Source organism: Drosophila suzukii, unplaced genomic scaffold (genome assembly GCF_043229965.1).
Source record: "Drosophila suzukii unplaced genomic scaffold, CBGP_Dsuzu_IsoJpt1.0 scf_5, whole genome shotgun sequence".
NCBI classification, from domain to species: Eukaryota; Metazoa; Arthropoda; class Insecta; order Diptera; family Drosophilidae; genus Drosophila; species Drosophila suzukii.
The window spans coordinates 832730-904818 of NW_027255937.1; the positions used below are offsets into that span (position 1 = coordinate 832730).

The window sequence follows — 72089 nt, forward strand, 5'->3', positions numbered from 1 at the left end:
ACTGTTCTCCAAGACATAGCGGAGGAAGCGGAGGGTACCCAGCCCAATCACGGTCCTAAAGATGGTGCAGCTCCTACAGTTTAATCTGCACCACAGCAAGGCACCATCCAATGCCCTCCCCATTCGCCTGGCAACAGGCAAAATAGACGTAGTCCTCATTCAAGAGCCATGGACTGTTGGTAACAACATCTGTGGCTTAACAGCCCCCTATACAAGCTATTTTACACCAAGGGTAAGGGGAAAACCAGATTCCTAAATTCAAAGACACACATTAACGCTTGTCTTATTCCACAGTTTAGCGAAGGCGACCTCACCACGACCAGACTGGAGCTAAACGAACACACTCATAACACCATAGCATCATTCAATCTGGCTCACCACTATGACGAGCCATTACCAAACACCACAACACAACAACTTATACATGCACACTCATCTAAAGCTTTAGATGTAAGTTGGGGAACGTGTTTTAAAAAAACATAGTTCTGGGTCGTATCTTTTTTACGCAAAACAGCACGCATGCTAATTTACCAAGGAAAATGTGCGTGCTGGGTGCATTCTATGGCGGTGCCTTCTAGATGTGTTTCAGAACTATGCATCCAGAAGCATGCCCAAACGGGTATTCGGGAACGTATTCCGAAAAAAATAGTTCTGGGTCGTATCTTTTTTACGCAAAACAAATTTACCCAGCAAAATGTGCGTGCTGGGGGCAGTCTTTTGGGTGCCATCTGGGTGTATTTCAATATAGTGCATCCAGGTGTATTTTAGTGGGAATGTAAAAAAAACCAAACTCAAACGCGAAGGTTGCCGATGCCCATTTTTTTACAATCGTTTTTTTTCGGAACTGTTCTCTTGACAAACAAATAATAAAGACAAAAGGGAACATGCAAGGAAGCGAGCGGTTTTTCTTGTCTCTTGCATTTCTCGTCAGTTGCATTTTTAGTTCTGAAAAGTGAAGTTCGTGCCACGAGTTTTGAAAAACGTTGTTGCTTTCTGCCACCAATTTTACATCAATATTTTCACAGATAAGTAAAGTGTAGATGAACACAATAAAATAACACAGTACATGTAAACTGAACATTCAAGCTAAAAACATATTAAACAAATAAAATAATAACTATTTATATGTAAATTGTACATACAAAATAAAAATAATGTATATTTGTAATGTATATACACATATTTCAAAATATATAATATTCAATTTGCTTTATATTTTTCAGAATCGCAAAAAATGAATGGGCACACCAAGGACTGAACTGCGTAAATGACAAAAGTACATAAACAAGAAGGAAGCACCAAAGCACCGTACAGAAGGGGAGTTACTCCGATCAAAAATTAGTTGCGTTCTTGAATATTGAAAAAAAAATTAAAATGAAATTGAAATCCAGTTGTATGTATTCCTGGGGAAAACTTCCAGATATTTGGTTTTTGAATGCTTCTAGGTGCATTCCTGGGTACATGTTACAGGTGCATTAAAAAAGAATACACCCAGAATGTGTTTAGTATGTTGCTTCCAGGTGCATTAAAAAAGAATACACCCAGAAGGTGTTTAGTATGTTGCCTCCAGGTGCATTCAAAAAGAGTACACCCAGAATGTGTTTAGTTTGTTACTTCCAGGTGCATTCCAGATATATGCTTCCAGAAGCGTGCAACGGGTGCATTCTTTTTTGTCCCGCACCCGTGTAAAAAGAATGGACAGACTCATCACTTCCGGAACACCGTTTTGATGCCATTTCATAATGAAAGAACGCATGCTGGAATGCTGTCATTTACGACTGGGAGAACTCATCCTAGGACGCTAACTTACACCACACTCAATGGGAAAGTACAAACACAAACGAAAGGGGTGAGTTACTCTACGACTATCTCATTCAATCAAATCTATTCATCTGAAACAAAGGTAATGACCCAACTATCATAACTAGAAATAGGTGGGAAGTCCTAGACATTACACTTATATCTGATACCCTACTTAACCAGCTCGAAGCGTGAAAGGTGGGGGTAAAACACTCATTCTCAGAACACCGATACATAGAACTTACAATAATTCTAGACTGTCCTCCCGCCGAGAACATTACTAATCTAAGATTAACCAACTGGGGATACTACTTAAATCTCCTCAATAGAAACTTATATGCTCCACCGACGCACGTACTCAAGAATTAGAAAACCTAGTTAATACTTTCACCGACATCTGCGGTGAGGCCATAAAACGGGCTTGCCCAAGCAGAATAGTCAAGGCAAAGCACAAACCTCCATGGTGGAACACAACTCTGGCGAATCCTAAAAGAGAGTGCAGAACTTACTTCAATAGAGCTAAATACAACAACAGAGAATCTTCGTGGAACTTATACCATACAAAGCTAAGCCTATACAAAAAGGAAATAAGAATATCAAAACGAAGGGCATGGGCTAATTTCTGTAGTAGCATAGAATCTACTGCGGAGGCATCCAGACTCGGAAGAATTTAAGCAAAATCTCCAGCAACCATTGGCTACTTAAAAACCAATGCTGACAGCTGGACGGAAAACAGTCAGGAAACCCTTGAACTCTTGTTAGAGACCCTAAAAACACCCAAGCAGTGGAGGACCTCTACATAGAGGAGAGCCTTGACGACAAGCCCTTCAAATTCCCCGGCCTGGACGGGTTTTTCCCGGCCCAACTACAATGTACACTAGATATATCCCTACCCTGGCTGACAGCCATCTTCCACGGCTGCCTTGTTCTAAACCACATTCCAACAAGGTGGCTGGACGTTAAAGTAATTTTTATACCGAAAGCCGGCAAACCCTCCCACACCAACCCAAAGGACTTCCGCCCGATAAGTCTCTCTTCTTTCTTGTTGAAGCCCCTGGAAAGGCTAATTGACATCCATATAAGGCTAACTATCAACCCAAGCCTACTCTCCGACGCACAACATCCGTACCGTAAAGGCAGATCAACAGATACCGCCCTCCAGTCTCTAGTATCTGGTATAGAGAGAGTTCCGCAACAAGGAATACTCTCTGGCAGCGTTTCTAGACATAGAAGGCGCCTACGCGGATTACGTGGTTATCCTACTGCAGGGTAAAATTTCGCAAACTCTTTGCAATCTGATGGAGACAGCCCTATCCACCCTCTCAAGGTGGACAGCGGATTATGGACTGGGAGTTAACCCAGAAAAGACCGAACTAGTTCTATTTACAAGCAAGTATAAGATACCAAGTCAAACTCTCCCAAAACTACACCAAAAGCGCCTAACCCTTAGCAACCAAGCAAATTACTTAGGTGTTATCCTTGACAAAGAGCTCCACTGGACAGACAACATCTTAGACCGCAAACGTAAAACGGCCATAGCACTCTTCGCTTGTAAAAAACTATAGGGAGGAAGTGGGGGGTTTCCCCGTAATAGTTCACTGGCTATACACTGCAATAGTCAGGCCCATTCTTCTCTACGGAAACATCGTGTGGTGGCCTTCTCTAGAAAAGAATTGTAACCTCAGGATACTTCACAAGATCCAAAGAAGCGCAGAGCTTTGCATCAGTGGAACGCTCCGCACCACCGCCACTGAAGCACTAAACACAATCCTCGACTTTCAAACACTGGACCTACTTGCTAAAAGCTGATCAAAATCAGCAGCATCATCGCTTTCTATGTAGCGCTTATAGAATTTATTTCTAGGATTTTTTTTTTTTAGTCATTGTGTGTACCATGGTAGTCTATTCACATTTAGACATGATTACTGATGTTGTTGTGGTCAATTGCCCACCTGTGGTAGGGGGCGTCGTTTTGCGAATATTTCACCGTTCGTGTTTAGATGTTTAAATTAAATAAAAGTTTGACTCACGTAAAGTTTGTTGCCGCATCCTCCGATGAAAGCGCTTCCAAAGAGGCTGCCGCATCTGTGAATAGATCAGAAAATACCGCCCGCCTAACAAGCCTCGCGCAAAACCTTTCTTGTTACCTAATTTTTATTTTTGTTTTGTTCGCCTTACATGACCGAATGTTCTTTTGTTTTTTCTTAACGTTGTTTGACTTAGGTTTAAATACAAATAACAATATTAAGGAAGTTAACTTAACTAACTATGTTGACATTCTTTATGTGGTAGGGAATATTGATTGGTGGATTTCAGAGATCAAAAGTTTTGCGATGTTGGAGGTAAAACCTCGATATGGCCTTGCCGCTGCCGCTGTGGCCGATCCAAAAGACGCTTTGCTTTCAGAAATCTTGGGCCATGGTTGGCATTGTAGTCATCGGCAAAATTACTTTGCTTAAAATTCCTCCGGAAAACTTCTTGATCTTCGACAAAGTTCACTACTACAGCCCTTAGATTATATTGCCGCTCATTATTCTCGTACTGTTGTTGCATAATTTCCCCGGCTCGACTGCGAACTATTTCAAGAAAGTCCTTTTGAATTAGGTTCAAAGAACGATCTTCTAATGAACCCAACTTCCGTAGAAGCGTGTAAATCATTTGCTGTCCAAAAGCCATATAGTACGGACTGGTCCCTACACTGGAATGTACTGCTGATCTCAAAGCGCAGCATATATGTATGTATGTGACAAATACTTGTTCCAATCCTTTTGGTCTCCCTAAACATACGAGCGGATAGCCGAAACCACCGAACGATTTACTCGTTCTGCATCCAGAACGCCAGATACGTGGAACAACTCTGTCTCCATATATTTTACAACCTCGTCCGCAGTAATCTTCTTCACAGGTTGCTAAACACAAATTTGGATAGATGATCAAGGACTATGAATATGCCAATGATTCCATTTCGAGATCTAGGGTAAGGTCCCAGGAAATCTATAAGAATACACACAATTTATTTATGTGTGTGTGTGATTTCCTGGAAGCGTCACACTATTTCGTCAGAATCCAGGTTTCACGTGTTGTCTCTTGTATTCGTCCTGTGGTCCTCCCACAGCATGTAAAATGTGCTCGGCGCAATACTACACTTCCCACCAACTCACAAACCAAGTTAAAAACACTTTATCTATAGTTTTAGATATATATTTTAAGTTCCTTGGATCACGTCTTGTCACTTCAAAATTATGCGGAATAAGTGAGAGCTGAACCAGCTCATCGGAACGAATACGATATTAGTGTTACCAGTAGTGAGCAGAATACCTTTGCTTATACGATATTCTTATCGATATGAAGTAATGTCATATTCCAACACACCTCCTCAAAAGTCTGATGATCATGATTTATAAATTTAAAGTTTAATAAAAAATTTGAAATTTGAATTGGCAAGACAAGATATTTCTGGGAGTGCACATTGACCCAACATTTGTTGCTTGAATTGGGGAAACCCAGTAAAACCCAATTAGGTCAATCTTAAAATTAATACAAAGAAAAATGAATATTCAAAATGACAAAATGATGTGATGCAAAATTAACATACAAAGCAATTAAAGGCAATTTCAGGAAGTAATCTTATAAATTTGAAAATTATAAAGTAATTAGGAATATCTTCTGTTTCCAAACTTAATAACTAGAAAATATAACAGATTTTAAATTCAATAACATAGTTTCAAAAAATTATTCTTTTAAATAATAAATTAAATTATGTCTTCAACTTTTATGTAAGTATATAAAAAAAAATGTCGTCTGCATCCATCAATCGGTTAAGCCAAGACGCTGTCTTAGTTGTGCGAAGCGTGGAGGTGGGAGTGGTTTTGATAATATATCCGCCAGTTGATGATCTGTAGAAATATACTCAAGTTTTATTAGTTTATTTTCAACTTGTTCACGTGAAAAATGATATTTGATGTCTATATGTTTTGAACGTTTGTGGCAAGAGGGGTTGTTGGCGATACTAATACAGCCCTGATTATCTTCAAAAATTGTAATAGGTTGCTTTAGATTTATGTTCAAACTTTCTAGTAAAGATTTTAACCATAGGGCTTCCCTTACAGCCTCAAACAATGCCATATATTCGGCTTCGGTTGATGATGCTGCCACTGAATTCTGTTTTCTAGTACTCCAACAAATCAGGTTTGTTTTAAACATCTTGAAAAGATATCCTGTTGTACTTCTCCTATCCAATTGACTTCCACCCCAATCTGAATCTACATATCCAACAAAGAAGTCGTCATTCTTCTCAGTTTTAGTGAATGTTAGCTCAAAATCAATAGTACCTTTCAGATATCTTAATACCCTTTTTAAGCATAGCCAAAGCTCTTTATTATTTTTCTGACTATACCGACTCAAAAGATTTACAGATATACTGAGATCTGGCCTTGTACATAGCATTACATACATAAGGCATCCAATAAAACTTTGACAAGGAGAATCGTCTCTTTCATCAGAGTCTAATAAATCAAAGTTCAGTTTACTTGGAAGTGGTGAATTTACAGAATTACATTGCTCCATTTTAAATTTTAATAAAATATTTTTAATACAAGCTGATTGGCTTAATTCCACTTTACTTTCTTTTGTGTCTATTTTAATACCAATAAAATACTTAATTTCCATTAAATCTGTCATTTGAAACTTGCTCATTATATATGACTTAAATTTATTCATTGTTAAAATGTTTTCTGTACAAATAACCAAGTCATCTACTTATAACAAAACATATATATTTTTTAAAATAGTCCCTTTATCCAAAATATATATACATCTATCTACAGGTGAATTTTTAAAACCAATATCTTTTAAAGCCTTTTCAAACACTTTAAACCAACATCTAGCCGCCGGCTTAAGACCATAAATTGCTTTATTCAATTTACAAACATGACTGCTATTACAAGACAGTCCTTGAGGAACTCTCATGTATATTTCCTCTTTTAAATCTCCATTTAAAAAAGCAGTTTTTACATCCATATGATGTACTTTAAGGCTATACTGGTTTGAAAAAGACATTATAAGTCTGAAACTTGCAATTCTAGCCACAGGGGCAATGTTTCGTCGTAATCGATTAAATATTCCTGTGTAAATCCTCGTGCTACAAGTCTGTCTTTATATTTTACTGGTCTACCAAACTCGTTCTGTTTTATTGTAAATATCCATTTACAATCGACTATGTTTTTGTTTTCAGGTCTTTCTACCAGTGACCATGTTTTGTTTATTTAACGAGAATTAAGCTCATCTTCAATAGCTGCTCTCCACTGTTCTTTATCACTCCTATTATTAATTTCATCAAAAGATATTGGAGCACTACCTGTTAAAGTTTGCGCATTCATAACACAAATTTTAATCATATCTCTATATGACAATTTGGGCTTTTCTTTTAGTCACCTTCAGATAAAACACCAGATATCTCTGGATCGGCATTTTACACTTCATTCTCCACTTCATTTTCAATTTCACTAGGCTGCACATCTGATACTACCATATCAGTGTTTTTCTGAACCGTTTCACTCTCAATAAGACCAGAGTGTTGAAAAGCAGGTTCAATATTTTCTTCAAGAATGGGAAAATCCATGTTGGTATCAACATCCACAGCTCTAGACATTATCCTGCTTGATTCATCAAACACTACATCTCTTGCAATAACAAATTTGTTATTCTCCACATCCCATACTTTATATCCATTTGGTTCATACCCGACAAGTATACCTTTCCATGATTTGTCATCAAATTTTCTTTTTCTCGTTTTATTGAGAACGTATACTGTCGAACCAAAAACTCTTAAGTACTTCAGGCACGGGTTTTTGCTGTGCCACGTTTCAAAAGGTGTCTTTCTGCATTCATGTAATGCACTAGTTGGGCTTCTATTAATAAGGTAGGTGGCTGTTAGCACTGCTTCACCCCAGAAAGTTTTCTGAATCTTGCCCCCTATAACTAAAGCTCGAGCTTTTTCCGTTATAGATCTAATCATCCTATCGGATACACCATTTTGTTGTGGAGTATGTGGAACTAATGCCTTTTTGAACACAGAACTCTTTCATTTCATTCGATAAATACTCCCTACCATTATCAATATAAAGGTTAACTATATTTAAATTAAACAAAGCATGCGTTTTAGCTACATAGTCTTGAAATACACTAAAAACTTCTGACTTATAACTCAACAGGTAAGTTACACAATAATGCGTATACTCATCAATAAAAACTACATAATAATTCTTATGATCAACAGTAGATGGGGTTATTGGACCACACACATCAGAATGTACCACAAATAATGGTCGATTTATGTGGTCCTTATTTTTAAATTTATTAAAACTTAATCTCGCCTGCTCTTCCTTGACACAAGCTTCACATAATTCATTTTCTGGTTTTATGTTATTCAGCAAATCTGTTTCGTCAAACATATTTTTGGTTTTAATTTCTAAAAACTTTCCCTTACTCAAATGACCTAGCCTCTCATGCCACAAACTATAATTATTATTTTTAGCTGCATTTGCAATACACGCTAGTTTATTAGAAAAGAAATTAACCAATGGAACATTTCCAAATATACTTCCATTCATTACAATTATTTTACCTTTTCTAACAGTTACACCTCCTGGGTGAAATACAATGGTAAGGCCTGCCTCCTGCATTTTTTTAACTGAGATCAAGTTTTCAGGGATATCAGGACAGTATAAGACATCTTTAAGCTCAATTTTCTCATTTGAATCTGTGTACAGCTTCACTGTTCCTTTCTTAACTGCATAAATGAATACATCGTTCTTGGCAACAGAAATTTTAATAGGTTCATCTAGTTCAGTGATAGTTGTAAACAAACTCTCATTGTTGGCCAAATGGTCTGATGCGCCAGAATCCAATAAGAACCCAATGTTTGGTTGGCTATTTGCGCGTCTCATTATAATTGCGATCCCATTATGATTTCCTTGGCTTTGTGTGGATGTCATCTGCGCCTGTTTGCCATTTCCATGTTTCTCCTTTTCCCTTTTTAGAGCAAAGCAATCTTTTTTAATGTGACCACTCTTGCCGCAATGAAAACATTTTTTCTGGAACTTTGAAACTCTATTTGTTGCAAATTTGCTACTTTTCTTATAAGAAAATTGAGGCTTACTGTCCTTTTTTACAGCCTGCATAACCTTTAGACTGGTATCTTTGCTAATATTTTTTAGCTTGATCTCGTGATCCAACAGACGATTTTTTACAAAGGCCAAGGTTAAATTGTTTTCTGCTAAAGTTTCTATTGCAGTTATAACGCCGTCATACGAAGATGGCAGTGTTAGTAGTAAATAAGAAACCTTGTCCGTTTCTTCAACTTTAGCACCTGATGCTAGCAATTCGGCAATGAGTTCGTCAAACAAATTGAAATGGCTTAATAACTGAGAATCGCTCTTAAGTTTTAAAGATAGCAGTTGCTTGCGTGTAGACAACTGTGAGGCCAAACTCTTCCTCTCATAGATTGAATCTAAATTTTGGAAAACCTGCTTTGCAGTATCTTCACTTTTAGCAAAACCTAAAAACGAGTCACTTAAGTACTCAATGATCACGCTTTTTGCGCATTTCTCCTTTTTCTGCCATTCAACCAAATCTTCTTCTTCTTCTTCTTCTTGGTCTATAACCTTCAACACATCTATTTCGTTTAACAATGCCCTTATACGAAATTTCCAGATGGAATATTTTTCTCCATCAAATGGCCCTATATTTCGTTTATTGGTTTTCTCCATTTTTTTGTTTAATATATATAATAAAATGATACTTTTACTTAGCTGCAGTTATGGCGTGGTCTGGGCCCATAACCTATAAGAATACACACAATTTATTTATGTGTGTGTGTGATTTCCTGGAAGCGTCACACTATTTCGTCAGAATCCAGATTTCACGTGTTGTCTCTTGTATTCGTCCTGTGGTCCTCCCACAGCATGTATAATGTGCTCGGCGCAATACTACACTTCCCACCAACTCACAAACCAAGTTAAATACACTTTATGTATAGTTTTAGATATATATTTTAAGTTCCTTGGATCACGTCTTGTCACTTCAAAATTATGCGGAATAAGTGAGAGCTGAACCAGCTCATCGGAACCAAAACGATATTAGTGTTTCCAGTAGTGAGCAGAATACTTTTGCTTATACGATATTCTTATCGATATGAAGTAATGTCATATTCCAACAAAATCTATATAGAGCTTCTGGAAAAATCGTTATGATTCTGAGGGTTTGGCTAGTGGGGCTCGTAGCGGATCATTGGGTGCTACAGAAGCCTTGCATGTCTCACACGAGTTCACATATTTCTTAACGTCCGGAACTAGACCTGGCTCAATCGTTTTGTGAATTCCCCCATGAGCTGCTAAAGGGTCATCATGCTCTTTTCAAAGGATCTCAGCCACTAACTCTTTTGGAACCTACAGCTTCCAATTGTACTTATCGTGGACCGGTTCGCCCAACCATCCTGGACTTTTACATCCGAAAGCCGATCCTTGCAGTCTTCAACTCGTGCTATCAAGTCCAAGTATTCGGGAGAGTTAAAATGCCCTGACTCCACATCAACTAGCCCTTCGTCCAAGCAGCTCAGCTCGTCTACGTCTTCTTCATGTACCCTAGAAAGAACATACAGGACTACATTCAACTTTCCACGCCTGTGTTCAATCTTGAAAGAGTAGCTCTGCAACTTTATCGTCCATCTTGCCAACCTCGAGCTTAGATCAACGAAGCGTGGTCCGTAGTTATGGTAAAATCGTGTCCTTCGACATAGGCCCCAAATGGTTTTGGGCGGTTTGTGGGCGTTAGAGTGGGCGTGGCACTCTACTGAAACAAACTTGCGATGCGCAGGAATCTCAGGAATCTGCGTGCCTAATCCCAGTATTGTAACTCTCATAGTTTCCGAGATCTCAGCGTTCATACGGACAGACGGACATAGCTAGATCGACTCGGCTAGTGATCTTGATCAATAATATATATACTTTATGGGGTCGGAAACGCTTCCTTCTGCCTGTTACACACTTTCCGACGAATCTAGTATACCCTTTTACTCTACGAGTAACGGGTATAAAAACCAGCACTTTTGAGAATAGGGGCTTCGGTTAACCTTGTCTTCAAGTCCTCAAACGCTTTTAATGCTTGTTCCGTAAATGCAAATTTTCGCTTTGGAGTAAGCTGTAACTCAGTAACTACTACTATATGCCCCAGGTATTTCACCCTTTTGGAACCAAACTTGCTTTTTCCGATGTTAATCGTAAGTACAGCTCACTTTAGGTAAAACGCTACCTCAGAAGCCCAAATGGCATGACTTTAAAATGATAAAGCTGTCTTGTCCCTCGAATCTACCTCCAAGTGAACCTACCAAAAAGCGTCTTTCTAATCGAGGATGGTTATAAATTCGGCCTTCGACAATCGACTGTGTATCCCGCTAACTTGTGGAAGTGGATAGGCATCCTTTTCAGTAAGTGCATTTACCTTTCTGCTATCCCAGACAGAGCACACTGGGCCAGCCAACCCGATTTTTTTAAAGAAAATTACCAAATATGGAGTCCTTTTTATAATACATTAAACTAATTTATGCCAAAGTTTCAAAGAATTCGGCCAAGTAGTTTTCTTTTACCCTATTTTAAAGTAAAAAATGGATGGAAATGAAAAAAATCTAGAAGTCGAAGATGCTGATGTAGTTGTTCGACTTCTTCACAAAACTTTTAGAAGTCATTACTTTCAACAAGTAAAAAATATTAAATAGCTCGTATGTCTTACTTGTTTCCTAAAAAAAACTTTTTCGTAGATTTTTACTGCTTTTTTTAGCAAATGAGTACTTTGCTTTTCGAGTGCTTTTGTGTGCCACCCCAAATGGAGTCATTACATCAAAAATAAATTCTTTGATTAATTTACTAAGATTGCTCATCGCCGACTCGATGCCTTAGTTTTCAGTTATTTTAGTTTTAATTGATGGCTTAATTTGAAGTCGAACCATTTTGATGAGCTTTACTAGGAATGCCCAAAAGTATGCCATATTTTTTTCTTCATGTTTTAATGTACGTTTTCCGCGCCAATATTTGATTTTAGTTTGCCTTACATCTAAAATATTATTTTCTCATTTATTCCCGCTTTTTTATTTCTGAAACCAAACAATCGAATGAAATATCGTCAGCATTGCCTTCATCGGTACGTTTTAACTCAATGGAGGCATCGACGGATTCTGAAATTGCTGATTTATTTGCCGAGTTTTTCCAAACTACTTATAGTTCGGCTGCTTGGTCAAATTCTAACTACCCTAATCCCTTAAATAAGGCAAGTTGTATCTTTACCCCTGAAATTACGGAAATTTCTCTCGTAAGAGACTTAGAAAAAACAACGCCAACTTATTCTCCCGGTCCTGATGGACTCCCCGGGTGTGTGCTTAAGTTTTGTGCGTCAACCATATGTAAACCGATTCTTAAACTTTTTAATTTGTCTATTTCATCGTCAGTTTTTCCTACTATCTGGAAGGACTCTTTTATCATTCCACTTCACAAAAAGGGTGCGAAGGCGGATGCCCAGAATTACAGAGGTATTTCTAAATTGTCGGCAATTCCTAAAGCATTTGAACGTATTATTACTTCTCATTTGCAACATTTATGTTCCTCGCTAATATCACCGTGTCAGCATGGTTTTGTTAAGCGAAGATCGACCACCACCAACCTTCTGGAATTGTCATCTATTGTAATAAATGGATTTAAGAATAAAATGCAGACTGACGTTATATACACAGATTTTAGTAAGGCCTTTGACTCTGTCAACCACTCTCTTCTCTTATTCAAATTAAATCAGCTTGGGTTTCCATGTAATCTATTAACTTGGATTTCAAGTTATTTGAATGGTAGGACTCAGAGGGTTATATTCAAGAACGCTGCCTCAAAACTGATCTATGTGACATCTGGAGTGCCTCAGGGTAGTCATTTGGGCCCTTTGCTGTTTACTTTGTTTATTAACGATCTTCCCTCTATCATAACACACTCTCGTGTACTAATGTATGCTGATGATGTTAAGCTTTGTTTATCACATAATGATATAGCGTCGGGTTTCAACTTACAGTCAGATATTGATTGTTTTCAGGGATGGTGTGAGTATAACCTTTTAAATTTGAACTGCCTTAAATGCAACGTTATGACTTTTCATAGGGGTACTCCTACTTTTGTTAGTTAGTCTTCAAAATACGCCACTCGATCGTATATATTCAGTTAATGACTTAGGCGTTCTTCTGGACCCAAAACTTAAATTTGACTGCCACATAATGTCCACTGTCAGCAAGGCCATGAGTGTTCTTGGGTTTATAAAGCGTTGGTCAAAAGAATTTGATGACCCTTATACAACCAAATTATTATTTACCTCCCTTGTCCGTATTATTTTGGAATATTGTTCTTCGGTTTGGAGTCCACAATATCAAGTGCATATTGACCGTATTGAGTCGGTACAAAAAAAATTTCTTCTTTTTGCCCTTCGTAGTTTGAACTGGGATCAAAACATAAGGCTACCTTCCTATCAGAATAGATTACTATTGCTTAATTAACCTACCCTTGCAAATCGTAGAACAATGCTTGGTACTATTTTTATGCAAAATCTTATAAGAGGTGATATTGATTCTGTAGAACTTGTAAACCGCCTAACTTTCAATGTTCCTGTTAGACTAACACGAAATTATTATCCCCTAAATTTGCCACGATGTACATCTAATTTTTGTCTGCACGAGCCCTTTCGCGTTCTATGTAATAATTATAACAACCTTTATCATTTAATTTGCACTTCAACTTCTATCCCGGTATTAAAAACTAATATTTTAACTCATTTGCTTCATTCTTAGATGCTTCTTTAATTTTCATTTGTGTCCCGTCTCTATTTGTTTTTTGTATCTTCCTCGCGAACTCGTATTTTTTGCCCAAATTGATAAAAGGGCCCCGCGCGTAACAAGCACGTGCTTGGTGTCGTTGGGCCACTTGTTTGTACTGCTCGTAGTGCATCAACGTCCATCATATTTATTTATTTATTTATCGAAAAGAGAAATAGCAACATTATTGGCTCTTCTCTAAAAAATGTTCACAATTTCTGTTGTTCATAAGGGAGGACATAAGTATGCCTAAAGGTATGCTGCATTTCTTGCACTTCCTTCGGATGAGAACTAAACTATATTATACAAATATAAATGTAGCATAAATAAATACGTAGTCGAAGGCCTCGCAGCTAGCACTACACCCCCTATGTTAGGATTAGTTTTGTAAACTTTACTATGATCTTAAATAAATAAATAAAGCATACTTTTTGAAACTTCAGAATATGTCAAATTAACATAAAACAAATTTTAAAAAAATATTTAACAAACAATTTTTTTCTAATAACTTGATTATAAAAATCTAAAGAGGTAACAAGAAGAAAAAAATAGAAAATGTTGTTAGGTCGATTATTAAATAAACTTTGAAATGGGAGCCTCCCAGCAATTTTTAACGGTTCATAAATCTTTAAGGACATAATTTTTTATGGTGGTGTTACATTTTTTTAATTTGTTTTCTCTCATACTTAATTGTGTATAAAAATGGATTGAGTGTCTTCCAGAAATTTTTTTTTTATATAAGAAACCGATAGTATGTAAAATTTTCCGATTTTGGCTTGGACTATCTATACCATATAAAATTCCAATAAACTTTACTTTTAGTACGTTGAAAAGTTTAATCTTTTAAGAGAAAAACGCAAAAAATTGCATCCTTCTAACTAGCCCAGGAAAGAAATAACAGATTTTTGGCCAAAAAATGAACTTTCTGATCCAGTGTGCAGAGTCGAAATTTTCCTCGCTTCTGCACTATGACTAAGGGTGAAGACCACGAACTATCCGATTCTTCTATCACTCCCAACTCAATCGCGGGAGACACAGGATAGTGGCTCTGTTTTACATGTTTAGCCGGACCTACATCTATTGAATGGGAAATTAAATTTACCACGTTTGATAGCTGCTTTTTCTTTACCTCCGATAAGTCATGCTCTATAGCTTTCACATCTAACTCGGACACATTTGGTAAATTCAGCAGCAAGTCAAAAACCGATCCCTAAATATATATCTATATCTTCAGTCCTTCAGTCGTAGACCACTGGAAGACAAACTTTTCCCACAATTTCTTCCCTATTGCCGTCAGCGGTGCTCACTTTGGAATATATTTTCTTGAATGGTGTGCAATCTTCTAAAAACTGCTGAGCTAAGCTGCCTCTTAAGCAGCTAACAGCCGCTCCCGGATCCAAAAGCCCTTTCACGAGACGCTGAAGTACCAGCACTGCCACAAATGGACGCGGATCCTGGGAACAATCTTGTATAGAGTTAATTTCCCGAATATGCCCTTTTAATTGCCTCATCTCAATCCAAAAGCCTTGCATCCGTTGAGCGCTATGGGACTTTGTTTTTGTAGCCTCGTAGATATCCACATCATTATTTTCAAATTCATCTTCTTCCAATTCATCGCCTTCGGACTGAGATGAGTCAAGTTCCTCATCTGATTGTCCTGGTCTAGAATCGTATTGCTCATTTGCAGGACTCCGAACGTTTTCGTTTTCGGCGGAATCTAAGCTGGAGGTTGGGGACGGTTTGGGGATGGTGGCTGCTGCTGAGCACGCAAAGGCTTCTGTTTGTGTGGCGGCATCTGCGTGCTCCCTGAGCGGTTTTTTGACAAGCACCTTGCACATGTAGGCCTAAGAGTGTTCGGCAAACCGCATCCAAAGCAAAACGGAAGTTGTTTTTCGACTAAGGAATTCCAGCAAATCACGTTCAGCGCCTCTATTTTTCGAGATGAGATCGCTTAGCATCTTCTAAAAATGTTTCCCTTTTGCGACATACTTCACGCAGGTGTGATACACAGAATATGTCGACATTCAAGATTTCGTGGCGAATTTCTGGCCTCGAATTATTTCTTAAAATCCTCACCAACCTGCTATTTGACAAGGGCCTTTCCAATTCATCGAGAAAGACATTGATGGCATTGAAGAAACTATCAAAAGATTCATTGTTTTCCTGCTTCCTTTGCCTTATTAACTCTTCAATGCCTCCGTCATACCTGTCTTCCTTATACTGCTTACGCAAAGCTGAACACAAAGATTCCCAAATGATTTGCCTAACTATTTTGTGGTGTCTCCAAAAGAAATCCTTTGCCTTCCCTTCAAAAAGCGAAGAGACATTCTTGCACATTAGGTCAATGTTTCCGTCTAGGGTTTCATTTGTCATGGCTTCTATGTACCTGATAAATAAAATTATCTACTGATAAACCCGTACCCGAAAATTTTAATTTCCAACCGTTCATAATCGGACCAACCCTATCAGGCCGCCTTGAGAGTTCCGAAGAAAGACTTCCTGAATTTCTCTCAAAGGAAGAATTATTGGAGTGATTTCCCTGCCATGTCTCAGCATCGGGTTGTCTCATTCTATTGTCGGGATTGGAATTGTGGCTGGCGGGTGCCGAGTTAAAGCGTCGCAAGCAATTTTCTACATTAGTCTCAATTAAGTGATTTAGTTTTTCAGCCAGTGCTGAGAGAATGTTATTCTGCATAACTTGCTGCTGACCTTGAATTGTGGCCTTGTTTGCACTGGCTTGGGAGGCGTTTGAGCATCCTGGAGTTTCCCTATATGCTGTCGACAAAACGTTTTCGCCCATCTGACCTGGAGTCTTTGGAAGAACTTTGGTGATGGGTTCTAATGCAATTTTTGTGAAAAGTGTGTTTGTAAGGGGTTTTATAGGATTCCTCTTCTGATTTAATTGGACTATTACACAAAGGGCAGTTGGCTTTTCCTGGCCCTGGAGGTGGGTTATCATCCCGTTCTAATCCCATTTTGAATATAACAATATTAAATAATTATGGTATGATGGATATATATGAGTTTAAAAAAATAATGAAGACAATTTCTAAATATATATGGGTTTTAAAAAAAAATAATATAAAAAGTGTAAATTGTGCAAAGTAATACAGTAATTAATGGGTAAATAGATTTAAATTTGATAAATAAACATAAAATATAAAAATCTCACAAAAACTTTAAAATCGAAAATCAAAACATAAAGTTGAACTCGTAGCATAGCCTAGCTACCGGAAAATGTGTGTCTTAAATGTGTATGTAAAAATTACGAGAAGAAAATGTAGTCAAATAAAGCTGTGTGCTTGAGGCCAGTCTTCTATCACAGATACGTTTCCATCAAACATTGCACTCTACCCGATTTTAGTGGTTAATCCCAGTTCTGGAACATTGTACTCTAGGACAAGTACAAAATTCGTGAATTTCATATACTGAATGCCAATAAGTCTTTAGTCACTCTTGAAAAAAATGGTTGAAGATAGAACAGTTCGTAATTTTGTTAGTGAGTCTCGTCTATTAAGTTAATTAATAAATATGGCCTTAACGTTGGGCGCCAAAAATAAGCTAACAACTATACATCTGTAACGTTCAAAGTGGCAGCTGAAAAAAAAAAACTTGCGAGGCAACGCTCGCTTTTGATTTTTGCTGTGCTCGTCGGCTTGAGGGGATGGTATAGGGGTGTTGCACCGAAAATGCCTTGATGTTGTTAACCTATCTTAAAAAATAGAGTGCTGCGACAAAATTTGACTCACAGATACACATAGACATGCACTGTAAGACACAACTACAACCGGAGATAACAAAACTACGAAATGACACCTCAACTTTACACACACACATTTAGATATGACCACTGATGTTGTTGTGGTCAATTGCCCACCCTACCTGTGGCCGTCACATCCTGGGGAAGACCTCTCCCCACGGCCCCTTTCCACATTTCTACCGGTGCTGCCCCAGCCTGAGTTCAACTACAAAATCTTTTAGCAAATCATTATAATTTATTGCCTAATACTAAAACAAAACATTAAACATAGAAATATTAAAAGACATGAATAAATAAATTTTAGAACATAAACAGGACGTTAAATAAATAAAAAATACAAAAAAACATTTAATTGAACAATGTCTTAAAACTCTAATTGAGCCCTGGATTGCATTGGCAAATCGTAAACTCTAAAATTTGTCGCGCAGCGACTGCAGTCAGCGCTGCCAAAAGAAACTAAACGCATATTATATAAAAGCAAATTTAATCAAAACAACAAAAGCATTTGTGGATCTGCTTGAACGAAAAACCTACAAACATAAAAATCCCTCGGCAACGGTCGGGATGTGATAACAGGCGCGCATGCGCGACCACCAGCGAGCTTCGCCGTTCGTGTTTAGATGTTAAAATTAAATAAAAGTTTGACTCACGTAAAGTTTGTTGCCGCATCCGATGAAAGCGCTTCCAAAGAGGCTGCCGCATCTGTGAATAGATCAGAAAATAATGCTCGCCTAACAAGCCTCGCGCATAACCTTTCTTGTTATGTAGTTTTTATGTTTGTTTTGTTCGCCTAACATGACCGACTGTTCTTTTGTGTTTTCTTAAAGTTTTTCGACTTAGGTTTAAATACAAATAATAATAAAAAGGAAGTGAACTTTACTAACTATGTTGACATTCTTTATGTGGTCGGCAATATTGATTGGTGGATTTCAGAGATCCAAAGTTTTGCGATCAAATCAAGAAAAAACAGTGCGATGCTCTGTTGGACGCTGCTGTTTGAGGAAAAACCTCGATACGGCCTTGCCGCTGTGGCCGATCCAAAAGACTCTTGGCTTTAAACAAAAAAAAATGCGCATATGGAATTCTCTTCGGGGATTGGCTCTTAGAAGCGCCGTGGTTTGTGTCCGGCGACTCTTGTCTGTTGTCCAGGCCCGCCGCCGTGGTAGTGCTCTCTTTTTTACAAATCCTCGTCGCGGTTCTTGCCGAGATCGCTCTTCCGCGTCGCTTGCAGCTGAGCCGCAAAGTCAATGTTAAACCCAAACTAGGAAAAAATGCCTAACTCACCCTTTGAGACCCACTGTTGTTACAAGGGGCTTGAAACACTTCTCACGGGATTAGGTTTGAAATAAGTAAGCTGCAAAAGGTGCCAATTAGCTTTGGGGAACACACAAACTTTCCCACTTTCACCCACTTGTAACTATACTTGGAAATTCACTTGCTATGAGCGGCTGACGCCAGCGGGCCGCCTTTTATATCCTAGCAAGACGACACCAAACCGCGATTCCACCACTCCGCCATTTAGCCACGGACAGGCGCCAAAATCCTTTCACTCCTTGCTCTCGATCAGTCCCTCCTAGCAACCCACATGCCACAGTTTTTCCGGACCTACTAGGAGCGCAGCATGTTGCCTTGTTTCTCCCAGATGTTCCTAAGAGACAAGTTGCTGAGCATCCGGAAAAAAAAATGTTGCTAAGCATTCGGAGGTGCTGGTCTAAGCTATCCGAAACCCAGATACATTGCTGGTACACGCGCCCTTACAATATCTAGAAGCTTATTTAAGTTATTAAATACATGGTTAATCTGGACTATTCCCACACTAAGAAGCTCATCAATGACTAAGATTTCGTGGGGGAGATGCAAATTACTGGGAACCATTGCTGAAGACTCAACATCATGAGCCCACACGAGCGAAGATAGGCTGAAGTCGCCAGAAACACATATATACAGGCCATCTTCCAGCTCCTGGTATAGGTGGGCAATGTTGTCCACACGCGCTTTATATAAATCAAAACTGCTGCTTGGGGTTATGTATGATACTGGAAGAAGATAGACGAAGAGGAGAGCATTGTACACCTCCTATGCTTCTGCCTAGCGCATAACCTCAAGCGTTTTCGAACCCTAGGGAGCTACACACTTCCGAACCTTGCCGCCATTCAGGGCGTAAGCATTACAAAAATGTGGTTTCCTAAAAAGAACAAACTGCACAGAGATTACGTGGTATCACAAGAGGCCCTCAGTAGTATTTTTTTTTACATTTGCGTTTTTTCGCCCATATTGAAAGAAAAGCCCACATCTCCATTGCGATTCTGCGCTGTCTTTTATTAACTACAGCTCTAAAGGAAGTACCGAAAACTAAATTCTTATATTCGATTAAAGCAAAATTTTATGTGTTGCTCAAATGTTACGTGCCTCGTCAGAAATTAAATTTGAGTACAATTTTTTAACGTTACGGTCATGGATCGATAATGTAAGTCAATATCTTACTGCCAGACGACTGCTGAAAAATATGTAAGAATGGCAGTTGCTGAAAGAAAAAGTGGACGAGCCTCAGGAAAAACAAGAAAGAAAGTTAGCTTCGGCAATCCGAAGCTTATATACTCTTGCAGCTATAATTATTAAATTTAAAAACACAAAAATTGATATTACCAATAGTATAAGATAATTTGTCAAAAAACACCGAAGCTAAAATTTGTTTCATAGTATTTTCCTACCAATTTTAAGATCGTTCCTATGGCAGCTACATGATATAGTCGTCCGATTTTGATCAAATTAAATTCGAAATTCAGAACTAATTAAAAAATGTTGTTTCCAAGCGTTGAAGCTTATATGTTGAAAAACACCGAAGCTATAATTTGTTTCATATTATTTTTCCACCAATTTTCCTATCGTTCCTATGGCAGCTGTATGATATAGTCGTCCGATTTCGATAAAATTTAATTCAAAATTCAAAGCTAATTAAAAAATGTTATTTCCAAGCTTAGGAGGTTATATGCTAAAAAACACCAAAGATATAATTTTGTTGTCCGATTATTCCTATGGGAGCTATACGATATAGTAGTCCGATCCGTCTGGTTCCGACTTATATACTACCTGAAAGTTTCAGCTCGATAGCTTTAAAACTGAGAGACTAGTTTGCGTAGAAACGGACGGACAGACGGACATGGCTAGATCGACTCGTCTACTCATGCTGATCAAGAATATGTCTACTTTATGGGGTCGGAAACGTCTCCTTCACTGCGTTGCAAACTTCTGACTGAAATCAATATACCCTCTGCAAGGGTATAAAAATGTAAGCATTTCGTCAGCCATTTCAAAAAATTGTACGGCGACAAAAATAAGTTGGCGATTCGCATAGATCAATAGCCAGCGCTGAAAGCACAGGTTTCTAAAATAATTAAAAGAAGTCATAAGGAGCACAGAGTTCAATGATTCATCGATCGTCGATACACCCCCACCACCCAGAAAGAATAATGCAGGTTCTTCCTTTTTATGAGGAGCATTTGCAGTTATCTTACTCGCTTTTTTATTTAAATAGTATTAAAGTATTTTATGTTTTATATCCATATGTATATGCATTCGGTTTTTATTTAGCTTGTACGAAAAATTTCAGGGGATGAAAAGCGAAGTGGAAAAATAAGTAAGAGAGCGAATGAAGATTCCCGGGATCAGTAGGGAGTAATCCTAACGCGCAAGCCTGGACATACACACACAAACTTATACGCTAACGGTGCCCTTAGTGACATTCTTTGGATTCGATGTGAAAAATGATCAGCAATAATACCGACATATTACAAAGAGAGTGAGAGAGGGTCGCCTACATATAGAGTGACAGTGGAAAACTCAATCTGAATAAGAAGACTTTTTGATGAAGCGTGCGATTTGTATATCATATTTAACTTTAATTAATTTTCTCCCAATTCCCGAAGTCTTTATATGAAAATTCAACCACTGCGTCTGGTATTCACGAATCGGCCATTTTGATTTTTTCCCTTACACCATATAAAAATAGAGCATCGTGGATCTCCAAGTAGTTCACGTATATAAACATACTTATATAGACATTTATTTATATTGGTTGGTATTTTTCGTACTTGGCTTACTTTACTCTCCCTTCCTTTGCTACCCTCCGACCGGTTGATAAATAAAAATCTTCTCTCACTCTATTATATAAAACATTTGCCTGCATTTATGTATTAATATACATAAACAGTCGGTTTTGTAAATATTGCTGTACAAAAAAATAAAAAAAAATGTCTGCGTCACCTTGCGTTGTTCTGTTTTTGGTAATTATTCTCGCTTCAATTTTGTTTGGGTTTGCTGCATTTGTAGTTTTGGTCGCTTATAATTAAGGTTGCCAATATTTTTTTTTAAATTTTGTTCAAAGCTAAGGATTGATTTTATTTTTTACCGGACATTTTATAGTTGTGTTTTCCTTTTATTTGTATCGTATAAACCAAAAAATTTTAAATATAATAATGCAGAAATTTATATTTTTGTTGTAGTTCAGTAACTATTTGCGTTTTTGACAATTTTAAGTATATGCATTTTAACTCGTTCCATTTCTTCTTGTACACACAAAAAACCTCAAGTGCTTTATTGGCCGTCGGTTTTTTTCCATAAATGTAAATATTATTAATTACTTTTTATGTTAGTTCATTTACGGTTTTCTCTTATCAATTTTTTTCCTGTTGTTATAGTTGTTGCTGTGTGTGTTGTGGTTGATGGGGGTGTATGTGTTGATTTATGGTCCTAGTACCCGCAAGTAATCAGATAATCTCCAAGTTTCTCTACGACGGACGCGGCCTGTTGGGGCTGTACAGGATCTTCATAGATAGAAACAATCACGGCTGCAAAAGATAATAGAAGTGTATAAGGTATGGATTAGTCAATCAATTGGAAACAACCTGAATTTATTGAGATGTAGTACAAAAAAAGCCGATTGAAAACATTATTCAATCAATTTTAAAATCATACTAATGGTCTTTAAAGTTTATGATTATGCCTATTTAATTTAAAATACCATGAATTTCCTAAAATACGGTTTTTTAAATAAAGAATAAATTCTTATACTTTGATGTGTTGACAATGTTCCCAAATAGCGAGGAAAAAGCAGCAAAAAAATAAAATTTAACAGTTTTTTTTTTAGCTAGAAATGATGAAAAATATATCAATGAAGAGCCCGTGACCGGGAAACGAGAGCCAACCCGGATGACAAGCCTCCAGATAAGTGCCTTATACATTAATCAAGTGAGCTGAAAAATGGTTGACACTGGTAGTTTTTGTACTGAAACGAAACAGCAGTGCAACAACTCTCCGCTCGGTCGAATAAAATCGAAGCGTGAAACTAGACAGAGCTCACCCGGTGGTCGATAAAGCGGGTCCGCATGAAAAACGTATGTAAATTTGTAATCTCACCCGCCAATACTGTGCGTGCACCAAAATGTGAAGGCATTTGAAACATATAAAAATGTGTTTTGGCTTTAAAGTGTATCACTAATTCGCACTGTTTCCCTTTACGTTTTTAATATAGGTGGCCTCGATTTGGGAAGCCATTTTTTATTCTTAAGATGATATATTTATTTCACAATTTGCTTAAATCGTTAAGGAAAATTTGTTTTTTTTTTTATTTTCAAAATTTGTTTAATAAATTTAAATTTTTTATTCAGGCTGGGCTCTACAATTTTATTTATTTTTTATTTTTTTTTTAACCCCATAAAGTAGCCGAGTCGATCTAGCCATGTCTGTCTGTCCGTCTGTCTGTCCGGATGAACGCTGAAATCTCGGAAACTATAAGAGCTATTGAGATTTGGCGTGCAGATTCCTGAGCTTCTTACGCAGCGCAAGTTTGTTTCAGCAGAGTGCCACGCCCACTCTAACGCCCACAAACCGCCCAAAACTGTGGCTCCTACAGTTTTGATGCTAGAATAAAAATTTTAGCTGAAATGTATTGTTCTCATCAACACCTAAAAAAAGTTTGCCACGCCCACTTTAACGCTCACAAACCGCCCAAACCTGTGACGCCCACAATTTTCATGCTAGAGAAAAATTTTAACTGAAATGTATTGGTCTCGTCAATACCTATCGATTGATCCAAAAAAAAATGCCACGCCCACTCTAACGCCCATAACGCTTAAATCTGTCTACCGCCGGTAGGTGGCGCATTTTAATCTCGCTTTGCTGCTTGCATATCTCCTATTAGCTGAGTAACGGGTATCTGATAGTCGAGGTACTCGACTATACCGTTCTTCCTTGTTTTACCTGAAGATGTATAAAATCATATACCTCATATAAATCACAGTATTTTTAAGTTTTTTAAGCCTTTTCTTTAAGTGGTGTTGCTTTTGTTGCCGCATAACTTTGCTACTTCTTTGATAAATGTGTCGAAGTTTTAAGAACCAAGTTTTAAGCCCATAGTGGGCGTAACCACTTTTATTTTTGTTAATAGATACATGACCCTACTTACCCTAACAAACAGAATAAAAATATTGAAATAAAAATTTGCATTTTGTAGAACAAAGAAAAATTTCCTACACATTGGTGCTATTTTTTTTTGTCGCAGCTGTGTATTCTTAAGTAAATCTTTTAAACAGACTTATACAAAAACAATATTTATGTCTTCTTTTTTGTGATCTAGGGGTCAAACTCTACAACGAACAACCATCATCCTTCTTGGACCATTTTTGCTGTAATAAAGTGTTACCATTGAAATGTGTCTTTAATGACCGAATTCGGGTCATCAGAAATCGAGATTAATAATTCAAATGACCCAGATATAGGCACTTAAAAAATGGACACCAAAAAATTATATTTTTCCCTTTTATAATCAGGGAACTTAACTTTACCGGAATAACATTTGACGATTTTATTTTGTAAGCTGGTGTAATTTTTGAAGTCTTTTATCATCTCCAATGAGGATTTCAAAGTAGCTTACCTTGTGTTGTCTTCATGCAGTGCACTCCGCTCCGGCCGAGCTTAGCGCGTACCACGCGGTCCGTGCCGGAGAGGTAAATGTACCGTTGGCCGGCGAGTGTTACGCCGTTGCTAGTCAGCCCGTCCTGCTGGTCGAATCCGCTGATTAGTTTGGAAAGTTCCTCTTTTGTCACCTGCAAGATGGGATAGATTTAAGTTATGAAGTCATGAACTATTGCCAAATTGTGGTTTACATAATTTTTTTGCAGCTTGTTTTTTCCAAAGACAAACCTTGTTTCTTTTTAATGAAAAAAATTTACACTTAAAAAAACGTTTCGACGATACCAGCCCAATTCTATTACCTTTTAAGTTAACACTGTGATGCGCTATGATGTTTACCGCAAATCACCTTTCTTTCCTGCTAAGAAAATTTTGTTTTCTCGGCTGCCTCCACATTGGCTTCCACATCTAGCTCTGACAGGGACTCAGGGCCGGTTTCTCGGACAGGTAAAATGCCTCATAGAGAAATTTTGTTTTCTCGAGTGTCTTTGTGAGAGCTACACTTAGCGTCATATCTCTGCGTACAGTGCAAATAATGTTTATTTTGTAAAAATACTATGATTTTTTGTGTGGCTAGACGAAGCAATTGCCTTTCACCTTTTCATATGCGAATATCCGAAAAATTATAAAAAAAAAATCTGTATACATGAGAAAATAGCTTTATATTTTAAAGATAAATCGAAAGAAAAGAGTTCAATTTGCAGTTTCCAAGCCTCCAGAGTTCTGGAAAACCGTAATTTGTTTGCACACGAAAGCAAGTTTTACATATGGAATTAAAGGAAAGAAATTATTCTGGCGCAAGAGCGGAGAAGTCATCAAAAAGAAAAGCTTACTTTCAACTGTGAAACAGGGAAGAGGAAATTATTAATGGAAATTAAATTATGCTATGGGGGTGTATGTATTATCATCGATAATATTATGGACCATAAGATAAACGAGGGCAGTCCGATAAGTACTTAGCCTCACCGCCCGATGGCGTCACTATCGCAAGAGAAATTTACTATCGTGTAGTACATTCTCGAAGACGGTCTCGTAGTTTTGATTTGACTGCATGTGGAATCGGACGTGTCCGCGGATTTTAGGAAAATGGAGAAAGAGTAATATCGGTCTGTGATTCGATTCTTGTTTTTGGAAGGGAAATCGCGCAGCGAAATCAAAAAGCGCTTGGATGCTGTGTACGGTGACTCTTCTCCTTCGATGGCGACCGTCAAAAATTGGTTTAACGAGTTTCAACGTGGTTGCTCGTCGGTTTTTGATGAGCCACGCCCAGGTGCCCCGAAAACGGTTACCATGGAGGATAACGTGACACAAATCCACGATCTCGTATTGGCAGACCGCCGGTTGAAATTATGCAAGATAGCAGAGACAGTAGGCATGTCAAAAGACCGCGTGGGTCATATCCTGCATGAAATTTTGGGATGAGAAAGCTGTCGCCGAGATGGGTGCCGCGTTTGCCCACTCCGGACAACAAACGCAACCGAATGAGTTTCTGCGTCGTTTCGTGACCGTCGACGAAACATGGGTCCACTGGTACACACCAGAGACCAAGGAACAGTCGAAGCAGTGGATTTAACCCGTTAACCTGCTCCGAAGAAGGCGAAGACTTTCCCATCGGCCAAAAAGGTGATGGCCACCGTTTTTTGGGACTCACAAGGTGTGATCTACATCGACTACCTGGAGAAGGGCAAAACGGTCACAGGGCTGTACTATGCCGAATTATTGGGCCGATTCGCCGCCGAATTTGGCGAAGAAAAAAGTGCTCTTCCATCATAACAACGCACCGGCTCACACTTCCGCCCTCGACAAGGCCAAATTGGTCGAATTGGGCTACGAACTGCTACCCCATCCACCATATTCTCCAGATTTGGCCCCGTGTGACTTCATTTTGTTTTCAAACTTGAAAGTCACTCGCTGGACAGAAATCGGAATCGAATGAGGAGGTCGTCGCCGCCACAGAGGCCTATTTTGCAGACCTCCAGAAAACGTATTTTTCAGACGGGTTAAAGAAGTTGGAGCGTTGGAGTTGAAATCGCCACTTTTCCAAAATTTTCGGTTTTCTTTTGGAGGCTAAATACTTATCGGACCACCCTCGTATATCAAACTGTTGATGGATAATTTGATCCTAAGTGCAACAAAGATGGAATTACAGAACAAGTTTTAATTCCAACAAGATAAAGATTCCAAACATACAGCCCATACTATATCAAGCTGTACGCGAACTTTTGAACACATGTTATTTTAAAAGGTTTGGGGGAAACACGAATTAAAGAAGTATTAAAGACAATATAATTGTTTTAAATTATAGAACAAGAAGGCGATTACTGTGACAATCCACACAAAAAATAATACTTTTTTGTATCACTCCTATCCCAAGATTTGTACACTCGAAGTTACACAGAGATATGACGCTGAGTGAAACTCTGACGGTACTGCCTGTTAATTCTATTTCGGTTCGATAAAATGACAGCTATTTTTACAAAGCCTTCTAAGGGACGTTTTCTCGAGTGCCACCTAAAATTTCTCGAACAGATAAAATCCCTGCTAAGGAAATTTGGTTTTCTCGGACGCCAATGTGAGAGCTAACTCTGACGGACACAGGCTCCGAGCTAAGTATTTTTCGGCTCCTTGAAATGACAGCTGATTTTATGAAGCCTACTAAGATTACATCACTGTAGACGGCAGTCCACATAGTGGCGAAGCGCAAGAAAGAAATAAATATACTATCTACATTTTTAGCATTTGGCACGCTGAAATTTAATATACCTGTGTTTTTCTCATTTGGCACGCTGAAATTTAATATACCTGTGTTTTTCTCATTCAACACGCTTTATCAAAATCGTACAGCTAAACACAGGTATATTAAATTGAAGCGTGCCGAACATAAAGAATTTAGAAAGTGTGTTTATTTAATAAATCGTATAATACATTTTCGTCACAAATATTGATCGTCAAGAGGTGTTTTTGTTTGATTTTTTAATCTCAAAGAAATAACCAACGCAATTTTGTGATTAACAGCACTCAACACTAACAGAGTCGAGAAAACCAATGTGCTTTTACGACAAGTTTATCTGATCCTTAACTTTTTCGAAAACAAAGAAGACTCGAGAAACCGGCCCTTATTAACTTTTAGAACAAAAGAAAAACCATCATTGTACGTTTACTATATAAAGATAAACCCATTAGGGTCGCTGCCAAAATAAATTTAAAAAATAATAACAGCGAGCTATGTATGTAGATCAGATCGACTCGTGATTTAAAAAAAAAAACAAGGAAGAACGCTATAGTCGAGTACCTCGACTATCAGATACCCGTTACTCAGATAAAGGGACCAAAAGGAAATGGAGATAAGCAAGCAGCAAACCGAGATTAAAATAAGCCACCTACCGGCGGTAGACTGATTTAATTCGTTATGGGCGTTACAGTGGGCGTGTCAAATTTTTTTTGGATCAATCGATAGGTATTGACGAGACCAATACATTTCAGTTAAAATTTGTATTCCAGCATCAAAACTGTAGGAGCCACAGTTTTGGGCGGTTTGTGGGCGTAAGAGTGGGCGTGGCACATTGCTGAAACAAACTTGCGCTGCGTAAGAAGCTCTGGAATCTGCACGCCAAATTTCAATAGCCTAGCTCTTATAGTTTCCGAGATCTCAGCGTTCATCCGGACAGAACCCCCACAAATCGCCCAAACCTGTGACGCCCACAGTTTTCATGCTAGATTTTAACTGAAATGTATTGGTCTCATCAATACCTATCGATTGATCCAAAAAAAAAATTTGCCACGCCCACTCTAACGCCCATAACGCTTAAGTCTGTCTACCGCCGGTAGGTGGCGTATTTTAATCTCGCTTTGCTGCTTGCATATTTCCATTTCCCTTTGGTCTCTTTGGCTGAGTAACGGGTATCTGAAAGTCGAGGTACTCGACTATAGCGTTCTTCCTTGTTTTTTTTATACCATGCTACGGTATGGAAGCAATCGGTTGCAGAAACACATATTTATGTACAAAATAATATGATAATCGGGTTTGTATGCGCCAGCGGGGTTATAGAACCTTATAAAAATTACTACCCTTCACATACACATACATATTTTTATATAAGACTTATTATAAACTTGACAGATTCTACAGTATAGCTTTCAACTGTCCCATTGTAACAAGCTTACTTAATTAATTTAAATTTTTTAATGATAAAACAAGGGAGAACGCTATAACCGAGAGCTTCGTCTTTTAGACACCCGCTACTAAGCTAACCAACAAATAAAAGTGTTTTGTCTGTTGACCAATTTTAAAATAAAATTCCATGGAATTTTTTTTTTTGCGCTGCACGACTCTACCTCCTAGCGGATGGTAGATATACTATTGACCGTGGAAGCCCTTTCCTCACTTATTAACTTAGAATTTCAATCTTTTTAATAAAATTGCGATTGGGATGATTATTGAAATGTAGACAGGTATTGATCAATAAATTCTGTTTAAATTAACGCTTAAACTAAATCTTTAAAAATGTAGGCGCTAGGCGGACTTTAGCGTCATGAGCGATTGCTGGCGTTACAGTAGGCGTGGCACTCCGATAAAACAAACTTCTGCTGCTTAAAACCCCTCAATTTTGCTTCTGTCCAGATCTCAGCATTTATATGGACGGACATGGATAGATCGACTCAGCTAGTTACCCTGAGAAAGAATATAAACACACTTTCTAAATTTTTTACATTTGGCACGCTGCAATTCAATATGCCTTTAGAAAGTTTGTTTATTTAGTAGATTGTATAATACAGTTTCGTCACAAAAGGTGATGGTGCGATCTTCACTTGATTTTTTCCTCGTTAAGAGGTGTTTTTGTTTAATATCAGAAGTTTTTGTTTTAAGCATCAATCATATAATTAATATACTTTCTCAAAAGCTGTATAGTTCGAGTTTTTTATATGGAACTGTTGCTTGCAATTTAAATGATTCCATGACCCTAAAATAGCGTTTGGATACGCACATACAAAATTCAATGTTGTCCAAAGCTGAGGAATCTCAAGGGTTTAACCGAAATCGTTTTTGAAAAATAAAAAAAACTAAGAAATCTAAATTTAAAAAAGTTTGTTGATAATTTTTAACGTTGGTATTTAGACAAATCATGTTAGAAAGGAATACAAATTTTTTTAAAATACCTTTCTAACGACATATAGCACAAGGTTTAGCTTTAGTAGATCACAAGCTACGGGTGTACGAAACTGGCAAACAAATTAAATTGTTCATTTTGAGAAGTCCGCCAAAATCTTGTTTTGCGTATATCTTTTGAAAGGAGCATCAGATTTCAACAACTGAGGTGTCATTTGACGCGCATTTTAAGTGAGAACACAATTAGACTCGTGCATTTATCATTAACGGCCCCAACAGATCAAATTTTCTAAATTTTCACTTTTACACTTACTCCGCTCTTTCTCCCAAACCAATTGATTTTTAAAGTCTTGGTAAGCAACCCTTTTAGTCTTTGCGATACCTTTCGGTCGGACAGTAGATTTTCATTTATAGTAGTATTTATATTTATACTAGTTGCCTTCGCACACTCTCCATGTGCGCTTCGTCACTACGTGGGCTGCCGTCCAAAAGGTTTTTGCCGCCTGCCAAAAGGTGACACATCGAAATGCCTCTTAAGCTGTAGGCATCGAGAAGTTTCCATTGAGCGAGAAGCGCGTCGACTGAGAGAAAGAAAGGCGGAGAGCAGAGAAGAATAGTCGCACAAAGCCGGTTTTATAGACAGCTATACCAAAAACAGAGGTGCGCGCCGCATCGATCGCAAAAACTCCACAACTGCCAAAAAACGTTTGCAATCTCCTATAAAGGAAATTTTTAAAAGCATGTGCTTGCACAAACATAAAACGGATCCTGTCTTTAAAAGCCGGTTTTGCAAAAAAAAAAAAAAAATAAATAAAACAAAGACGTCTTTGATAAGCCTATAAAATTCGAAGTCTTAAAATAATTCCGGCTAGGCCCAAAGCTGCTGATTAATCGGGAGGGTAAAAGTGGATATTAACTACGATTTGTAAGATTTAAACTACTAATTGAGATTAATATTAGGTAACTTGGGAAATGCGAAATAAAGAAAATCAACAAAAGACGGATACGAGACTAGTAGTATAATGAAATTGATACCGAGTGCAAGAATGGGAAATTAAGAAAAGAAAGAGTAGAATGATGATGCAGGCAGCGAATCTTTGGTCAACCTTATTTTGTAAAAATTGGTTTCTAATCTAATGGGACCCACGACACTGGGAGAAAAAGTCGGCAGTCTACAAACAAAGCACAAGGGAGTGAAAACGCGCACAAGAGAGTCGACAGGAAGTTACACACGCATACGAAAAAGGCAAAAACGTGGCGCGCATACTAAAAATGCTCGAGTGTTCATTCGCATTAAGAGGTAAAACAGACTTAACTCGAATCAACTCAATCTACGCTGGTGACGCGGCATCGCCTGCTCAATATATTTTCTGTACTTCTATTATTTTAACTCCGATAAAGAGCATTTATTTTGAACGGTAGAGGAAGCAAGCAGAATCAGCGACAGCAACAAAGCAGAAAAGCCTGCACTAATAATTGAGTGCGATAAATGCGAGCGATAACGAAGGGGTGGGGCTACAGACTGCATTATCAGGAAGCAGTGTTGCACTGCGCTCTATACATTAAAGCCAGCTGCTGATATCAGATTTCTGTCTCCCAGAGTAATCACCTAAAATCGAAATGGAACCTGAGTCATCGATAAACAGAAATATACCAGTCACTAGCCAGATGTTTGGCCTATTCCTCCGACTACGATTAGGACCGTACGAGTGGCTTGCAGCACGATCACCCAAACTCTTCTGAATTGGGGACGTGGGTGAGTGGGAGAGCGGGCCTGCGCAGGAGCTCTGCAGGGGGTGAAACTGGCGAGGGTTAAGTGTTCTTTATCAAGCGAAAGTAATCATGGCGGCCGAGAGAGGGAGACAGCATGAGTCACACCCTTGAACTTGCGAAAATTCATTGTCAACTTGCCGTTATACGCTGGCCGCTTTCTATCCGTATTCCAAACGCATTCCGTACTCACCTCGAAACCATTAGACTGCGCCCATATGTTTCCATCGTGGCCGGCGATGCACGCCTTGGTCACGCACTGCGAGGCCAGAAGTTGGTTGTCCACATAATCTTGCCAGCTCATGGTGTTTTTTTTTTCGTGGGTGAGGATTAAGTTGTATTGATATGACCTGAATGTTAGCTGGATCGCTGCCTTACCGCACGTCGAGTCGCACTTTCGTTTCGGGGGTCACACGAAGTTGGCAAATAGACAAAGAAAAATCTGCAACGCCGACGATTTTTTATTGTATTAAATTACTTTTAACTGCAACGAGAGAGGTAGACAGAATTAACATTTATAGAATCGCATTCGACAATCTTCGACTTGAAAACGGTGCGCCATAGCCTCGTTAGCTTCTTTTCTCCGCCCTTGACAAATTATTGGGTGGCAGCGGCGACTTGAGTAAGGATTTTCAAACGATTTGCTAGTATGTGCATATTTATATCCAAGTAACTATGATGCAGCGGAACCAAAGCCCAATTTTCCTCCTTTGAAAAAACTCACAAATACACACACTAAGCACAGCCACACGCACGGGGGATGAGACCAAGTCAGATAGAAACAGAAACCATATGCCAGCAGCTCCACACACTAATCAGACTCGCTGGGAAATCTCGAAACGTTCGAGGCTGATTTCCAAAGTCGAATGAGCGCAAAGCGGAATTATAAACCGATTTTGAATTTGAGAAAAATCCACTCAGACGAGAGAGTGCTGCAGGGGGCTGATCCGCTGCTGGTCCAAAGCACTCAATTCCAGACCGTGAGTCACCCGCTTACTCACCCACTTCATTTCTAAGAGTGAGAGCGAGCACTAGAGAGAGAAACAGCGCGACTGGGCTGGAGCGGGTATGTAAGCGAGACGGTCGTACGAGTCGGGCCGTTATTAATCAGCCGGCTGCGGACAATGCAAATGAGCGAGTGAGAGCACAAGATGACTCAACGGAGGTCCGCTCCTCTCCGGACACTTTTAGTGAGTGTTATGAATCGCCTCTTTTTTGGCCGGCATTGTCATAAATTAAAAATAGACTTTTATTTTAACGCCAATATGGAATTTCATTTATTATTATGAGCTGCCCCCGCACCAGCAAAATGTGTGCTAGCAGTGGCAGGTTGACAAAGAGAATCTAATGTGCTATACTGCACGGTTGAACTTTTCTGAACTTATCCCACTTCATTTATTGCACACTTATATACACACAAATCAGAACGCACAGCCAACGCAGTTGGCCAAGTTGCGCGTACAAATGTGGCCTTAACCCATTTAAGGCGTGCTCTCATCACGAAAGTAGTTTTATTCGAAATGTACTACATGTGTTTCTACATTGACTTTTCACTCACATACAGTATAACCAGGAAGAATATCTTTTTTAAAAGAACCTAACGGCACTCACACTGTTCACAGGCTGTAAAAATTCAGAGTGACGGAGGTGGAAAACCATCGATAGAAACATCGATGTTTTAAAATTTTTAAATCATCGATGTTTTTTTTCCGACATTCGATGTTTTTGTCACATCACCAATTTCAGAGAAACGGTGCGGAAGGTATGTAATACCCCTTCCCGTAGAGTCAATTCGTTCGAAACGGTTGGAATATATCCGATACACACAGGGCACATCCACCATCTAACATAACTCCACCATCGAACTAATGAAACTCCGACTCCAACAGATCACATCCACCATCTACCGTCCGATAACAGCTGATCTGGCTAATCGAACCTTCCATTTTCGATTGTTCCCTGTCATCGCTGTTTACGTTTTTGAAGTGAATGTTTCAATTTCCACTCAAGAAGAAAAGCTCAGAGTTTCACCGAACAAACATCGCCTTACTATCTCATAAAGGAGTCCGTCAAATTTGGATGAGGAACTAACTGGGCAATTTTCGGATCGGCAAAACCTTATGGGCCATCCGTTTAACGGATGGTAGATGGTGGATGGATCTCTGTGGGAAGACCGCTATAAGAGAAAAATGTGTTTATAATTTAAGTTATTTACTGTACAAACATATTTCTAGATTTTCCATTGAAACCAAGACCGCTTTTGAAACTTTACACGCCAGGATGAAAAACGATTCGGACATTATAAAACGCGTACGGTGCCCCGTTTTCCATGGGAAAAATCCAAACCGCCGATGGCGCCTATACCACCAGTTGAACTAAGACAACATATCAAAAACCAAAACGAGCCTGAAGCATGCTACCAACTACTATATTGGAAAGTGGATTTTGATTAAGTTATTTTCACAAATTTTAAGGTACATTTTTTTTATCTTAGACGAGTGCAGATATCTACGAACCGCTTAAACAGGTTGCCTGTGAGTCCGAGAGGTGCTTAACAGATACTGTCGGATCGCCGCGCAAGTCTGAAGCCGGATGTCGTAGACATGTTAATATTTTCGTATCTAAGCTATGCAACTCTGATAACTTCGCTCGCACTACAAAAAATGAGATTTTTCGACTATTCAAACAGAAGGGTTTTTTTTTCACCGACCAAGATCCGCTTCATCGATTTTTTCCTCCATAAGAAATATACGCATAGGAAAGAGTCGGCAAAAATTCGTTACAACTCGCTGCAGCGGAAAATGGGTGATCCCAGGTGATTTCCTAGGTGATTTTTGTACTTGATATTTCGTAATTTTTTTGAGAAGGAAATGCATTTAAGCTGCAGTCACTGCAATGCAGTGGTTCCATTATAAGGAGATCGTTGTTGGAGCAGACCCAAGAAGCCTCCCAACGGCTCGGAACTTTCCAATTGATATCATCTTGGTAATAAATATTGCTGTGCTCTGTTGTAAGAAAATGACTAACTTCTAGCTTATGTCCTTCATGACAAAATTTGGCACCCTTTCCATCGAAAGGTACATTATCAGGGGTGTCACAGAAATCCGTTCCTAACAAGTTTCCCCCGAAAAGCGAATTTCGTTGTGACAGACGTCATTTTTGACGGTTTCTAAATCCCCCGTATTTTGACAGACGTTTTGATAAAATAAACCAACTTACAAATGCTTGCCAAAAATAAAACTTTATTTAAGACAACACTAATGAAATCAATTAACTATCTGCATACTACAATTTTTATATTTTTTTCCGGTTATATTTAAAAGTAAACATTTTATATACCGTCTTGAAAAAATTAGCTTAAAAAAACGTCTGCAAACCGTCAAGCCAGACAGTTGTACCAATTTGCTCGAACTCGAAAATACCAAGAAGTTATCGAAATGTGTTAACGAATTTTATACAGTACGGTAATTAGTATTGTAGTAGTATTGAGAAAAAATTATAAAAACATTCCGCCTTTGCAAAAAGGTGACAGCTCTGTCGTGAAAAATTTCCCATTTTTTGCCGGCAATGATGTAGAAGAAGACATGTAAGTATAAGTAAACAATTTTTGTTTATTGTTAATTTGAATTAATAAACGTTTCTTAGTTTTAGGGGAAAACATAGGTCAGCAGCACAAGACGCCATATTCTGCATCCTAGCCTCTCGAAGTTTTTATCTTCCCAAGTACTCTAGAGCAAGAATTCGTGCAGATGGCATTTTGGTTTGCTTTTAAAATTGTTTACAATTTCCAAGTGTAGATAAACCAATTCAGCAGCCGCAAGCAGCTGTTCAGGGCTGCAGTATGTAGTGTGGCGGGTAATTACAATTTTTCATTTTTTTCATTTATTTTGTACAATATGCGCTTTAAACAAGTATTCTTTTTGTAATTTTGCAAAAAAAAACATAAATAAAGTTTAATGCTTATTGGCAAATGGTCAAAATAAGTTAAATAAAATTCGATAATTATTCAGTAATCGATATTTAGTGTATGTATCCAGCCCTGGTCATTTTTCGGTAGTTTTTTCGAAAAAAGGAAATCACTAGAATTTCTGTGATACCTACGGTTTTGATCCAAATCCGACGTCGGTTTCTGTGAAACCCCTGTACATATCTAAAGAAAATGCCATTTAGGGACGCATCCACCTTTTGTTGCTTTAAAATGGAGATAGTCAATAAATGGTATCCGAGGAAAGTGTTATAAATGTGCAAATTCTCGTGCCGTCACTGGGGCCCAAAACAGTCTCTATTCAACTTTCACTACGCTTTTTTGAATGGAAATCTCACCATAAATTAATTTGCTAATAGCAATGCGTTCAATTGTACTCAGTTTTGCGTTCCTTTCTATATTTTTTGGAGAAACTGATTTTGCCGGTTCTAACCCTTGAGATACGTTGCTTATATGCATATGCCAAACAGCTGTTCGGTTCAAGAACAAGAGTCCGCTTAAAAATTGCAACAGCGTTTTTGGTCGGTTAATGACGTTCCTTTGGAATTCACCGACAAAATCTGGTATTTGTTTTTCTATTTCCTTAGGTCATCTGAGTACCGCGGTGAATCAGACCTGGCGAAAAACGTTAGCCGCCTATTTGCCTCGCGCTCTCTCGTATGGTTCACGGTTTTCGTCGATATGAGTACCAGGCTTTAATATGCATAACTGATATCTTTCACCCTCTTTCTTTATAAAGAACTAGCAAGGTCGCCCGCAGCTTCGTCTGCTGAAGTTTTGTAAATAGAATAAATATTGTCTTGAAGTTTTGAATTAGATTTATCTTTGCTACTCAAGCTAAATTTAAAACATTCTACATTACCATATCGCCATAGATGTAGAGGTTTTGGCGTGTTGTATTTGTGCTTTCCCCTAAGGACCTATTTCACAATGTAAATGTTTTATAATGTAGCGGAAAGGTGTGAGGGAAATCCATGAATCTATTTAGTTAAACATTTATATGTATTTGTTTAAACATAGGAATGCAGTTTCAGATTGCCCTTTGGAGGAAATGTGTTACAGCTGTTTAGGATTTGCAAATTAAATATTTTTTACAAAGGATATCAGTTTTAGTATAATAAATTTAAAAAGAATTTAATTTCCCTCGTCAGCAACAAATGCATATGTATATACACACGGATATGCTTAATATCTTTAAGGTGTTGGAAACTTTGTTTATTCCAGAACGTTGTTTAAGGGTCCCGGAAATTTAATATGATGTTAAACCGCTTTGTTTTCCATAAATTTTTTTTGGATTTTTTTTAGTTTTTTGTTATGGAGTCTTTTAATTAATAAAACTCTCTTAAACTCATCTCTATGATCTCAAGGTCGCCTTCAATGGAAATTCAGATATTGGGGTTTGATTGTTTTTAATCAGTTGCTCTAAACAGATTTTAATCCGACTTTGCATTTGAGTATTAATTTCTGAAATAATAACAGGCTTTAAAAATGTTGTTTAAATAATTAATCTCCGCTTTGTATATTTTCCTATTGTATAAATCTATTGTACCTAGAAAATACTATTTTATTATTTAATTACATTTTTTTGGATATTACTTGCTCTTGAGTTCCTCTTGTTGCACTGAAAGACAGGATAATCTAAGCAGTATTATATTTTGCAATAATAAATTTTTAACATACAAATGTAGTTATATGCTTAGACCTTAACTCATTTAACTGCGTTTGAGTCTTCCTGCAGCATGGACTTTAAGTGCTTCTTACATTCATTCCATTTTTAACTTGCATTAAAATAGTATTAAGTCCTCCTATACACTCCCTATTGGATAAACTAAATTAATTTACCAATTAGATATTACATATGTACATATATATTTACAGGCGCTGTCAGTTTGGCAAACAAACAATTAAACACAGTTATCAATACATTTAAAATCATTATTTTACGACAATGAGTACGCATGCATATAGTCAGCCTTAAAGTAGGCTCTATAAATACATAGGTACATATGCACTTAGCTTTGCGTTGCCAAATCAGTGGACCACAGCTGCAGTTGCATTAGATCAGCTGGGATAAATCAGCTGTAACAGAGTCGCAATACAAAGCTCGGCTTTCGCACCGCGGCCAACTTTACAGACCCACATCCGAATTCCGGACACGTGCTTTTCTTTTATAGTATTCAAAGCGATCACACGCGTATAATTTGAGTGCGGCACACTAAGTCCGAAAAACTATACAAATAAGTGTTCTGAAAATCGAGTTGAATATTTATGCATGTTGGCGGTTGCCTAGATTTTCTGCAACCCTAGTGGATTAGCGATCCACATCGTTCACCCGCAGCGGCCGCAAGTGCTGGGCAGCACGGGCATCGAGGGAAGCGCCCTGAAAAGTCGCCAGAAGATCGACGGATCCCCGTAGTGTCCACGGGAGCACCCCCTGGCAGCCGTGTTTGAAGCCACGCGGCCGCCCACAGCGTCCACGGGAGCACCCCCTGGCAGCCGTGTTTGGAGTCACGCGGCCGCCCACCGCGTCCACAGGAGCACCCTTCATAGTCAACCAAGCACCAGCAGTTTCCCATCGCGATCTAAGGCCTAGAGTCCCCACAGCGTTCATTTAATCTTAGGGGACAGAAAAGCAGCTCCGTTTGTAACCGCTTCAGCGGCTCTTCCTCGGCGGTTAACTGAGCAGCAGCCATTAAATAGGCAACAACCGAGAGCAGCAATAGCTCGATAGAGCAGAATGTAGTCCCTCAGGATTTCAGACAGGTCGTCAGTGTTTAAATTGGCCAAAACACTAATTTTTGGGTTCGATCACGTGCACATTGGAAATTTTCCAACGGGGTTAGGGAGAGACAGAAAGTAAAACCGCAGCGAGGTTTGCCCATCGTCAATACACTAGTGAATGGAGAACAGCCGCGCTTCGACGCTTAATTCCTTGACTCGATTTTTTTTTATAATTAATGTAAGGGCATACAAATTCGCACAATGTTAGAATTTCCTTAACATTTAACCCACCCCAAATAAGTGCTAGATCGGCCAGAGTCACCAAATATGCACGGAATGACGCACTGAGAGAAAAGTTGGAAATGGAATAAAAAAATAAAATATTAAGTAAGATAAAATTATTTCAGGAACAGAAAATATAGGCGTAGGTAGAACCGAACGAAAGAAAGAAAATATAATCATGTACGGGTTCGGTTTTAGGATTTATTAGTTAAAAAAAATAGGTGGTCGACTAAAACATATGAATGCTCTATATTTATTTAACCCTTTGCGAACCAGAGTCGCTATTCTTTTACAGTCACCGCTCGGGAGATCGATCTTTCGTCGTGGAGAATAAACCAAGTGAGTTAATACAAAATTTTATATTTTGGTTAATTTATACTCGGCATTCGAATCCAATGTTTAATAAAAAATGGTCAAACAAAAGTAAAAGAGAACATGCACACCCTTAAATTAAAGATTTATATGAACAATAGTAGTCCTAAAGCCGAACGCATTTCCTTTGTAGAAGTACTGAAAAAAATATAAATAAATAAATAATAATAATTTTAATGATAATAGAGAAAAAAAAAATATAATTAAGCTGTGAATACACTGAGGAAAAAAAACAGGAACAACAGTTAGAACCAAACAATAGAAGGTATATCCTTTGTAGAGTAAAAACTTATCTATGGAATCAACAATGAAATTTCTCTACATTTTATATATATTAAGACCCCTTATTAAAACTTAAGATTATCTCATACTATCCGCACTTAGTAATTATATCTGTTTATGGAGAACAAACTATTGGATTTTTTTTTAGGGTAATTAGACATCGACAGTATACATAGCCTCTTCTTATTCCCTTCGGCTATTGACATTTGCAATTGTATTCCACTTATGTCTTTTCCCAATGGGAAAAAGGGAGTAACCCGCCCTGGCAACATAGGCCATGGAGTAATTATTTCGCTGAGACTCTGCGGGCGATGATGCGGTCGTAAAGGTATTGAAAAGGGATCACGCGAATCAACAATTGGATCCAGTGATCTTAGGTAGGGCGGGCGACAGGCGCAACTACATCGGCGTCTCGTTTATCGAATGTTCCTTTTCCCTTCTCTTAGTTGAATCTATCTCTCTACTGGAATTAACTTACATTCTCCCGGTTTCTCCACATCGTCTACGATCTAATTTCGTATGTCGTCGCAAGCACGCTCAATTTCTTGATTAATAATAATAGGCAAGTAGCAGATCTGGATTAGCAAGACCTCCACCCCCCAAAGCCGACAAGCTAGAGCCGGATACTATAGCGTGCCCCGCGAGGACAGATCTGTGTTCAATACTGTGCTACATAAGGTTGCACGTTACAGATATAATTAATTATTATTATTAATAAAGTGGCGCCCAACGTGGGGCCTTAACGGGTGTAACTTCTTGCACTCGGTAAGACTCATCGTAAATAGATTCCAGAATTTCCTTTATTTTCCTCATATTCTTAATACCGTTATGTCGAATCAGCTGATTTTCACCGTGTATCTGTTTATGTTTTGGAACACAAGAGGAGTACAATTTTAGTTGAGCTTATTGACCAGAGCACTGTGGGCCAGAAAGTTCATTTTTTGGCCAAAAAACTGTAATTTCTTTCCTGGGATAGTTAGAAGGATGCAGTTTTTTGCATTTATCTCTTAAAAGATTGAACTTTTCAACGAACTAAAAGTAAAATTTATTGGAATTTTATATGGTATAGATAATCCAAACCAAAATCGGAAAATTTTACATACTTTTCGGTTTTTTATTTTTAAAAAAATAACTAGAAGACGCACTCAATCCATTTTCATACACGATTAAGTATGAGAGAAAACAAATAAAAAAAAATTAACACCACTATAAAATGTGATGTCGTTTGAGATTTATGAACCGTTAAAAATTGCTACTTTCGGAGGCTCCCACTTGAACGTTTATTTAATAATCGACCTAACAAAATTTTCTATTTTTTTCTTCTTGCTATCTGTTTAGATTCTTATAATCAAATTATTAGAAAAAAATTGTTTGAAAAATATTGTTTTTTAATTCGTTTAATGTTAATTTGACATTTTCTGAAGTCATCACAAAAGTATGCTATTTATTTATTTATTTATTAATTTGAGATCATAGTAAAGTTTAAAAAACTAATACTAACATAGGGGGTAGTGCTAGCTACGAGGCCTTCGACTACGTATTTATGTAAGCTACATTTATATTTTTATAATATATTTTAGTTCTTCTCCGAAGAAAGTACAAGAAATGCAGCATACCTTTGGGCATACATAAGTCCTCCCTTATGAACGACAGAAATTGTGAACATATTTTAGAGACGAGCCAAAAAAGTTGATATTTCTCTTTTCTATATATCGATATAACATTCGATTGTTGGGTTTCAGAAATAAAAGAAGCGGGAATGAATGAAAAAAGTAGATTTTAGAGGTTAGGCAGACTAAAATCAAATTTTGGCGCGCAAAACGTACATTAAAACCTGACGGAAAAAAAATACGGCATACTTTTAGGCATTCTTAGTAAAGCTCATCAAAATGGTTCGACTTCAAATTAAGCCATCAACTAAAACTAAAATTACTGAAAACTAAGGCAAAACCGCATCGAGTCGGCGATGAGCGATTTTAGTAAATTAATTAAAGAATTTATTTTTGATGTAATGACTTCATTCGGGGATGGCACTCAAAAGCACTCGAAAAGCAAAGTACTCATTTGCTAAAAAAAGCAGTAAAAATCAACGAAAAAGTTTCTTTTAGGAAACAAGTAAGTCAGAAGAGCTATTTATAATTTTTTACTTGTTGAAAATAATGACTTCTAAAAGTTCTGTGAAGAAGTCGAACAGCTACATCAGCATCTTTGACTTCTAGATTTTTTTCATTTCCATCAATATTTGATGAATTTTTAACTTTAAAAATACGGTAAAAAAAAACTACTTGCCCGAATTCTTTGAAACTTTGGCATAAATTAGTTTAATGTATAATAAAAAGGACTCCATACTCGGTCTTGTCATTTTCTTAAAAAAAAAAACGTATTTTTGGCCAAAAATCGGATCGGCTGGCCCAGTGTGCAGAGTTAAAAACATGCGGTAAAAAAAAAAAAAAAAAAAAAAAAATTCGACTCTCTTTTACCTACTTTGATAGAACTAGGGGTTGGACCTTAAATTGTTTGCGGAAAACAGTAAGGTACCTTTGTCGGTCTACTGGCCACGAGCAATTAACACAAGGTCAGCCTAACACAACTTTTCCGAAAACGGAGAGATTTGGAAAATAAACGACCTGGCTTGCTAGAGTGTCATAACCACTCAAAGTTGAGGAAAGTTGTTAAATTTTTTTTTTGTTTTGTTTGCTTTTGCATGAAGTTTTCTTGATTTGAATGAAGCCGGAATGCAGACAGTGTGTATTGTAAACAGCGTTCTGCCCGGAATAATTCAATAGATTATCTTCAAACTATCTTCAATCATCTTTTCCTATCATACTAAAACTCCTCAAATCTAAATCTCAACGAAGAGAATTTCGGTAAACGTTAAATATTCATACCTTTCGACACGCTGGACATCTAGCGCAGAGTTCAATCAGTATCTTTTGATTATTGATCAGTTATCCTTTTCGCTTTAGTTAAAGTACGCGTTTAGCATCAATTTATAGTGTTGTCTTTATTCGATCGTTAGTTGCTCTTTTCTAAAATGTTGCATTCTCCAGTGGGCGCTTCGGCACCAGTGTGCCCTTTGTGCGAGAGGGAAGTGAGAGGTGCAGCGGACTCGTATATTACTTCATGTCAACACGAGTATCACAAGAAATGTATTGAGAGTCATTTCAAGGGAAGCGAAAACTGTCCCGTTTGCCTAGTGCCTTGTAGGCCAGCTGGGCCACAAACGCGTGCTGAAGGGCTAATCTTGGAAGAGGGTCTGATCCAACCCTCAGCCGCAGAGAAGGCCCGGAGTAGTAAAAGTAAAGAGAGAGAGAGAAGTGAGACAAGCCAACCCCATGTTGAGGGGACGAGTAGTTGGTTACAAATGGAGCGGAGATTGCTCACGACTCTTTCAGATAAACTAGTAGAGTTAGTTCAGAGTTCGGTAGAAGAAAGTTTTCGAGGATTGGCCGCAACCCCAACAATTGAAAATGCTAATAGCGAAATAAGACCTACTTCGCCTCCACGCGCTACGGAAGGTCAAAATAGACCTTACGAGAGGAATTTAAACAATCGAAACGATAACGCTGCAGTAAACAATGCTGGATCACCCATATCTCACAGGAGCATTGGATCTGACTTGAACAACCGGCCGGATAAGGTTGTTCAGATCCTGAATGGGTGGAAGTTAAAGTATTCGGGAGTCGGAGTGTCAGTGGACAACTTTATATATAGAGTTGATGCACTTACACACCAGACATTAGAGGGAAACTTCTATTGGCGCTACCACAAGTCCTTCAGCAGAGTACAATGGGATACGTTGTGTTTCGCCTTACGTACACAATTTCGGGAGGAAAGGGACGATGTAGATGTAGAAGAGCTCATTAGAAATAGAAAGCAGAAGACCAATGAATCTTTCGACAGCTTTTACGATAGTATATCGGGATTGGTGGATCAATTAGAAGTTCCTTGGCCTGCTCGAAAGCTTGTACGAGTCCTAAAGAATAATTTACGCCCGGAGATTAGGCATGAAATTCTTAACGTAGAGATCAGAACGGTTCAAGAGCTGAGAGAAACCTGTAGAAAACGCGAGGTCTTCTTGGATGTAGTCAAGAAGATACATGGGTATGCAAAAACCAGCCCATTCAGGCGAGAGATCTCAGAAATAAGTCAAGACCCTAAGGAACGAAGCGAGCAAGAAGAAGAGACAGATTTAGAAATAGAGGCGTTTTCACTTGTGTGTTGGAACTGTCGGAAAGAAGGCCATAGATACCAGGACTGTTTGTCCGAGAGGAGAGTTTTCTGTTATGGCTGTGGAGCTCCCAACACATATAAGCCAAGTTGTGCTAAATGTGCAAAAAACTCCAAAGGCTGCACGTCGAGGTCGCCGTTCAGACAGACGCCTTCGAGTGCCTTACGAAATCAAGTGGCAACGGTGGAGTAAGAAGGGCGGCGCTTAAAGTCGATAATCCCATTTCTTTAGATGCATTAGTTAGTAATAATAGTTATCTGCTCCATCACAAAATTCATAAGTTAGGAAGAACACAAGCTGTTCACAAAATCAATTATTTACATGACTTACAAAAGCGCAGATCTCGTAGTGCAAGGCGTATGAAAACCTTCTGGAAAACCGTGAAACGTTGCGAGCTCGGCCTAGAATACATTTGTGCTAATCCTTATGCAGCTCGAGATCCTCGACCATTTATTCCAGTTCGTCTGTTGGATCGTACTGTGTATGGCTTACTCGATTCAGGGGCGTCTATTAGTTGTGTAGGGGGCAGCTTAGCAGTCGAAGTAGAGGCAGGGAATGTGCCTTTTAGGGCGATGGAAAGGAATGCTGGGACGGCTGATGGAAGTCCTCAGCGTATAATAGGGCGGATCAAGGTTGAGATAGAACACGCAAATGTTAAGAAATGGTTACCTATTTACATTGTGCCTTCGCTGAAACACGACTTATACCTGGGGATAGACTTCTGGAAGCACTACAATCTTCTTCCCAAAAGTTTAGCGATAGAGGAAGTAGAGTTAGCTGGAGTTGAAGCCAGTGACAGCAGTAGTGCCGATACCCATGTTTTATCCGAAGACCAGAGGGAAAAACTTTCGGAAGTTATCAATTGTTTTCCATCTTTCACGGAGGAAGGTCTTGGGAAGACTAATTTAATCACACACTCAATAGAAGTGGGTAGTGCAAAACCCATAAAACAACGTCATTTTCCGGTTTCTCCGGCCGTAGAAAAGGCTATGTATACCGAAATAGATAGAATGTTACAGTTAGGTGTTATAGAGGAGTCGCAAAGTGCTTGGTCTTCGCCAATAGTTATGGTAAACAAGCCTGGTAAAATCCGAATTTGTCTTGACTGCCGAAAGGTAAACAGCTTCACAGAAAAAGACGCTTACCCCTTGCCTCAAATAAACGGGATTTTGAGCCGACTTCCCAAGGCAGAGTTCATTACTAGTTTAGATTTGAAGGATGCCTATTGGCAGGTGCCGTTAGAAGTCAACTCTCGCGATAAAACGGCCTTTACTGTGCCCGGTAGGCCGCTTTACCAATTCAAGGTGATGCCATTCGGCCTTTGCAATGCGACGAGTACCATGTCTAGACTGATGGACAAGGTGGTACCACCGCATTACCGGAATGAAGTTTTCGTTTATTTAGACGACCTACTGGTGGTTTCGTCAAGTTTCGAGATTCATTTCGAGGTGCTCAGAGAGTTAGCTGTGCGCATCAAAAGAGCAGGCTTAACAATCAACGTTAGCAAAAGTCATTTTTGCAAGAGACGTGTACGGTACTTAGGCCACATCATTGGTGATGGCGGAATACGCACAGATCCGGAGAAAGTGGCGGCTATCACAGATTTTCCGATTCCGAAAACCCTCCGCGGTCTAAGAAGCTTTATGGGACTCTGTGGCTGGTATAGAAAGTTCGTTCCTAACTTTGCAGCTCTGCCGGCCCCTTTAACAGACCTGATGACGACAAAGCGTAAATTTAGCTTAACCCCTGATGCAATAAAGGCTTTTCAAGAATTAAAGAAGTGTTTAACAGAAGCGCCTGTACTGTGCAATCCAGATTTTTCAAGGCCTTTCGCGATACATTGTGATGCCAGCAAGAGCGGGGTAGGAGCAGTTTTGGTTCAGGTTTCTGAAGAAGGAGACGAGCGTCCGATTGCTTTCGTGTCGAAAAAGTTGAACAAGGCGCAACGAAACTATACTGTCACGGAACAAGAGTGTTTGGCTGCGATTGTTGCTCTTAAACATTTCCGAGCGTACGTCGAAGGTCACAGTTTCCAAATTGTCACCGACCACGCTTCTCTTAAGTGGCTTATGGCCAATCGCGACTTAAATTCTCGACTGGGTCGGTGGGCGATAGCTTTACAACCTTTCAAGTTTCGTATCGATCACCGCAAAGGTTCTTTGAACGTGGTTCCCGATTCACTTTCTAGAGTCAACGAAGTCGAGCTTGCTGCTATAGATTTACAAGATGGGCTTCTTGTCGAAGTAGACTCTATTCATTTCAAGTCTGCCGGTTACAAGGGATTAGTCGATAGTGTTAGAGCTAACGAGGCCAATTTCCCTGATTTGAAAATCGATAGTGGGTATTTATATAGGAAGGCTGTGAGGAGTTGAATAACTCCCCACAAATAGAAGCAGCAGCAGATGGCCGGCCGCTTACCAGATACGCGGCGAATTTGCGTAGTAACGGCGCGGCGGGGAGAACGAGAGAGTTTGGAGACCAAGGGTGGAGATCGAGAGAGTTTGGAGACCAACGAAGGAGAGCGAGAGAGTTTGGAGACCAATAAAGGAGAGCGAGAGAGATTGGAGACCAAGGATGGAGAGCGAGAGAGTTTGGAGACCAATGAAGGAGAGCGAGAGAGATTGGAGACCAAGGCTGGAGATCGAGAGAGAATGGAGACTTCGCGGGCAGAGCAAGAGTGCCGTATGCAGAAGAGGATAACGGAACTCCACGGGACTTTGGACTCTCCCGTGAACTTTGGACCGGGAGAGGAAGTGCCACATCTCGGCAGTGGAGCGGCACACAGGCGTGCCACAAGCGGCACGGGAATCAGCGGAACGGCAGCAATGGGCAGAACATCTATTGGAAGCGGTACATAAAGGACAAGTGGGTCATCCAGGAGGCACGAACTTTGGACCCAGAGTGGAGAGATCCAGCGGGCCGTGCGCAAAAGGGAAATAACGGTGCTTGGAGGCCCTATATAAGGCCGCAGAGCGCTGGCAGCTGGATCAGTCGATCACGAGGAGTCAAACCTTCAAGATCAATTAAAGTACCAGATAAACAGTCAGTCAAGCAAATAATCTACGAGGGAGCTACAACCAAGCGAGTCGTCGGAAGCAGCGCCGTGGGAAGCATACAAGGAGCAAGATCGCCACGTCGAGACGTTCGGGATTAGGACATCAGGAATCTCCGAATTGAGACACAGGTGGCTGAGTTCTGAAAGGCATCACGCGGCTAAGTCAAGGCGTTTGTTTTCTAACTTTGTCACGACCACACCCTGGCGAGTCGCCCGGCGGGTCTGTCAGAGACAAGCAAAAGAGTCCTACGACGAAGAGCCATAAGCTTGGGGAGGAAAGTTGTCTGCGACCCAGCGTACCTTGCCCGACCAAGCAGGACCTGGCGTGACGGACGAGCGGTAGATCGAATTGTGGTTTCGAAAGGCGTCAGCCTGGAGAGCCCTGCGATTACCGGCGAAGTTCCCGAGCAGCGACCGCCCAGCTCCCCGAGCGCCAGAACAACGAGATACTGGTCAGAAGACAGCGCAGAGGACATCGACAGCAACGCCAGCAGACATTTCCGGCAGCCACGTTACCATCGCCGCGCGGAGCTCATTGGGGAGCGCAGGAGCGTCGCGGACGTCACGCATTAGGGTGAAGCCGGGTGGAACGTTCGTCTGCGCTAGGCGTAAAGCGAAGTGAACCGCTAGACAGCCTCCGGGCGGCAGCCTTGACTGTCAGCGCGAACTGAGCAAGAACCTAGCGGGACCGTCCGGGACAGAGCAAGGGACAGGTATTGCCTCGAAAGGCGTCAGCCTGGAGAGCAAAGCTTGTTCACCCTAGTCTGAGAACGGTGACGCTTCCCTAAGCCCATAAGGCCGAACTCTCTGCGGGTCTAAGGCGCTACAAGCGACCCCGAGGCAACGCGTCGGCAAGCAAGCAGAGGCGGCCACTACGAGCGTCCCGAGACCCAGGATCCAGAGGAGGACGAGTCAACGCGTCGAGAAGCCAGAAGGAGGAGCACCAGCAGCCGGCGGAACCAGAACAAGGAGATACAGAAACCAGCATAGCCACACACCCGCTGTACCAATACCACGAGAATAAATCCCACTGTTACCATTTGAACACTTTGTTTTCTCACTGATCTACGGGCAATCACGTCATATAAATTTGGTGGGACGAACACACAATCTTCTGAGCTAGCCGCACGAATCTCGTAGCGAGCAGACATACAAAATCAGTTCGTTACATCTGGCGCCCAACGTGATTGTCCCAACAGTGAGAACAGCACAGTAAAAATGGGAAAGAAGTGGATTTACCGCCTCAAGAAGGAAGACTTCGCCCATGTCGCACAGAGGCTCAACGTCGCCCTGGAGGGCAGGCTAGACGACATGAGGAAGGCACTATCGGAATACTACTCCGAAACAGAGAACGATCCACAACTCGTCGACATCTGGGCCGAGCTAGAGGCGACATACTACGACAGAGCCGGCCCAAGCATTACGTTAACGAACGCTGAAGGGGACAACCTGGTGGCAAGCCTGAGCGTTGACAACATACAGAAAGAGGCCCACTGGAGAGAATCAAGCCAAGAAAAGAAAGCAGCAGCGCTGATCCCGAGACCAAGCCAGTCGGACTATGCAAAGGTCGCTAAGCAGGTCCGCGAATGGTCGTTCAGGTTTGACGGGGCGGAAAAACCATTCGAGTTCCTGGAGCAGGTAGAATGGTCCGCCAACACGTACGGTTTGGAGCTCGATATGATCCCTCGAGCGATGCCGGAGTTGCTAAAAGGAAGGGCTTTGAAATGGTTCATCGCCAACAATAAGCAGTGGAGAACTTGTGCAGAATTCATTGAAAGTTTCCACACATATTTCCTGCCAAGAGATTTCTTCACCAGGCTGGCGGACCAGGTCCGGCAAAGGAAGCAAGGCTTCAGCGAGTCGTTCAAGGACTACATGATCGACATGCAGACGATGGTGAGGCCACTTAATTACTCCGCTAAAGAGACCCTAAGGACCATCAAGGAAAACTGCACCCCTAGTCTAAGGATCTTCCTAAGGGCATACAAAGTGTCGGACCTGGACACGCTAATGATCCTAGCCGATGAGTACGAAGAACTGGAAAAGGAACGGGAAGTCTTCGCACAGGAGAACAAGTTCTCAAAGACAAAGTCGGCGTCACCAACACAGGTGACATGCAGGAGATGCGAGGAGGAAGATATCCAGGACACACGAGGAAACGACCAATGGTCACCAACACACCAAGCCAGACGACAGCAGGCAACAGACGCACCACGCGGAGGCCATTGGGCACCACCCCCACAGCAACAGAGACAGCCAAACAATACCTTGTGGAGGCCACCAAGCAACACACAGAGGCCACAAGATGCCACCCATATCACAGACCCGCAGGAGGCCTGTCGGAAATGCGGTGGAAACGGACACTGGGCTAGAGGATGTCGTAACCAGCGGCTGCTGTTTTGCTGGATATGCGGCAAGGTGGGTGTTAGAAGCGTCGATTGCTGCCAACGATCGGGAAATGGCCAGCGATCTCAGGCGCAGAGAGGCGAGCGGGGATCGCACAATGCCACCTCTCCAAACTAACGGGCGAGCTAATCGAGGAGGAGCAGCAGTTGTCCGCAGCTGTGATGATTGGTGGGAAAAGCTACAAAGCCACAATCGACACCGGAGCAACGGCAAGCTTCGTTAGCGAAGAATTGGCGGACAATATTGCTGCTCTAGGAAAGATTACAAGGACGAGACGGCAAGTTAGGTTGGCAGATGGAAGGTGCGGCGGAATTAATGCGCAGCTCGAGGTGGAGGTCAAATTCGGCAACAAACAAGTGACCATGAGCCTGTTGATTTTACCCGGGGTAGTGGATCCATTAGTGTTGGGATGGAACTTCCTGAAACAAGTCGGAACCGAGATAAGGTGTGCTGGACACGAAATAATAATACCAGCCAGGAACCGACACAATGGATGGCTCGAGGAAAAGCTATCAGTAGCAGTCGTTCAACAAGTAAACGAGTTGGACGATACTACAGCGTTCCTTGAAACAGAGCTGGCAGACTTCAGCACAATGTCGGGAACATCGAATATGGCAGAACACCAGATCAAAATGAAGGACGACAAGCCAATCAAGCAGATATACTACCCAAAGAACCCAAAAATTCAAGGGGAAATCAACGCAAAGGTGGACGAGCTTCTCCAAATGGGGTTCATAGAGCATTCAAAGAGCCCATACAGCTCCCCCATCGTGATGGTGAAAAAGAAGACAGGCAAGTGGAGACTGTGTGTCGACTTCAGGCAGATCAACGCGAAGTCAGTGAAGGATGCCTACCCAATGCCCCGCATAAACTACATCCTAGATCAACTAAGAGAAGCGCGGTACATCAGCAGTTTGGACCTGAAGGATGGATACTGGCAGATCCCACTAGAAGAAAGTAGCAGGCAATATACAGCATTTACGGTACCAGGCAAAGGTCTGTTTCAGTGGAGGGTAATGCCGTTCGGACTTCACTCGGCGTCGGCAACGTTTCAGCGAGTCTTGGACCAAGTAATCGGCCCCGAGATGTCACCTCACGCATTCGCTTACCAGGATGACATAATAGTGATCGGTCGCACGCTGGAAGAACACAAAAGAAACCTGAAGGAAGTGTTCCGGCGTCTAAAGGAGGCAAATCTGAGGCTGAATCCAGAAAAATGCCAATTCTTCAAAAAGGAGCTGCTGTACCTGGGTCATCGAGTGACTAGCGAGGGAATAGGAACAGATCCAGGAAAAGTAGCCGCCATCGCCGAACTAGAACCGCCATCGACTGTCAAAGGGCTCCGGCAATACCTAGGAGTAGCGTCGTGGTACCGCCGGTTTGTACCAGATTTTTCCAGAATCGTCAAACCCCTGAACGACCTGCTGCGCAAAGGCAGTAAGTGGGAGTGGACACCAGAGCACCAGATGGCGTTTGAGGAGGTTAAGGCAAGACTCGTGGCAGATCCAGTGCTAGCATGCCCGGACTTCAGTAGAACTTTCATCCTGCAAACAGACGCCAGCGACTACGGCATCGGAGCGATACTGACCCAGGACACCGAAAAGGGCGAAAGAGTAATCCCCTACTCGAGCCGAACACTGAACGGCGCGGAGAAGAACTACTCGACAACGGAGAAGGAGTGCTTGGCGATCGTCTGGGCGATCCGGAAGCTCAGGCCATATCTGGAAGGTTACCACTTTAAGGTAGTAACCGACCACATGGCCCTGAAGTGGCTCAACAGCATCGAAAGCCCTTCAGGAAGGATCGCCAGATGGGCCCTGGAGCTACAACAGTACGACTTTGAGATAGCGTACAGAAAGGGCCAGCTAAACGTGGTGGCCGACGCATTATCAAGACAACCACTACCAGAGACGCTACGAGGAGTAAAAGAGGCATCGGCAACAATAACCTCAGGAGAGTGCAGCTGGATCAAGGACATGGGCGAAAAGATAAGAACCCAACCGCAGAAGTACCCGGACTATGTTATGGATGGTGAGACACTGTACAGAAACATACCTCACCGAGCAGGCAGTGAAGACGTCGCGTCATGGAAGATGTGCGTCCCGAAGTCGCTACGAGAAACAGTGTTGAGGGAAAACCACGACGCACCGTCCGCGGGACACGTAGGAAGCCGAAGGACAATTGCACGGTTGGCAGCCCGATACTACTGGCCAGGCATGCATAGAGACGCCCGAGCCCACGTACGAAAATGCGAGATTTGCATGCGGTTTAAGCCCAATCAGATGCAGGCGGCTGGGAAGATGTTGACCCAAGTGCCGGAGGAACCATGGGCCACGGTATGTGCAGACTTCGTTGGACCCCTACCAAGATCTAAGCACGGGAACCAAATGCTGCTGGTCATGATAGACAGGTTTTCGAAATAGACGGAACTGGTGCCCCTACGCAGTGCGACAGCAGAGTCGCTCAAGAAGGCGTTTAGGGAGCGCATAATCGCAAGGTACGGGGTCCCGAAGGTGGTCATAACGGACAACGGAGTGCAGTTTACAAGCCGTATCTTCAAGAGTTTTCTGGCCGAGATGGGTATCAGACAACAGTTCACTGCACCATACACACCACAAGAAAATCCGACCGAACGAGCGAACAGAACGGTCAAGACCATGATTGCGCAGTTCGCAGGGCAGGACCAGAGAAACTGGGACGAGAAGTGGCCGGAGATTATGCTAGCAGTGAACACGAGCACATCGGAATCCACTGGCCATACACCGGCGTTTCTTACCCAGGGAAGGGAACCACGTCTACCCAGCAGCCTATATGATAAGGAAACCCTAGGCACTGGACGAGCTACGGAGACCCCTGAGGAAAATGCCAACAAACTAAAAGAGGTATTCGAGATCGTGCGGCGAAATATGGAAAAGGCGTCCCAGGACCAAGCCAGACACTACAATCTGAGAAGGAGGCAATGGTCACCAGCGGTGGGCGACATAGTGTGGGCCAAGGAACATCACCTGTCCAAAGCGGCCGAAGGATTCGCCGCAAAACTAGCCCCGAGGTACGATGGCCCTTACCAGGTGGTAGATTTCGTCTCTCCAGTGATCTGCAAAATTCGCCACACACAGTCGAAAAAAGAAAGGACAGTTCACGTTGGCGAGCTCAAGCAACAACAAAACGAGCAGACAGCAGAAACGTCAGGTACGAGGCGACAGGATTAGGCGTCAGGCCGAAGCGAGAGTCACCAATACGCCACACGGAAAGGACGGAGAAGGATTTCACGTTGATCCAGACTGCGAGGCTACAGGATTATGCGTCAGGCCTAAGCGAGAGTCATCCACAAGCCACGCAGAAAGATCAACCATAAGGATAGGTCGCAAGGACATGGATAAGGATTTCACGTCGATCCAGACTGCGAGGCTACAGGATTATGCGTCAGGCCTAAGCGAGAGTCATCCACAAGCCACGCAGAAAGATCAACCATAAGGATAGGTCGCAAGGACATGGATAAGGATTTCACGTTGATCCAGTCTACAAGGCATCAGGATTCAGCGTCAGGCCTAAGCGAGAGTCATCCACACGCCACGCAGAAAGGACAATTACAAGGATAGGTCACAAGGACATGGATAAGGATGAATGAGGATCCAACCGCGAGGCATCAGGATTCAGCGTCAGGCCTAAGCGAGAGTCATCCACACGCCACGCAGAAAGGACAATTACAAGGATAGGTCACAAGGACGTGGATAAGGATGGATGGGGATCCAACCGCGAGGCATCAGGATTCAGCGTCAGGCCTAAGCGAGAGTCATCCACACGCCACGCAGAAAGGACAATTACAAGGATAGGTCACAAGGACTTGGATAAGGATGGATGGGGATCCAACCGCAAGGCATCAGGATTCAGCGTCGGGCAGTGGCCAGAGTCATCCGCGTTTACGCCAGGCAGAAGGGACACTTACGAGGACGACACAAAGACACGGGTAACATGTAGGGATCCAACCGCAAGGCATCAGGATTCAGCGTCGGGCAGTTGCCAGAGTCATCCGGGTTTAGGCCAAGCGGGAAGGAAACGGTCAAGGTCGACAAAACAGTAGCGAAAGCACATCACGTACCCAAAGGACCCCGAAGGATACCCTAAGTGTGACCGAAATATACCCAAAGAACACCCCAACAACACCTCTAAAGGATACCCAAAGGACACCCGAAGGATACCCTAAGTGTGCCAAAACTATACCCGAAGGATACCCTAAGTGTTCCCAAACTAGACCCGAAGGACGCCCCAACAATACCTCTAAGTGTACCCAAAGGACACCCAAAGGATACACTAGGGATAGCCCAACGATCCCCAAGGATACCTAAGGATACCCCAATAGGACTCGAAAGACACCTCAAGGATACCCCAATAATAACCCAAGGACACCAAGGATACCAACCAGGAACGCCCCGAAGCAAGGTGTAGGCCCAAGGACAACTTCCAAGAATACTCACCAAAGGTGATCAAGTCAATTACGGAACCGGGAGGTACAACGCACCGCAGCATCCAGAGGGCCACGGTGATCTGAGGGAATACAACATGTGGTTTACGAAGAAAGGGGGAAGACGGTACAGCAAAGAGAGCTGTACCGTAAGAGAGCGAGCGCCCAAAGAAAGGACATAACGGTATCGGGCAAAAGGAAGGCGCGCAACCGAGGTTTCATGTATGGGGAGCCTGGCGACGGTCGAGCACTAAAATTCAGAACATCATCATGAGCACACGCGTCACCAGAGCCGAAACACGCAGGAGGATGGCGGCCCTCCAGGAACCTCGCCCGGGGCAAGGATGGTCGGAGACCCGGCCTACCCGAGCTCCGCGGCGGGCCCTGGAGCGGACTCGAGGCGAGGACTCCGCACCGGAACCCACGGTGAGCGACGACAGCGACGTGGAGGTGATCGGCGATCCCGCCGTCGAGGAGAGAGAGTGGCGACTCCGGAAGGCGGCGGCGGGCGGTCGCATACCGCGCGGGACGACGGACGTCGGAGGAGAGGAACTCCCGAGGAGCCACTCGGAGGCGGTCTGTCGGGCCACCGAGGAGTCTCGGAAGCGGTTCCGAGACCGGGAGCCGTCGGAGGAGGAGCAGCAACTGTCGACGGAGGAGGAGGCGAGAAGGTAGGCGCGGCTGCGGCAGGACCACGAGGCGGCGGCGGCGCGGTGGCATGCCCGCTTGCGAGAGGCGGAAGAAGAAGAGCGGCGGCTGTGGGAGGCACAGGTGGAGGACGCGTGGGAGGTGCCACTCACCCCCAGATACGCGGCCGAGGAACGCAGCCCGAGGGACGAGGACGAGGACGAACCACGCGCGCCATCCGCGGTGGTTACCCGAGGTGCCACCCACTCCCCGCTACGAGGGGGAGTGGCTCACGGACGGCGACGATGGAGCACCGTTGGCCACGCCGCCGTGGAGGCCGGCCCGGCCACCCACGCCGCGATACGCGGAGCCACGACGACCTGAGGAGCAGACGCCGAGCGAGGAGTCGACCGCGCAGCCGATGCCGCAACCGGAGGAGGAGGACGTCCACCAGGCAAGGGCGGACGAGCCGTCGGTGGTGCGGACGGAGGTGCCGGCCGCGCACGTGAGCCACAGCACACGGGCGTTCGAGGCCGAGGGTATGCGGTGGCGGCAGCAGACGGTGACGTGGACGTGGCCCGAGGGGCCCGCGACAGGACCGACGACGGAGGTGCCCAGGATATGGGAGGAAGGGGCACCGAAGGTGAACCCTCGAGACCCCCGGACGAGGAGCCGACAGGATGCATGGGTCCCGCCGACACCAAGCACGGGCCCACCAACACCGGCGACGACGGCAACGACGGGGGAGGCGGAGTCACCGGAGAAAGGACCATGGGTGTGGCCCGAGCCACCGGCCACCCAAAGGCCTCCACTACAACGACAAAATTCGACGCCCGGATCAACGCGCCCGCGGCCGCAGTTCATGCGGCAGGTATCGGCGCCGGAGGAAGGCGGTTGGCGCGAGGTCGCCAGGAGCGAGTGGCCGGTGGGCATTGAGGAAGCACCCGCGGTCGCGACGGCACGGCGGAAGGGCGGCAGGCGGTGCGTCCTGGTCTGCGATGGCGGGAGGAGATACCGGGTGAGGCTCGGAGTCGCGGGCATCCGGGTTTTCGCACAATAAATGAAAAAAAAATCACAAAACAACACAAGGGTTTTCCAAAACAACAAGAGAAGGGGTACGGGGCCCAGAGTTTGATTGGGGTGGCTGGAAGAAGAACGGGGCATGCATGGGCCACTCCAGCAACCTGTAAGTCGAATGGTCTTAGTCCAGGAAGAAGAAATGAACGCCAATTACTTACCTGCTGTCCCGGTTGCAAAGTGAATGCGAAGTCCTCTCCGCACCCGCTCTCGAGAGCTGCCAAAATGGAGTCCAATGCAGCCGATAGAGGACGAGTGAAGGGCGAGAGAGGACGAAAGGAGAGAGAAGGATAAGATGAGAAGGAGTAGAGGAAATGTAAAAGGAACTTACCCATGAAAAATTGCAAAATCACCACGAGCCAGGGAAGGGGGCGCCTCGATAGGCGATCGATTGGCACTGGACGATAGTGCGATCGATGGGCACACGACAATGGAAATATCGGCCAAGGTGGAAATATCGCAAACGAGCAGGTGGCAACGCCGCACCGTCGGTATCGATATGCGAATAAATATCGATCACGCATGAATGGTGTGACCAGGCGGAGGAAACATGGAAAGGAGTGAGACGCAGCAATGAGCAGCGAGCTGGGGATCGATAGCCCAGGAGTATCGATGTCCCAGTGGGAACACAGGAAATATCGGCGCGGGAGATTTAAAGTTGCTACGAGGAGGGTGACCCCGCTGTAGAAACTCAAGGGAGTTAAGAGCGTCGAGGGAGCATCGAGGGAGCAACGAGGGAGCGCCGCGGGAATCACAAGGACTCAAAGGCTAGGATAAGCAAGGAAACGCCGGAGAGTAGGAACCAGTCTTAAATGTTTCCCGAAGTAAGGGGGGAATGTGAGGAGTTGAATAACTCCCCACAAATAGAAGCAGCAGCAGATGGCCGGCCGCTTACCAGATACGCGGCGAATTTGCGTAGTAACGGCGCGGCGGGGAGAACGAGAGAGTTTGGAGACCAAGGGTGGAGATCGAGAGAGTTTGGAGACCAACGAAGGAGAGCGAGAGAGTTTGGAGACCAATAAAGGAGAGCGAGAGAGATTGGAGACCAAGGATGGAGAGCGAGAGAGTTTGGAGACCAATGAAGGAGAGCGAGAGAGATTGGAGACCAAGGCTGGAGATCGAGAGAGAATGGAGACTTCGCGGGCAGAGCAAGAGTGCCGTATGCAGAAGAGGATAACGGAACTCCACGGGACTTTGGACTCTCCCGTGAACTTTGGACCGGGAGAGGAAGTGCCACATCTCGGCAGTGGAGCGGCACACAGGCGTGCCACAAGCGGCACGGGAATCAGCGGAACGGCAGCAATAGGCAGAACATATATTGGAAGCGGTACATAAAGGACAAGTGGGTCATCCAGGAGGCACGAACTTTGGACCCAGAGTGGAGGGATCCAGCAGGCCGTGCGCAAAAGGGAAATAACGGTGCTTGGAGGCCCTATATAAGGCCGCAGAGCGCTGGCAGCTGGATCAGTCGATCACGAGGAGTCAAACCTTCAAGATCAATTAAAGTACCAGATAAACAGTCAGTCAAGCAAATAATCTACGAGGGAGCTACAACCAAGCGAGTCGTCGGAAGCAGCGCCGTGGGAAGCATACAAGGAGCAAGATCGCCACGTCGAGACGTTCGGGATTAGGACATCAGGAATCTCCGAATTGAGACACAGGTGGCTGAGTTCTGAAAGGCATCACGCGGCTAAGTCAAGGCGTTTGTTTTCTAACTTTGTCACGACCACACCCTGGCGAGTCGCCCGGCGGGTCTGTCAGAGACAAGCAAAAGAGTCCTACGACGAAGAGCCATAAGCTTGGGGAGGAAAGTTGTCTGCGACCCAGCGTACCTTGCCCGACCAAGCAGGACCTGGCGTGACGGACGAGCGGTAGATCGATTTGTGGTTTAGAAAGGCGTCAGCCTGGAGAGCCCTGCGATTACCGGCGAAGTTACCGAGCAGCGACCGCCCAGCTCCCCGAGCGCCAGAACAACGAGATACTGGTCAGAAGACAGCGCAGAGGACATCGACAGCAACGCCAGCAGACATTTCCGGCAGCCACGTTACCATCGCCGCGCGGAGCTCATTGGGGAGCGCAGGAGCGTCGCGGACGTCACGCATTAGGGTGAAGCCGGGTGGAACGTTCGTCTGCGCTAGGCGTAAAGCGAAGTGAACCGCTAGACAGCCTCCGGGCGGCAGCCTTGACTGTCAGCGCGAACTGAGCAAGAACCTAGCGGGACCGTCCGGGACAGAGCAAGGGACAGGTATTGCCTCGAAAGGCGTCAGCCTGGAGAGCAAAGCTTGTTCACCCTAGTCTGAGAACGGTGACGCTTCCCTAAGCCCATAAGGCCGAACTCTCTGCGGGTCTAAGGCGCTACAAGCGACCCCGAGGCAACGCGTCGGCAAGCAAGCAGAGGCGGCCACTACGAGCGTCCCGAGACCCAGGATCCAGAGGAGGACGAGTCAACGCGTCGAGAAGCCAGAAGGAGGAGCACCAGCAGCCGGCGGAACCAGAACAAGGAGATACAGAAACCAGCATAGCCACACACCCGCTGTACCAATACCACGAGAATAAATCCCACTGTTACCATTTGAACACTTTGTTTTCTCACTGATCTACGGGCAATCACGTCATATAAATTTGGTGGGACGAACACACAATCTTCTGAGCTAGCCGCACGAATCTCGTAGCGAGCAGACATACAAAATCAGTTCGTTACAAGGCAGAACATTTGACGGGAGAAACCCTTCATGATGAGTATGCATGGAAGCTATGGGTACCCAAAGAAATGATCCCAGAAGTCATTGTTCGCGCTCATGACAGTCCTTTATGCTCGCACGGCGGGATACATAAGACTATCGAGAGGCTTAGGCGTTACTACTATTGGCCCGGATTAGTAAAAGACGTAAAAGCGTATGTGAATGCTTGCGAAGTGTGCAAATCCACCAAGTCACCGAATTGTCCTCTGCGTCCGCCGTTAGGAAAAGCTCCGGAAACTCAACGGTTCTTCCAGCGACTTTTTATTGATTTCCTCGGGCCCTATCCGCGCTCTCGAAGCGGAAGTATTGGCATTTTTATAGTGCTCGATCACTTCTCGAAATATGTATTCCTGAAGCCTGTAAAAAAAATAAATACTGCTGTAGTAGTAAACTATCTCGAGAGTGAACTTTTTATGACATACGGGGTGCCAGAGTCCATTGTTTCAGATAACGGCTCCCAGTTTCGTGCTGAAGGTTTTAAAAAGCTAATGCAACAGTACGGAGTAACGCACGTATTAACAGCTGTGCATGCCCCTCAGGCTAACGCTTCGGTACGCGTTAATCGCTCTGTCATCTCAGGAATCAGGGCTTATGTACGTTCTGACCAAAAGGACTGGGACGAAAATTTGAGTAGGATTAGTTGCGCTTTGCGTTCCTGGATGCATTCCAGTATCGGAACGTCACCTTATTACATGGTCTATGGTCAACATATGGTCACATCGGGTGCAACATATTCTCTGCTTAGAAAGCTTAACTTGCTCGATGATCGTTCCGTAATGTTTAACCGTCCGGACTCTTTCGAGATTGTTCATACTGAAGCTAAGAAACGTATGCAGAAGATGCATGAGGAAAATGAGAAGCGATACAACCTTCGGTCGAAAGTAGTATCTTTCAAAGTCGGTCAAGAGGTGTTTCGACGTAATTTTAAGCAGAGTTGCTTCCAATCTGGATACAATGCCAAGTTTGGCCCTTCATTTGTCAAGGCCCGGGTGCGCAAGAAGTTGGGTAACTGCTATTACGAATTGGAAGATCCACAGGGTCGGTTGTTAGGCACTTATCATGCTAAGGATATCCGACAGTGACCTAGCTTCAGGCGGTATCCATCTAGGGTATCTGGTGCAAATACCCTAGCTGGATTTTGGCGGGGGGTTTTTTGTAACAGCGCCTGAAGCGTTTGTGCGAGTACGTATGCATATAGTCAGCCTTAAAGTAGGCTCTATAAATACATAGATACATATGCACTTAGCTTTGCGTTGCCAAATCAGTGGACCACAGCTGCAGTTGCATTAGATCAGCTGGGATAAATCAGCTGTAACAGAGTCGCAATACAAAGCTCGGCTTTCGCACCGCGGCCAACTTTACAGACCCACATCCGAATTCCGGACACGTGCTTTTCTTTTATAGTATTCAAAGCGATCACACGCGTATAATTTGAGTGCGGCACACTAAGTCCGAAAAACTATACAAATAAGTGTTCTGAAAATCGAGTTGAATATTTATGCATGTTGGCGGTTGCCTAGATTTTCTGCAACCCTAGTGGATTAGCGATCCACATCGTTCACCCGCAGCGGCCGCAAGTGCTGGGCAGCACGGGCATCGAGGGAAGCGCCCTGAAAAGTCGCCAGAAGATCGACGGATCCCCGTAGTGTCCACGGGAGCACCCCCTGGCAGCCGTGTTTGAAGCCACGCGGCCGCCCACAGCGTCCACGGGAGCAAGTAGTATGGAAACGCGGGTTCTGGGACAATTAGCATATTAATGGCCCCCGCCCCCTTACTAATTAGCATATTAATGACCCCCGCCTCTCACTAATTAACATATTAATGACCCCCGCCTCTTCATTAATGTATGCTGGTTCTGGGACAATTAACATAATCCATAAATTATCTGATTTTAAGGGGTTTAGATGTCATAAAAATGTCACGATCATATCCATAAAGAGTATACTAAATTGCCCCCCCAACCCCACACCACCATGTGACAATACTGATCACGTGACCTTTTTGCCTCATTATCAGCAATTAATATTCAGCAGGTGTTGCTGTACACGGGAGAAAGGTCGCACACTTTCCCCACATCTCCATGTGACAATATTGATCACGTATCCTTTTCCTCATTATCAGCAATTAATATTCAGCAGGTGTTGCTGTGCACGTGAGAAAGGTCGCAAACCCAAAACATCTAAAGCTGGTTGCCTTAGAGGGACATGTCCGATCATGTTGGGGAATTACGTTTCCTATGATTGTAAAACTAATTTAGAAATCAAAAGAACCCCAAATAAAATAAATCCCACAAGATGTCGAATATTTTCAAACAGACTTTTTTTTTCGCCCCAGAATGTTTAACTGGTAAATTTTTTCAAGATCTCTCCTTTCTACAAACGGGTCATAAACATATCATAAAAGGGATTCAAGCAAGAGCTACCCAAACATGCGCACCTGTCTATTACCTGACCGGAATAAAAGGGACACATGCACAAGTCTGAAGGCGCACGCCCATTGACAAAATCTTGAGCCTCACGCCAAAGACCTCACGGCTAAGTGCGAGCTCTAATACGTTCCCATAATAGGGGTTGAAGTCACGACCGCGCAACAACTCGCAAGTAGCCGACATATCTCAGTCAAGGAAATATTATCCATTCTCCGTACCTGTAATTTTAACTCGAAATAAAATGTCAGAAGTTTAATTTGTATCATAAAAATACATTTATTCATTTACATTTATTTATTTTGGTATTGCGAACATTTTTTTTTTATATATAGAAATTTATTTTCTGCTATGATTCCGGCGATTTGCATAGAAGAAGCAGGCGCACGTTTCCGACGTCATTTCTGGATTACAAAATGTAAAGTGTTCACCATAATTCGTAGTTTTGAGGTCATGTCCACCTCGATTCATGAACATAGTTTTTGTGTTTAGAAGGTATTGAAAATGCTGACCAATTATCTCTCCTTTAAATTGTTCAATAAATTGGTCAATTTCCTCATGAAACTTAATTTGGTTAATTTTGTTTTCTTGCACATCCTTACACATCTAGTCTCAACTTTAAAATAATGTATAAAAATTATTTTATTGTTTTGAAGCTACTTTTAAAAAATGTCAAAATAATGTATGCATTGTTTAGAGCACAAACCCCGCCCTTAAGGTGTGTTTCACAATAGGGAAACCGGTTTCCTTTAAACCTGTTTAATGACGGACAGCCCATTTCCTCGACATTAATGAGCTGACGACTCCCAAAAAACGTCTGTAGAAATCGTTTCTTTTTCACACCTTTACAAATAATTTGTTTTCCGCTTGTAATTGTCCTTAGATACTTTCGAGTTTGTGGAAAACTATTTTCCCATCGTTCCAAAAAATTTTGTGATGTGTATTGGTTAACCAAATTGCAGTCTTTCGAGATTTTGTATTTAGCAAAGTAAAATCATATGGTGGTTCTATTAAAAAACTATTATTCAAGTTTGGATCTTTTTCGAATACAATTCCAATTTCCTTTAGAATAAAATTATTATTATTATCAAAGAAACCTTGAACATCAATCGAAACAGTATCTTTCAACATTTTTCTAATGTTAAACAACTCGTTGTACTAGTCCGTTTAGTGGGTTATATTCAACTAAACGGTCTTGTATGAGGAGACAATAATCTTGGGTATTTTCATGACTTGGTGTCTTTAGTTCTATTGAAATTCTCACATCAATAGGACCAATTTTACTGATTCATTTTGATATGAAAGATCAACCACAATAATAGGGGTCTTCAATTTAAATTCATTTGGGGTCAAAAATGGTTGTGATTCACGATTAACTAGATTGAAATCTTGTATACATTTCATATAGGTGAGCATACTAATTCTTACTAAAATCAACATTCAGATTATCACATGGATATGACTCAGAATTCAAGTGAACTTTCAAGTTTGATAAGTTATTTGTGATAAGTTCTCCATTTAGTGTAAATCCAATTATGGCAAATCTTGGTTTTTTGCGGTTAGCCGACAATTTCACATTCCAGCTGTGTTGACTTCCATACCCCAATTTGGCGTTAACATATGAATCCCAACTCCGGAATGCGATTGGTAGGTTTACACCACTTTTAATAATATCGTACATCTTAATTTTTTGCAAAATCGCTCAGAGTTACATGGGGAATTTTCCAGATTTTATTCGTAATTTCCAACTTAAAAGTTTGTTCATTTCTGGTTTGCTCAAACACATCACCAAGATTCTTAGTTAGCATCAACACTAGTTCATGCTTACAATTTAACAAAACTTTTTTATAATCTTCAGTCAATCCCAACAAATTTTTTAATGGTACAGAAAAATTTTAATTGGGGATCCCGTAGAAATTTCGTCTCCACTGCTCCATCCAGAATTTAATAGGTATTGACTTTGAAGATTATCCAGAGATATACAATTTTTAGGGTAGTAGCCATACCGACATAGACTTGACACGTTGGACTCGTTGTATTTAGTTGTTACCTAGCAGTATTTTAATGGTTACTTTCTTTTTAGTCTTGCTTTTGGATGGTTACTTTTTGTATAGTACCTGTACAGTACTTGATTTTGGATGGTTACTATCTGTATAGTATCTGTAAAGTACTTGGTTTTAGATAATAACTAAATGTTAACAAGTATTATGAGTCGCTATAGTCTCTTATTAAGAACTATCAAAGTACACAAGTTAAAGTTTCTAAGATGTGTTAGCCAAACACACTTGCAGTGAACTATCATTACCTGACCGTCATCAAAGTCACATGCCCAAGACCCAAGGACACTGAATAAAATACTTCCCCTTCATTTGTACCTGGAGTTTTAATTACAGTCAGATACAAAATTTGTAGGATTATTCAATATTTCTTTATATATTTTATTATTGTAAACATATTTCATTAAATTCATAATTAATTATATTTTATGTATATTTGTATATAATTAATTTTCTTACTTCAGCCCTCTGTAAGAAACATGTCGCTTATTAATCTTCGTTCCAAGCGTAGATTTTCGCTTGGTTCCCATAGATAGATGTAAAATAGTTCTCACAATGTAATCTTTCTCAGATGCTGAATTATTTTTAAAGCATTCATTTGTTCCATCCCATAATAATATTGTTACATATTTCGAAGGCATCATTAGCTAGCATAGGAGCGCCTATCAATTTAATTTTTGATTGAAGTTTATGATAGAGGTGTTGGGACCTGGTAATATCGGTTTTTGTTGTCAACTATTTTTCTAGTTCTAGTTTTCAAATTCTATTCTATTTGTATACTATTTGTATGAGTAAGGCATCATTGTCTAAGATTCTGAATAAGTTTAATAAACTCTTTAATTACAATACTGATTAGCTGATTCCTATATATTTAGTAGATGTATACAAGTTGTTTAGTATCTGGTTTGATATGTTTAATAGATGTATACAAGTTGTTTACTAGATGTATACAAGTTGTTTACTAGCTGTTTAGTATCTGGCTACTATATATTTAGTAGATGTATACAAGTTGTTTAGTATCTGGTTACTATATATTTAGTAGATGTATACAAGTTGTTTAGTATCTGGTTTCTATATGTTTAATAGATGTATACAAGTTGTTTACTAGATGTATACAAGTTGTTTACTAGCTATTTAGTATCTGGTTACTATATATTTAGTAGATGTATACAAGTTGTTTAGTTCTGGTTACAATATATTTAGTAGATGTATGCAAGTTGTTTAGTATCTATGTTTAGTAGATGTATATAAGGTGTTTACTAGATGTATACAAGTTGTTTACTAGCTGTTTAGTATCTGGTTTCTATATGATTAGTATATGTATACAAGGTGTTTAATAGATGTATACAAGTTGCTTACTAGCTGTTTAGTAACTGGTTTATATATCTTTAATATCTGTTTACTTGATGTTTACTATTTATTAGCTGGTTACTAGTTGTTATTAACGTCTACGAGCTTTTATAGTCTTTTGTTAAGAATGATCAAAAATTCTTGATCACTAGACGACTTTCGATGTGAAGTTGTAGTATGCACTTATATCGAATATCTACTGTACCAAGAGTACTTGAAACAAACACACTGTAACACTTTGTTGCAGTGTTTATATAAACAAAAGGCTCGGTCAAAAACCCTAAGTGGCCGAAACATGAGTCGATCGGCGCGCTCAAAGAAAGTGCAAGTGTCAGCATTCTGTTGCACACGCCGGCCGCTCAGCCAAACTCAAGTACATACACATGCCCTCGCGCTCCAGCCAAAGAGAGCATAATTAAATACACTTTATATACATAAGGTATACATAGCCATCTCTCTGCCGCCCAACTGTAAGCAGCGCAGCTACGAGAATTAGGCTTACTTAGATCCTAAGGCAAATTGTAAAATCAGAAACAACTTGACGTTGGAAGCGGCATTAACGCTGCTCCTGCCAAGCAAACCAAATAAATAAAGAATATAACAAAACTACCAAAGAGATGCGTTATCAATAAAAATGGATAAAGATTATTAACATTTCCAACACAAGGAGTTTCACACAACATGGCGACCGTGACATTGGTCCTAAAGGATCTGGACCTGGATCTGGACATGGATCGGGACTTCGAAAAATAAGAAGACAGCAACCAAGGCGACAGCAGCAATCAACAGCAACAAAGACGACAGCAACAGCAAAGGCAACAACAACAAGAACAAGAGAAGAAACGCAGTGAGTAGAGTGTGATGTGTGCCAAAAGAAGTGGCGTGGTCAAAAGATGGCTTTTAATCTTTTGACCACGCCACTTCTTTTGGCAGAAAGGCTCATCTACTGAAGCTGCTCAACAGCGGCAAAGCAATACAGTGGAACGACTCGGTAAAAATACATGCCGAAGTCGAATACCTAAAAAATTTGCTATCAGAACGAAAAAATCAGACCACAGCTACAGCCACATCCACCTACCCTGTAATCCAAAATATTTCAAAAAATAAAAACACATTGCCTCCTCCAGATAAAGTTGCCATACAAAAACTAAAGAAGACGTGCCCAGATGACTGCGAGGGACCACTGTGCTCCCCGTTCTGCGAGTACACCTGTGTAGCCAGCACCGGTGCCCCAACATAAAGTACACCTGTGCAGCCAGCACCGGTACCAAGGAAGTGTGAACCGACAGCGCTACCAAGAGCGCATAATTTTTTTATCTTTGCATTGCGTTGCAAAAATTTTTTTAATTGCACTGCGATGCATATTTTTTCATTTATATTATAAAAACAATTGTAAAAATTGAGCGACATAAAAGTTGCCCGATTAGAGTATGGCCTGAAAACCATACACAAAATAGGCAGGAAATTATATGTAAAATATGATAATAATTGGTCAAAAAGTAAAAGTAAAGTAAGATCAAAATTAATAATATTAAACTAGTTGTTTATGAATAACATTAACAACATTTACGAATTGATTCAAAAATCCAAAGAATTTGACAGACCAGCAAAAACGGCAACAACAACAAGAACAAGAGAAGAAACGCAGTGAGTAGAGTGTGATGTGTGCCAAAAGAAGTGGCGTGGTCAAAAGATTAAAAGCCAGAAAGGCTCATCTACTGAAGCTGCTCAACAGCGGCAAAGCAATACAGTGGAACGACTCGGTAAAAATACATGCCGAAGTCGAATACCTAAAAAATTTGCTATCAGAACGAAAAAATCAGACCACAGCTACAGCCACATCCACCTACCCTGTAATCCAAAATATTTCAAAAAATAAAAACACATTGCCTCCTCCAGATAAAGTTGCCATACAAAAACTAAAGAAGACGTGCCCAGATGACTGCGAGGGACCACTGTGCTCCCCGTTCTGCGAGTACACCTGTGTAGCCAGCACCGGTGCCCCAACATAAAGTACACCTGTGCAGCCAGCACCGGTACCAAGGAAGTGTGAACCGACAGCGCTACCAAGAGCGCATAATTTTTTTATCTTTGCACTGCGTTGCAAAAATTTTTTTAATTGCACTGCGATGCATATTTTTTCATTTATATTATAAAAACAATTGTAAAAATTGAGCGACATAAAAGTTGCCCGATTAGAGTATGGCCTGAAAACCATACACAAAATAGGCAGGAAATTATATGTAAAATATGATAATAATTGGTCAAAAAGTAAAAGTAAAGTAAGATCAAAATTAATAATATTAAACTAGTTGTTTATGAATAACATTAACAACATTTAGGAATTGATTCAAAAATCCAAAGAATTTGACAGACCAAGATATATTTTAAGAATACCAACCCCAAAGATGGGTTTAATTGATACAAAAACAGTGGATTCCACTGCAAATGTTATTAATAAGGTAAAATCAAACCCCATAGACTTAGAATTAATTCATACATTGCTTATAATAATTGTTGTAATAATGTGCGCAAACTGTTTTTATAAACTTTATAAATTGCACAATAAATGTCTTAAGAAAAAATATATGAGCCAGGCAAATGATCTGGACAAAATTTAAACATTTTGGCACAGACAACATTATTATAAAAATATTGCTGTATTTAAATTTAAAAAAAAAAGTTAAAGAAAATGGAATAAAAAAACAAATAAATAAATAAAAACAAATTAATTAAAAATGGCTACGCTAAAAGCAATTGCAAACACATTTGATAGGGACATCTATTTTAGAGAAAGAATTCTGCAATTAGTTGCACCAACTTCAGTAAGCATTTACGAGTTAGAAAACTTATATATTGAAACATTTAATTAGGGGTACAGGTTAGATCAGTAGTAGACGAACACCCAATACTAGGTAAAACAATAGTAATGATGGTCTCCAAGAAATAATTCATCTCCACAATATAATGGAATGGAATGAATTATATAAGCAGCTAAATAATATAAAAGTGACAAATCATATAAGTCACTTACTCAAAACAGGCCAATTCAAAAGAATACCATTAAAAAACATGTGGAAATTCTAGTAAAATGCTTTAATGAAGCACGAATACTAATATATGGCCAGAAGGAAAAATTAAATCAAGATCATTGGTCCCAAGTATCAAAATTTTTGATCAGACTACGATATAATTTAATATCAATTAAACAAAAGTTTAAGTTGGACATATCGGTACCAACTATACTTAACACCTCCCTAGCAGTTGAAACTGGTGATGAATCGGAATCAACAAGACAAACTGACAGTGACCAAATAGAATCAGAAGACCTTACAGAAACAAATCCTAAAATAGAAGAGCAAGATTTAAATAATCTTACTGTTCCAGCTGTTTTAATGTCAGATCTAGATAATTCTACAGATTCTGATGATAATTCCATAATAGAAAATAAAATAAGAAACAATATCACAATGGCACAATCTAATATTGATTTCATTAACACAGCATCCAAGCTTATACCAGTTTTCGATGGTAAATCTGAAAACTTAACAAGTTTTATGGATGCATTAGAAATAGTAGAATCAATAAAAGGCGAACACGAACAATTAGCAGTTTCAATTATAAAAACAAAGCTAAAAGGTGTCGCCAGAAATCTAATCGGAGATGAAACAACAATAGCTGAAGTCATTTCCAGATTAAACAAGGAAGAACGCTATAGTCGAGTACCTCGACTATCAGATACCCGTTACTCAAAGGGAAATGGAGATATGCAAGCAGCAAAGCGAGATTAAAATGCGCCACCTACCGGCGGTAGACAGATTTAAGCGTTAAGGGCGTTAGAGTGGGCGTGGAAAATTTATTTTTGGATCAATCGATAGGTATTGACGACACCAATACATTTCAGTTAAAATTTTTTATCTAGCATGCAAATTGTGGGCGTCACAGGTTTTCGCGGTTTGTGGGCGTTTAAGTGGGCGTGGCAAATTTTTTTTTAGGTCAATCGATAGGTATTGATGAGAACAATACATTTCAGTTAAAATTTTCTATCTAGCATCAAAACTGTAGGAGTTACAGTTTTGGGCGGTTTGTGGGCGTTAGTGTGGGCGTGGCAGTCTACTGAAACAAACTTGCGCTGCGTAAGAAGCTCAGGAATCTGTACGCCAAATCTCAATAGCCTAGCTCTCATAGTTTCCGAGATCTCAGCGTTCATCCGGACGGACAGACAGACGGACAGACGGACAGACGGACAGACGGTCAGACGGACAGACGGACAGACGGACAGACGGACATGGCTAGATCGACTCGGCTAGTGATCCTGATCAAGAATATATATACTTTATGGGGTCGGAAACGCTTCCTTCTGCCTGTTACATACTTTCCGACGAATCTAGTATACCCTTTTACTCTACGAGTAACGGGTATAAAAACAACGTCAAAGGCGAATCTGTAGAAGTGTTGTCAGCAAAACTGATGAGCCTACAACAACGCAATAAGACTGCCAACCAGTACACACAAGAGGTTGAGCAGATGACGAAATCCTTAGAAGGTGCATTTATAACAGATGGCTTATCCCTAGAGTTAGCCAGACGTTATTCCACTCAACATGCAGTGAAAGCAATGACTAAAAATTGCCAAATAGATAAGGTAAAAACTATAATGCAAGCCGGTACCTTCAATACAATGAATGAAGCCATATCAAAATTTGTAAGCAGTTGCACAGAAGCAACCGGACAGCCAAACACTGTCCTATATTACAAAAATTACCCGCAGCGCGGTGGAAATCGCGGACGAGGTAATAATCGAGGTAATTATAACAATACCAGATATTATCAGAATAACGGATATAATCAAAACAATGGTTATAACAGAAATAACCAAAATAACAATTATAACAGAAATAACAACCGTGGTGGAAACACCAGCGGCGGAAACAGCCGTGGGGGAAACAACAACCACAATAACAATGTTAGAGTGGCACAAACAAATTCGGGAAACTCCCAAACACCTTTAGATACACGACAGTAAACAACATCAAAATTCACACTCTAAATCTCAGTCAAAATACATTTGTCACTTTCATGAACGTAGCAACAGGAAAAGAATTAGTTCTCTTACTAGACACAGGTGCGGAAATATCCTTATTGAAGGAGAATTCTGATAATTTTCAAAACATTCAAGATAATTACATCATAAACATACAGGGTATAAGTCAGGAAGTTACCAAATCAAAAGGCTTAACTTCTATTGAAATTCAAACTTCTAAGTACATAATTCAACATGATTTCCATATCGTAAATATGCAATTCGCTATTCCATGTGATGGAATACTAGGAATCGATTTTATCAAAAGATACAACTGTCAATTAGACTTCAAGCCGTCTGAGGACTGGCTTATAATAAGACCAAATAACCTAAAATATCCAATTTATGTTCCAATAGCATACAGTTCTGGCAACAACTCCCTAATTCTGCCAGCAAGATCCCAAGTCGTCCGAAAAATCGAAATAAATTCAGAAGAAGACAGTGTATTAATTCCGAATCAAGAAATTCAGCATGGTATCTATATCGCAAATACCATAGCAACAGTCCAAAATGCATATATAAGATTACTAAATACTACAAACACAGATCAAGTAGTTTATATCAAAAACATTCATCATGAACCACTTTCAAACTACGAAATAGTAAAAACGGACTTAGAAGACAGACAAAAAATTGTATTACCCCAACTTGCAAAAAACTTCCCACCTCAATTCAATGAACAACATACAGCATTATGCACCCAGTATAGTGATGTATTCGGACTAGAAACCGAATCGATCACTACCAATAATTTTTATAAACAAAAGCTGAGATTAATTGATGATGAACCCGTATATATAAAAAATTATAGAAATCCTCATAGTCAACAAGACGAAATTCAAAAACAAGTCCAAAAACTCATCAATGATGAAATAGTGGAACCCTCTGTATCACCTTATAATAGCCCACTTTTGTTAGTACCAAAAAAGTCACTTCCAAATTCGGAAAATAAAAAATGGCGATTACTAATTGACTATCGTCGAAATTATAAAAAACTCTTGTCTGATAAATTTCCACTCCCTAGAATCGATGATATTTTAGATCAACCTGGTAGAGCAAAATATTTCTCATGCCTTGAGCGCCAAACTCTTTTCAGAGAATGATGACTATAGCTTTCTCTGGATTAGAACCTTCGCAAGCATTTCTTTATATGGATGACTTAATAGTCATAGGTTGTTCCGAAAAACATATGCTCAAGAACTTAACTGATGTTTTCGAGAAATGTAGGAAACACAACTTGAAGTTACATCCTGAAAAATGTTCATTTTTCATGCATGAAGTCACTTTCTTTGGACATAAATGCACAGATAAAGGAATCTTGCCCGACGACAAAAAATACGACGTAATTCAAAATTATCCAGTCCCACATGATGCGGACAGCGCTAGAAGATTCATTGCATTTTGCAATTATTACCGACGTTTTATAAATAATTTTGCTGAATACTCCCGTCACATAACAAGATTATGTAAGAACGATGTAAAATTCGAATGGACAACAGAATGTCAAAACGCCTTCGAACATCTTAAATAAATCCCACTCTGTTGCAATACCCAGATTTTAGCAAAGAATTTTGCATAATCACAGATGCTAGCAAATACGCTTGTGGAGCAGTCCTAACTCAAAACAAAAATGGACTACAGCTTCCAGTGGCATACGCATCAAGATCCTTTACGAAAGGTGAAAGCAACAAGAGCACTACAGAACAAGAATTAGCATCCATTCATTCATTCATATTTATGGTAGACACTTCACTGTCAAAACAGACCATAGAGCACTTACATACTTATTTTCAATGGTAAATCCCAGTTCCAACTAACACGAATGAGACTTGAATTGGAGGAATATTATTTTACGGTAGAGTATCTAAAGGGTAAAGATAACTATGTAGCCGATGCGCTCTCTAGAATAACCATCACAGACTTAAAAAGTATACAAACAAGCAATAAAATTCTGAAAGTCACTACCAGAAACCAAAGTAGACAAAAATCCTGCGCAGGAAAAGATCAAATAGAATTGCATAAGCAACCTATAGAAAAAGCTTCAAAGCCCAACGTATATGAAGTCATAAACAATGATGAAGTACGTAAAGTAGTGACCTTGCATGTAAATAATAAAATGTGTTTATTTAAGCACGGAAAGAAAATTACAGCAAGATATGATGTTAGCGATTTGTATACTAATGGAACCATTGACTTAGGTCAATTTTTTCAAAGGCTTGAAAAGCAGGCCGGTATTCACAAAGTCAGCCAACTCAAAGTGGCACCGTGCGAAAATATCTTTGAACATGTTTAAATTGATAATTTTAAAATGATGCGCAATAATATATTGAAATCATTGAAAGTAGCGCTACTCAACCTGGTGACCGTAATCAAAAATAATAAAGAAAAAGAAGCTATATTGTGTACATTCCATGATGATCCAATACAAGGTGGTCATACAGGCATTACAAAAACCTTGGCCAAGGTCCAGAGACACTATTACTGGAAAAATATGTCCAAAGACATAAAAGAGTACATAAAGAAATGTCCTAAATGCCAAAAGTCGAAAACGACTAAACATACTAAGACCCCACTAACTATAACCGAAACTCCACAAAGAGCTTTTGATATGGTAATTTTAGATACTATTGGTCCACTTCCAAAATCTAATAATGGAAACGAATACGCAGTAACATTCATCTGCGATTTAACTAAATACCTAGTAGCTATACCTATACCAAATAAAAGTGCAAATACAGTAGCAAAAGCTATTTTTGAAGATTTTTTTCTAAAATACGGTCCAATGAAGACGTTCATTACGGACATGGGAACAGAATATAAAAATTCAATTATTGAAGATCTATTTAAATACTTACATATTAAAAACATAACTTCAACTGCACACCACCACCAGACTGTAGGTACCGTGGAGCGAAGCCACAGAACACACAATGAGTTCATTCGTTCATACATCTCAGTTGACAAAACAGATTGGGCTGTATGGCTACGATACTTCGTCTATTGTTTTAATACAACCCCATCTATGGCACATGACTATTGTCCATATAAGCTAGTTTTTGGTAAAACTTCAAATCTACCAAAACATTTTAATAGCATAGATAAAATATACCCCCTTTATAATATAAAAGATTATGCTAAGGAATCCAAATTTAGATTAGAACAAGCCATTAAGAGAGCTAGACTAATGCTAGAATCTCATGAGTTAAAACAGAAAATTAGTTACGACAAAACTAGTTTAGATTTCGATTTAAAAATAGGAGATCAGGTTTTATTGAAAAATGAAACAGGACATAAGTTTGATTAGAAATATACAGGTCCTTATAGGGTAGAACAAATAGGAGATAGAGATAACATAACTATAATAAATAATAAAAATAAAAAACAAATAGTACATTAAGATAGATTAAAACTCTTTATTTCATAATCAATTTTTATTCCATAAATATATCGCGTATGGCCATATATAATATAAGAGCATATAGAATAACCATTTCTAAAATAAATATACACAAAAAAAAATAGGAAAAACAAAAAAAAAATTTAATCTTATTGCTATAAATAATATCAATTTTCTCAAAGTTTTCTCAAAGAAAATAACTCCATTATATTACGTTGTTTTTCAAGAGGAGGGAGAT

At 40.8% G+C, this 72089-nt stretch overlaps 1 protein-coding gene across 4 annotated transcripts; it reads right to left on the reverse strand.

Annotated features, from left to right (window-relative positions):
• Positions 1-21867: 21867 nt before the first annotated feature.
• Positions 21868-33018, reverse strand: chic (profilin chic). Of its 4 annotated transcripts, none has more exons than XM_070999223.1 (4): positions 32911-33018; positions 31493-31783; positions 24385-24556; positions 21868-22300 (listed from the first exon to the last, which is right to left on the reverse strand). In XM_070999223.1, the coding sequence occupies exons 2-4, from the start codon at positions 31601-31603 to the stop codon at positions 22203-22205; spliced, it is 381 nt and encodes a 126-aa protein (XP_070855324.1). In that variant the 5' UTR covers positions 31604-31783; positions 32911-33018; the 3' UTR covers positions 21868-22202. The 4 variants fall into 4 exon arrangements, with proteins under 4 accessions (XP_070855324.1, XP_070855322.1, XP_070855321.1 ...); XM_070999221.1 differs by having other exon boundaries at positions 32858-32913; XM_070999220.1 differs by lacking the exon at positions 32911-33018 and adding an exon at positions 32024-32158.
• Positions 33019-72089: the final 39071 nt, after the last annotated feature.

Excerpts from the sequence above, each read along its gene's own strand:
- chic (XM_070999223.1), bottom strand. The coding sequence starts at position 31,603 with ATGAGCTGGCAAGATTATGTGGACAACCAACTTCTGGCCTCGCAGTGC. Across the intron at positions 24,557-31,492 it reads CGCAGTCTAATGGTTTCGAG|GTGACAAAAGAGGAACTTTC; the intron begins GTGAGTACGGAA and ends CCCATCTTGCAG. Across the intron at positions 22,301-24,384 it reads CTGCATGAAGACAACACAAG|CCGTGATTGTTTCTATCTAT; the intron begins GTAAGCTACTTT and ends TATCTTTTGCAG.